Source organism: Crassostrea angulata, chromosome 2, assembly GCF_025612915.1.
Source record: "Crassostrea angulata isolate pt1a10 chromosome 2, ASM2561291v2, whole genome shotgun sequence".
Lineage (NCBI taxonomy): Eukaryota > Metazoa > Mollusca > Bivalvia > Ostreida > Ostreidae > Magallana > Magallana angulata.
The window spans coordinates 16,706,401-16,778,489 of record NC_069112.1 but is presented as its reverse complement, the minus strand read 5'-3'; the positions used below and the strand labels follow the sequence as shown (position 1 = coordinate 16,778,489).

Here is a 72,089-nt window from a genome sequence, read left to right as displayed (position 1 = left end):
ATATAATTACATTCATTGCATTCAGTTTACGAATTTGTTTTTCTGTTAAACAAATTGACCGATTCTCTTCTGATCAAAATTCGTGGCAATTGGTACTTTGCGGAACGGAACGAAAAGAAACATTGTAACAAGCTAGTAAAGGGGTAACCAACAGGGAAATAGGTATAAAAAAAATGAACAATATTTTTTTATTATAAAAGTTAATAAAATATCGATGTTCCATTTTAATGTTTTTATGTTATTTTATTTAATTTCCATTTCCCCGTTGGGTACCCCTTTGCTGCCTTCGTTCCGTTCCGGAAAGCACCAATCGACAAATTCATCAAATGTTATTTCATTCAGTTGGTCAATAATGATTTCAAAAATTAAAACGACAAAAATACAATACATCAAACTTAAAAAACAATACTGCTCTAAATACTACACAATCAAATCATAAAGAACTCAGATCAAAAAGCATCTTCGCTGTACTATACAATAAGGTTTTAGGTCCATTCCGCTCCACATAAACCGAAAATCCATGCGTAGCGAAAATGATAAAAGAGTAAAGAAAGATAATAGAAAACAAACATGTATAAATTCATTACTTTGGTCTACAACAAAAAATGCTCGAGAGTGTCGAACAAAGGATTGTAAATTTTGGAACAGAAGATGTTGATTAAAAATCAAGAAAATAAAAAAAATGATTGTGAATTTTGGTCTATAACAATTGAAACACAACAGTAACCAATATTGTAAATGATTTGTTTGTATGCCATATGTAGAAATAAAACGGATTATATTTCGACTTTAGTCTCCTGCTTGGTAAAATATTCAAATCATGTATGACAATCAGCTGTTTTCATTTTGTAATTTTAACAAAGAAAATTGTGTAGTTTATTACATGCAATAAAACTACACATATTTTCTTTGTAACGAAAAATGTCTTCTTTCTATTTTTTGACATATACATAAATTTGAAGTGTTCACAGAATGATATTTTTTGCAAAGACAAGAGACTGTATAAGCACTCTACAATTGTTTGTTTGTTAACCCCATAACCACTATATATACAAATGATCATTTCTTTTGGCATCAATATAGAAAATAACATTGATTTTTCTACACTTTACTTTCACACATTCATATATCTGTTTTAATTTATTTTTAAATATCTTAAATAACAAGTAATTTATTCAAAAATTTCTCGGAAATGAAATAAATTGTATTGGAAAACTTCTCGGTAATCAGACAGAGGAAGTAAGACAGCACTGCATGGCGGGACTTTTTGGAATCGATTGTTTGTTGTCAAATTGACCAAAAGATCACAATCGGAACTTCTCGGGCCTTTCCGGCAGAGCTCGGAATTTTTTCCGAGCTCTGTCGTAAATGCCCGAAAAGTTGCAATTGCAAATATGGGAGTAAAAATTTACAATTTTAATTATCTATTCCATATTTCATCAAACACGTTCATATAGAAGTAAGTGAATGCTTGATTTAGGAGCTGACTGGCGGCAAAGAAATAGACAAAACGCATACAATTTTGATATTAAAACATTATTTTAAAAAAAATTAATAACAAGATAAAAATCAATACTTGAGCTTCAATTAATTTAAACATCAGTCTGTAAATTGCAATATTTAAACAGAATAGAACCAATTAATCAAAGATAATATATTTCTTATATAAACGTATTTCTTTTAAACCGCTAGTTTTATTTCAACCACTCATTTGCTTCGATATATTAAATCGAAATAACCCTAGTGTTCTTATTCCCATCAGAATATTTAATTAAACAAAATGGAAATACAAGTAACAGAGTAAACCAGACCAAATAATACGTAAATTAATTTTGTTTAATAGGTGTACAATGATATTGACAAAAAAAAATGAAAAAAAGTAAGCCTGCCTACATTCATTGTTAGTTCACAAACCTTCATAACAATTAAAACATAGCAAAACAATTTGAAAACAAATAAGTACATTAACAAAATGCAGATGATATGGAGCTCAAAAAAAGGAATACTAGTAGATTGACACTTTTTGCAGAGAAAAAAAAAGCATACCTGAAAAATAATGAGCAAATTTGTTACCTCTTTTTTAATATTTTATTTTTTTTCGGGGGGGGGGGGGGGGGGGGGGGGTATTTTTACACTTTCTTTAACCTTAGCCTGACGGCTTCCGTTGACCCACGACGACCTTTCTTCTCGACGTTGATCTTGATTTCCTCTTCGTCGTCGTCAGTTCCCCGGATGAGCTTGAATTTGGTGTGATGGGGACTATGCTCGAAACAGCCGAAGATAAACCTACCCGGTCCGTACGGAGTTTTCCCCAACAGGAAGTTGGCAAAGATCTGCTCATAACCAGCCAGATCCAGTGGGTACCTGCCGTACTGTAACACAATACAACATACAGAGACAGAAATACATGTACAACTTACCAAAACATACAATTAAACATATAAAACGTGTGTATCAGTGTTTGCGTTATTTTATTATGGTAAAACATATTATTAAGACCGCGGAACATTAACTGGCAAGATTTGAAATATACAGCTTGCATCAGTTTCATTTGTTACAGTGAAAACATTTGAAATGGGCGGGAACAAATTGACACGGACGTCTGAGAAAACATTGGATTGAAACTGTATTTTCAATCCATCTCAGCATTTCTAACTTGCATACTAATGTAAAGCGATCGAAAAACATTTTATTTATTATCAGAAAAGCGGTTAACATTTTATTCCATCAATAAGTATAAATCAGCAAATGTGAAAAAATACAAATTCGGAGATATCATAGCAGGGCAAAGCATTGTCCGATGACTTCTTATATGAAACATTTTATATATTCTATTATTGGATATAATTTTAAACTTATTAATGGGAACTTTGATTGTTCTTCTCTGTGAATAAACCCCACTTGATATCAGACTTGGACGACTGATTCTCTGAAGTCATCGGAGAATGCCTTGCCTTGCATATTATCTTTCCCGAATTGAGATCTTCTCATATTTGCTGATTATATACTTATTGGTAAAATAATTTGTTTTCAATCACTTTGCCGATAATAAATATAATGTTTTTCGATCGCTTTAATTAACATGTATATAGCAAGTTACAAATGCCGATGGTGGATTGAAAATACATTTCCTATGATTACATATACATGTAGACAGTTTCAGTCCAATGTTTTCTCAGACGTCCGTGTCAATTTGTTCCCGCCCATTTCAAATGTTTTGACTGTAACAAGTGAAACTGACGTACGCTGTATATTTCCAATCTTGCCAGTTAATGTTCCGCGGTCTTAAAATGCGCCAATCGCAACTTCTTGGGTTTTTCCAACAAGAAAAAAAAAAAGAAACAAACAAACAAACAAAAAAACCAAATAAACTCGAGGTGTTTTCAGCTCTAACGTAAAAATCCGAGAGGTTGCGATTGCATTGATTGATTTGGAAGGACTTGTACGAGTCGTTGTTAAGAATTCAAGACAATTCGTAAAAGTAAAAAAAAAAAAAAAAAAAAAAATTATTCAGTATCCGGAGCAGCGTGTGTTCAATGTCATTGGCTCTATTCGACTCTAGATCATGAGGTTCAGTATATATTTTAATCAAAAGGAGATAGTTGCTGTAGATCATTATTTTAACTTTGAATCATTGTCTAATAACAAAAAATGAAAGCGCAAATAATGACTTACAATTGATCTGAAGATCACATATCAGTATCGAACTGATTCACATTTAATTCAAATTCATATAAACCTAACTTTGTACGCAGTTTATTTCCGTTGGTGAATTCTAGAGTTATCGGACTTTGTATCACATCCTCGTTTATTGAATGCATAGCCGCATTTACTACCAAATCGACCATTTTCTTAATATTCATACCTAGAAACTTAGATTTTGTAGCCATCTGACCAAAGCTTAACACCCCATCCCCTCATACACACTCCTTTAATTTTTTTTACGCAAAAGAAAAGAATTTAAGTATGTAAACTACTGGAATGTTGACGTATATATACATTATCATAAATTTCATAAAAAGTTTTGTGAAGCATGTCTTCTTTTTTCTTCAACTTTTCAGTTTTAGATGAATTAAGCGAGACAGTTCATCGTTTAAAATAATGCAAAAAAAATAATCAAAATAGAAGCACTAATTTTCTCTAAAATTTAGACATTCCGTATAATAAAATAAAAAGAGCCTGTTTGGTAAGGTAACAGTTGAAACTGACATCCCTCGAAAAACATTGTCAACCTTCGCTTCGCGTCGTTTAACAATGGTTTTCTCGTGGTCTCATTTTCAACTGCTACCCCCCCCCCCCCAAACAGCCACTATTTATATAATGATATCTACGCCGATCTGTTATGGTATTGTATAATATATATTTAGTTATATAGTAATACGTACGTCTGTCATGGTATCGTGTGCGGTTTTGGCCACCACTTTAGCCTCCTGACTCTCCAGTTTAACGAATTTTGTGTAGAAATCCGCCAACTCATCCTCCCTTATAATACCATCCTCTGGGGAGAAAAATATATTGTTAATGTAACACTTAGTGATCCATACCGACCCCCGGCCCATCCTCTCTATCACTGGTTCTTTTCTAGCATCATTCCCTCGGCGTCAGAACCTTGGGGGGGGGGGGGGGGGGGGGGGTCAACATTCGCGATATATGTCGCCCCTCCCACTTTCAATTTGCTTTCGACGTCACTGTTGCCAACTTTTTCGAAGGTTATTATCGTCTCTATATATGTAGATAATTTAAATAATCTAATGATATTTATCTACCATCTCTATAAATGGTCCATGTAATTTAAGAATCTATTACCAACCTATCAAGCAATATTTCAAAAGGAATCATCACCGACCTATCTTCCTAAATTTGGACCTTTTTATATCATATCATCTCTATCAATAATCCTATTGTATTTACTACAAACCTTTTGTTTTATTTTTATTCTAACGTCTGAATTGATAATCCTATTCTAGGAATGTGTTTATCAACCTAATCCCTCTATCAGTATTCATATTATACAAGTAGGATTTCCCACCAGACCACATGCTAGGACTATGCTAGGACTTACGAACTTATTCTAAACCTCTCTCTCGACAGCCCTATTCTAAGATGTCGTACCAATCCATTACTTCTTTTAATGCTCTTTCAAATAGATTCATTACCAACCTTGCAGATCTTTGATGGTCATTTTTTACGATAATTACATCAACCTACTTTCTCTATCTAGGATTTCTCAAAAATCTAACATTTTTATCGATGTTTCTCTCATGGTATTTCATATTAAGCTAGACGGTCATGTCCTTGGATTATTATCAACCTATAAGCAATATAAATAATCCTTCCTACAAACCTACATATGCACCCTCTTTATCAATGGTCCTGTTCTAATATCTATTACAAACCTACCATTTCTAATATCCATAATCCCATTCTAGGGTTCATTATCCACCTACCACCTATTCTAGGATGTATTACCAACTTACAGTTTTTATCGATGATCTTATTATAGGATTCATAGTCAACCCACTGTCTTTATCGATGATCCTATCCTAGGATTTATTGTCCACCTACTATGTCTATCGCTGATCCTATTCTAGGATTGATTGTCAACCTAACGTCTCTATAGATGATCATATTCTAGAAGGTGTTGTCAGCCTAACTTTTCTTTGGGTTATACATGTACTAATCTGGGGTTTGTTACAAATCAACAACCTTTATCAGTGATCCTTCAAAAGGATGTCTCATTCACCTACCGTCTCTATCAATGATCCTGAACAAGGACTTTGGTAGGAGTCTAAGCCACACAGGAAAGTTCTGCATCCCCATACTCCCATGAATCAACTTTGACCACAGTTTCAGCCAATCATCAAGGTCAACTCTTTCTACAAAGAATCAACATTCCTAATAAGGAGTACGAAAGAGGAAAACTACAAAAAATATTTGCATTATGACCTTAACGAACTGTGTAAGTCTTCAAGTATATAATTTAGTTTTTTATCAATGGAGCTTACGAAGACATTACATGTATTATAAAAACAATAAGCATGAAGATTAAGCCATAATAGCACGTAAAATATGTTGAGTTTATATTACAACACCCCTTTTTTAGGAGTTGATTTTAATCAACTCTCCTATGCAGTTACTATGGCAAACCGAAAGTGAAACAGTGTTTGGACCTAAGCACAAATCATCACCGCTGACAAGACTTAGTTCTTGAAAATAATAGAAAAATTCGATGTAATGTATGCTGAAGAATTATTTTTCAAGGAAACTTATCAATAAACACTTTGTAAATAGTCTGATTTTATATAATACGAACAATTTAGATATTTTCATAGTCTCATGTATTCTTACGCCAGAATTTTAAAATATATCAACCAAACGCTCGGCTGTCTCCGTAAATCTCCGACAAGCAGAGAGGCACTTTTGCTTGTTGGAGATTAACGGAGACAGCCGATCGTCTCCATGTTGTGTAATATGGGGTTTCTAGAAATTCTTGTCGGAAAACTAAAAAAAATCATATTAATTCAAATACAGACTAGAAACTAATTGCAATGCAAGATAAGTTGATTTTAAAATAAATGATAATCGATAAAATCAACTCCCGTCAGTACTTCAGTACTTTGATTAATATATACTACTGTACCTGTATATATAGGGATACCTTATCATCAAATCCTCGTCTGTAGTTCTAGATATTCAAAATTCATAAAAATGACATACTGTGTTCTGTTTTCTCCATCAAAATCTCGAAGAAAGCCTCGTGCACGCCAAACATCTCGTGATAGGCGGGGGAGTTGGTACTCCATTGGGTGTAGTCCACAATTCTCTATGTAATGAAAAATTATAATCATGACATATAAACCTATTAAAACAACATCGTTATAACGAAGCTCCAGGGACGAACGATTATTTTTTTATTATAAAGTAATTCGTTTTATATAAAATGTTTATTATAGACTTTCTTTTAAACAAAAAATAGCGGATAAACTGACTTTGCTCAGTTCTGTTGACTTTTTTATGACGTCACATTGATCATAGCACGTCCTGATCGCTTGTCGGTTGGAATATTGTAAACATGAAAACTCGGTAAATTTTACAATTCTGAACAATTTGCCTCTTTCAAATGTAAATATAAGTAATAAATAGCAATGTTAAAAAGTTCACCGGGATATGACCTTGGTTGGAACGTGATCATATTTTCTGAGAAGCCCCTCGGGTTTCACAGGATTTGATCACGTGATCAACCAAATTTATATCCCAGTGAACTTTTTAACTTGCTGTTTAATTTTCTTAAATAAACATCACTTAAAACAGCCAACACTATATTAAACTGCATAATGACAATGCATTGTTTTTATTTTATGTAAGTTGATTCATTTTGAAACAAGTGTGAATGGCCTTGAGTTATAATAAGGTACTCTGCTGTATAACTTATCGTAGGTCTAAGTTTCAAGCGTAGAAGAATGACATTTTTATTATGATCCAGGTATTTTAACATTCATGAATACTAGTAATTTTCTTTTATTGGGTTTTTTTCTCTTTGTCTTTTATTTTTGGTGGGGGGGGGTGTTTTTTAGTTTGCTTTTTGTGGGTTTTTTTTTTGTTTGTTTTTTTTCGGAGGGCTATTTGTTTTGTAATTTTGTTTTATCTGCCATGTTGATTATCAGCATTCTTCTATATAAGTTGCACACGAAACATCTGGGTTTTTATTAAGAAGGGGGGGGGGGTATAAGAAATCATGACGAACGCACACAAAAAAACTACACATGTAACGGCATGAATGTTTGCGTATCAATGTTAACATCAACATAAAATTAGTGCCTCTAAGCACTATAAACATATTATTTAAAAATTTCACACGCAGCTATAATTGTTGCATACTAAAAAAGAAATGCATATAGCGTACAATACACGCAAATACAAATGTAGTTATATTTGTCGTATGCCTCATGTGGAATCAGCTGAATCGACCAAAGTCGATCATAAAACCTTAGTTGCATGCATGGTATCAGCAATTTATACTGTAGATTTATGGAAGTATATCTATGGAAGCAGACTGAAGGCCGAACAATGCCTTCTGGGGACAGGCGAACTTGAACCGTACATCGACTCCCTGGCCGCAATCTCAACTCTTGGTTAGGATCAAAGTCATACACATGATACAGAGCAACCCAATGCATTGCATGCATCACCTCGCCCTTTTTCCTCGCAAATTTTTCTACTAGCGTGCCGCGGGGGAAAGGGGCGAGATGATCCGATTGATTCTGTAATGTGGTCAAACCTTTTAAATACTAACAAGATGTCCTCTTAACCGTGGAGATCTGACCTAGTTTCAGCTATCAAACAATTAACAATGACCATTTTGACCATGTCAACAAATTGATTTTTCTCTGGCTTCGATATTGTTAAACATCTTGGTTTCACTTCAAGTTTTGTATGAATGGAATATTTAATTGTGTTGATACAGTATTCTGTCTGTTTGTGATTAAACATTGCTGTTACATCGCACATTTTGTATTACAGACAAGATATACCTTTAGCAGTCAAATATTTAAAAGAGTTAGATATCAGCCTGACCTTAGACATTCTAAATCAGAATATCTCGAGCTCGTGATTAAAATCAACAATTGAAGAAAAAATAAAGACTTAAGGTGTCTGGACGGTTATAAATTGCCCATCAGTTCTACTGTATGATACTTTTGGCTATAAAATACTATTCAGTAACGAAACAATCGAACTATTCTGGCATAAAATCTTAATATTTCTTATTTCTTTATGCAGAACTCTCGTCTCACGGATATTGACCGCCATCATCCAACCCAATTGCAACTACTCGGGCCTTTCCGGCAAGCTCGGAAAAACGCCTCGGTGTTTTTCCAATCATGCCGGAAAGGTCCGAGAAGTTGCGATTGCATCCAACCTTCGTGCAAGCAAATAAAATTATCGATTTACTTAAGTTCCTTAAAATATACATTATTATAATGAAAATAAACCAGAAATATGCTCAAACCAACGATTGATTTTATTGTAGTGTTACCTTCATAAATCCATGCAAATCGTCGTGTTCGATAAAACTGTCGCCATTGGAATCTAAAAAGAAAAGAAAATATATTGCATTCATTTCCCTTTCAGAAATAACAACAATTAAGGATTTTCTCTTATTTGTAATAGTGTGAAGAGCTTTTTAAAATTAAATACTCGGAATTTTCTCTGTTTTTTTTTTTCTGTCGATGCGCATGTGCAAATCTTTCTTCTTCGTCCCCTATAACAATCGCAACTTCTCGGGCCTTTCCGGCAAGCTCGGAAAAACACCTCGAATGTATTACCCCCCTTTTTATATAACTTGATATAAATACAACAAATTTTACAATCTGTTGAGATGTGAGCTAAACTTTATTAAAGTAAACGATATACACTAAAATATAACACAGAAGCGACATACATGACTGTCTAGCCGATTCTTATTTTAATGGGAAGCGACTCCATTTTGTATAAAATTCTAACATCCGGTGATGTTAATACATTCGAGGTGTTTTTCCGAGCTTGCCGGAAAGGCTCGAGAAGTTGCGATTGCCCCTATAATTCGGACCACCATCTGGTGTAATATCGATCCCGGGGTGTAGTCAGAGGAATAATTATTTTTTGCTGGGGAAGGGGGAGGCCTATTTTCCATATTGATACATCTGAATTTTCCAAGGGGTTCCTGCCCCCCACCCCCTCACCCCCACCCCCTTAGACCGTGCATGGATACCTACATGTAGTAGCGTAACGCAATATTTAGTTAAAGGTTAGCAGCTGATCAGCAAGCCTGTAAGGTCTTTCACCTTCCATAGAATTTCCATGAATTTTGAATTTTGAACACGCATTTTATAGTCAGATATTATTAATTACAGTATACAATCTAACAATTTAGGAAGGTTGATTTCCCGGGATGATGATGTTTAATAAACACACATTGATATCTAAATGTTGTCATTATGTCATACCACCTCAAAAAACACATTCAAGTTACTTGGAAAATAACATTGTGGCATGTTGCATTAATTTTGTAAAAGTATGATCCAAAGTGGTAAGTGTCTGATCATGATCACGTTGTAGCTTGTTGCATAACCTGGTTACGCATACATATCTTTCTTGCTCTGGCTTGCATGTTTGACAACAGGCTATTTAAAGCAAGTTTCTAAGGCTTCAGTTCATGTACTTCGCTTTTCATTTCTTGCTGATTGTATTGGGGGCACATGCAGGCACGTAGCATCGTTTTGGAAAGTGGGGGGGGGGGGGGGGGGGGGGGCAGACTCATCCAAAAAATCTTGACAAGCAAAAAAAAAAAGGGGGGGAATAAGGACTTTCCCAAAATCTTCAAAATCCTAATCCGTGCGGGGGGGGGGGGGGGGGGGGGGGGCTGGTGTTGTATATAACTTCAATTTCAACTTCCTTATTTTCATATTGTTTTTTTACATCCTCCAAAAAAAGTGGGGGGGGGGGGGGCAACTCCATGATAATACAATTTTTTATAAGTAAATTTTAAAAAATAAGTTGCTGCAAGAAAAAGTGGGGGGGGGGGCTGGCCCCCCTGATGCTACGTGCCTGGGCACATGCACTAGTTTACCTTGAAGTATAATAATGACACACAAAAAACATTGTGCCAGTGTAGAAAATTTGCTCAAATTGAAAATGTGCTTGTGTTTTGAGAGGCACGGGGTGTCAAAATTCGAGCTTTCGCCTCAATTTACCAGTTCATACCTATTCGCAACTCTATTAGTTCCGCTTGACTGGTTGATCGCAAATCTCCGTTTCGGTCTAAATACTGGTTACATTTATGTTGACAAAGGTTATTGAAGATTAGCTAATGTAATCTGTATCTAATTTTTGTAAATCAGGACAGATGATACAGTTGAATTAAATTTACATATATGATGTATAGTGTAGAAACTTTAGATATAACTGGATGATAAATCGAGTCGCAGTAGCATATAATTCAAGGTGTTATGGAATCAACATCACGTGAGCTCCATGCACGTGCATAGTCACTTGAGGACAGCACCCCATAACCCCATCCCCATCCCCAACCGATTAAGACTTCCAGGGTAATTGAATGTCTCTCACTATACAGAAATTTCTTCAAAATCTACTACTATCTCACACATTTATACACGTAATACAGATCGGGAGGTATGGCTGAACTTTCTTATATTTTCCGTTATTCTTGATTTTTTTGTTACGCGTCTATAGAAATCAAGAAAATGGGGTGGCTATCTTCAAGCACCTGTATGCGTAGCTGCAGGTCTGTAGCTCCCGGTCTGAATAAATTCGTCCATCCGAATTTTTCAGACCGGGAGCTACAGACCTGCAGTTACTTTATGCGGTACTCTTATTCCAGCGAGATTCGTCGAGATTGCAGTAAAAAAAAAAAATTGTCGAACGTCTTCAAAATGTTTCCATGGTTTCAGTCCCGCCGAATCTCGCTGACATTAATGGTACACGAGCACTTGTACGTACGTTTGAAATTGGATATACAGAGTGCGGAGAAGCATCTAGAATTGACGTTGATCTAAATGAAATTCATCCATGACGTCATTTTAAATGACTTTTTACGGTTGACTGCATATGGTATAGTACTTAAACTATTTCACTGACGTCGAAGGAGTACTTAATGAATAAAAGTTGTTGTATTATGTGCAAAAAGAATAAAAGCGTATTGCAAATGAACGATCTTCCTTTTCATTTGTTTGAGATGCAAGTTTTGGGTTTTTCTCCTTTTACGGGGGAGGGGGGATAAAGTACATGTAGCCAGCCCTTCGACTGTTTTATGCATTAATGTGCATGCCTGTTGTATATTTGACCGTTGATTTCGAATCATAAACGTTGTAAAATTAAGTGCAACCGAATGACCGGTCATACATCTTTTTACATATATACATATACACTGCAGGTTAACCGACCGGTAAGCAGTTGGCCATCTAGATACTTTGTTTACGTCCAGTGAAAACTGGCCAGCGGCACAAGGTTGTGTTCCGTGACCTAGATTGCCTGTCTCTGTTTTTGTCAACAACTGACCCTCGTGAATGTGGGAGGGAGGGGGGGGGTATTCGAAATTAACAAAACGGAAAAAATTTCTGCACGCTATTCATTGTGAGCTTGCATTGATAATCTGCAGTGAATTTGAACACCAGCTGATCTAGCTGAAAATAGGTCAAATAAATCTATTTTCATGCATTTCCTTTATTCAACACTTTTTGCGTCGTAGAAAAAAAAATGTTTATACAATATATACACGCATCAAAACAAAAGACACACATTGCTAAAACAGAAAATATATACACGCATTTGGTTCCACAAAGTTGTCTAAACAAATTTACCAACGGTAATATAAACAAAATTTAAAACCGAAGATCAATTAATTTCAAACAATAATAACAATGTGTCAACTCACCGAAAAAGTTGAAAAAATATTCCAGTTTCTCCTTCTGGAAGGGTGCAAGAAGTACCATGGTGGAAGATGCACAGACAACAAGCACACAGAACCTTAAATCCCTGGGTAGAGTTATAGGACCGAACTACGTGTAACCTGTGTATGTGTGTGTGTGTGTGTGGTCGGAGCGAGACCCTAAGATTTTCACAATCACACCGGCCGCTCGATAGCGAGTGAGTGTAGCGTGTGTTGTTTATTTTCAGACAATGAAGTGAGTGCGAGTGTACGACAGCCTGTCAGCGGATTAATTTGATGAATTGTCGGTTTATCTGGTTGTTGGCAGATAAAACAGAAAGCGGTTTGTTGTCCTTCATTCACCGACCTTGACTCTAAAATATACATATCTTAAATCTTTTATATAAATTAAGTGTTCATCTCATTTCCTTTCTTCCTTATTTCTTCGATCGTTCCTTCCTTGTCATTCTTTCTCCCTGTCACTTTTCTTCCTGTCATTTTATCTTTTTTCTTTCTTTCTTTCTTTCTTTCTTTCTTTCTTTCTTTCTTTCTTTCTTTCTTTCTTTCTTTCTTTCTTTCTTTCTTTCTTTCTTTCGTCGTGTTGTTGTTAAATTCCCGTAGTATTTCTACTCTTTACATTGATCAAGGGACTTCATTGTCAACAAAATTAGTTATATACCCATCAAATATAAATGTAATACATGCATATGCAACAGACGGACCAAAATACGATTTAAGATCAAACTTTCATTTTTTAAACTTTTTCATGCATTAAATTGGTTTGTGTCCCATTTTTATGTTTGACCAAAATTAGAATATTTAAAGTCAAGTCACAATTTAAGCAAGGTATTGGAGGTAACTTGGAAATCATTATTGTTAACAATGCTCAAGTCTTTTTATGTTTTTGTTTACAAAAAAGTAAAGCGTAAAAAAATACTATTTCTTTGTCAAATGACAGGTTACAAACAAGATAAACTAATTCAATGTGTTCATAATAATGCTATCAACAAAAGAAATAAAAAACGCTTTATTAAAACCTCCACCAATACATATGTAAAACACTAACCACGACTCTAACTTTGTTTACAAACCCCAATATTAAGGTCTTCCGTTTTCAACGGAAGACCTTCTTGTTATTGCTTTGTTTCTTTTTCCCTATTATTATTGCACCCCTGCATTTGCTTTCAAATTTCTATACAGTTGATTATATGTAATAAGATCAGCCCCATATACACATTATGGTAAACAGAGCTTGGTTTCTCCAATGCACGATGCTTTATCGCGATATTATCGACATCGTGATGTTGGTCGATAAGCTCAATATCGTGCTTTATCGCGATATTATCGACATCGTGATGTTGGTCGATAAGCTCAATATCGTGTTAATTCTGTTAGTTTTAACACGATGCAGACCATTATATGTGCTTCTTATCCTGTTAACATCGTTAATATCGACTCAACATTATAACTGTATCGTTTGTTTCGCTTCCTGTTCACACCAACTTCTTTGACAAAATCATTTTTTTTTCTTTACAATGATACACCGTCACGATATCTAAGACTTGAGCAAGGAATGACGATCATAACTCACATTATATCGTGTATATCTATATTGTCGATATATCGCAAAATATTGATTAATGAGCTATGACATAAATTCGATACATATCTTACATGTAATAACATTCATTTGCTGACATCGTGACAGATGGAGTGTAACGATTCATAACTAGATATTGTTCCAAAATTGTCGACATCGCAATGTCGATCGACAATTTTGACTTAGAAGTGATAACGAGTCATAGTATTTTAACTTGATATTGTATCAACATTGTCGATATATATTACGATGTCAACTATAAATAATAATAAGTAAGTAAATTATTTATTTATTTAACACCCGGTCCGTCGGGCCTACGTGCCACTCTTAACACATTATGCATTAAAAAAAACAAAATAAGCGGTAAACAAAGATATGATTGAAAATATACATTTATAAGTATAAAGATTTGTTAGAACTCTTGAGTTTGCACCTCTTGTTTTGATTTAACAGTTTATTTAATACAGTATACATGTATGTTTATTTTCTGAACAATAAAGATTGTCTACGTGCAATTATAAAAGAATGATACAATTCTAGTTATATAAAGGACAATGTAATAAAAAGTGAATTTTGTTTTGTACACTATTTTTACAACAAAAATTACAAATTCGCTCCTCAACGGGTTCACCGTGGTATCTACCCGTCTCAATATCCCACATTTAAACTGAGCTAAAATTGGTCGCTAATATTAAGGCATATCTAAAACTACATAATTTTCTCAGGCAAAACTGTTTTAAAAAGTGCGTAAGTATACGTAGTTTTGGAATATTGAGCCGAAAATGGATTCATAAACCTCTTGAAGCACTTATCTGTCCATCTGAACCGAACCCTCCCAATCCTTACCCACGATATACGTCATTCGATAGAGTTTGGGGAAGGGTCTTTATTGGAAAAAGATGGAGTATGACCCCCTCCTTGGAGAAATTTCCAAGGATCGCGGTTTTTGGAGAAATGGTTGTTCTTTTTGGACAAGGTCGTTTCGTTGGTTGCACATGTAAGGAATCGTAGGTCATTCACTATTAGATCTTTATCGGAAGGAATGTCATCTGTTAATTTTAAAATGAAGAAATAGGCCCCTCTATAGTTCAGGTCCTTGTGACGTTCGTTCATTGATAAGAGTGTGTAGGTCATGTTTGGGTGTGTCAGAGAGAGAGAGAGAGAGAGAGAGAGAGAGAGAGAGAGAGAGAGAGAGAGAGAGAGAGAGAGAGAGAGAGAGAGAGAGAAGAGAGAGGGGAAGAGAGAGAGGGAGAGAGAGAGGAGAGAGAGGAAGAGAGAGAGAGAGTTCTCTATCAATGAGACAAATGTTTGGCTTTTGTGCACTAAATCAACTAAATTAATAAAATTTCAGTAATTGAACTTTTATTCACTTTTTCAAAGCATTTGTTTATGTAACGATTACATTTTGTACGGGCTGTTTTTCATTGTATACAAAGAAATTACGTCCGATTATATTCCTTTAAAGTCCGCGTAATTGGTTCCAACTCTCATCTATTCACTCATTTTGGAAACGGGTCTAATTTTTCCTTTTTTTAACCAGCTGTTCTCCGCCATTGTTTAAGGAGTCTAAATATCATATTACTACCAGTTAAAAGTTTGTATTGGTATAAATCAGATTTAAAACAAACGCACCCCCACCCTTTTGGACTAAGTTAGGATTTGATGGGATTTGCCTGACCCCCCCCCCCCCTCCACCTCTTAACACAAAACGATGCAATTATGCTTATATATACATAATCATATACTGACATGTCCATGATTGGTGTCACAGTGAAATAGACAAACGCGTAAAAAAAATAAAGTAGGTCAAAATTATGTCATCATTTCTTCTCTCCCCTACCGAGTTTAACTCCTTTTTTTGCAAATGTATCTATTTCGTAAATGTCCGATATCATATGCTATGTCAACCCGTGCACGCACGGGTCAAAGTCTAGTAAGGAATAAAAGATCAAGGAAAATCATATAAAATTGAGGAACGTCTCGTGTGTCCTTAAGATATAATATTATTACAGCTTATATATACTTTACGGAAGCTGGTAGACCTGTGCCAATTTAGAAAAACAATACTTATCGTTCACGATATTTATTCGGTCCACGCCAAATACGTTTCGAGCATAAAATAAATATCTTTTAGCCTCTGTGTTAGTCTCGTTCAACCAGAAGCTCGGCTGTTTCCGAAAATCTTCGACACTGTTAGTCGGAGATCTCAATTTCGGAGACACCAGACGCTCGGCTGTTCCCGTAAATCTCCGACACTGCTAGTCGGAGGATTCAAGTACGGAGACCGCCGAGCGGCTGGTTGACCGGAACTACCAATACGTATGATCCTTTCCCAACTTGAGCTTTGTGGACTGCGGACAGTGGGTCAGCGAGACGATGCCAATTTGAGTCGGTTATCGATTAATTTGAGCTTGTTGAGGGCTATTGCAAAGGTCGGGAATTTTGGTGAAATTTCCTTTGAACAATTTACCTGATAATTGATTTTTTTTTCTCTTAGAGCATGGTGAGATTTTATTCTTATTCTAAATTACACTTAAAGGTCGGAGTGACGGTCATGTATCCAAAATGTCAAATACATGTACTTTGTATTTAATCATCATTCTACATTGCATGTCACTGCGTAGATCCACCTACGCAGTTAACCCAACTAGCTATTCCTCTCGATTGGATCATTCAATTTCAGCCTCTTTTCCATTCAGCGACTTGGTGAATATTTTGGGTCTTTGGGTCGGAAGCAAATTGAAAGTGTGTGGGGGGGGGGGGGGGGGGGAGCTAGACTTATCCTCAGAAACATTGACAAGCAAAAAACAAAAAAAAACCAAACAAACAAATTTCCCAAAATCATAAAAATCCTAATCCGTGGGTGGGGGGGGGGGGGGGGGAGGGGTATATCTATAGTTCAAAAAAAGATTTCTTACCTACCAAAAACAATTTGGGGGCTAGTATGCCTATGACTCCAACTTCTCAATATTTCAATCTTTTCAAGGTAAATTTAGTAAGAATTATGTTTCCTGCGAGAAAAAGTGGGGTGGGGGTGAACCCTCTGTGATGCTATGTGCCAAATGGTTTGGTCTAACTTTGCCAAAAAACGCCCCCCTAGCCCGCCACCCCCACCCACCCCCCGGTTCCGACGCCTATGCAAAATCATTTGATTAAAGATTTTTTTCTGAGATCAATATTTATGCATATATTTCATACTATGAAGGTTATGTGAACAAATGTAAGGCCGATTTTAGGTATGCAAGAAAAAAATCAAGGTATAAATTATAAAAAAAAAAACATGAGTATATTTTGAATTTTTGTTTTGGTCACCTGCTCTTGAAGTTTTTATGAGACGGTGTAACTTTGTTATTGTAAATGAGTTGGTTTTTACACCGGATATAGCGGATTACTAGAACAGCCATTCTCCTTTCGAATAAAATATGAATATTGGCCTGAGGCTTCTACACACGGGCTAGAAAAAAAACCCAGAGATCCTGCTGACCGTTACCCCTGTTTTTATAATTTGATGCTTGCAAAAATTAATTAAACACTTGCACTCAGATTCTTTATATTGTTTGTATTAAACTGTATAGCCTGTTTTTGATTTCCAAAGGCTATCGCTAGCTGATAATGAGTTAAGACACATTTTACCCAGGTAAGCAACGCGGCCCCTTGGCCTCTTCTTTACACAAGTAATCACGAGTTATCTCTCTTTCTCCAAAAATTTTATTATTCTCCATTAAAAAGAAAAAAAAAACATCTGGCAGAATTTGAATGTTTAACCAGAACTTATAAATGTAAATTAAATAGAGTGTATGTATACAGCTGTAACAAGCATTATTTTAATCTATTGTAATTGAATTGGTAAAATTAAAACTTTAATAGCGAGCGAGGGCACCAGAGAGAGAGAGAGAGAGAGAGAGAGAGAGAGTACATGTGAAAGTGAATTTTAAAACATCAGAAGAGGATTGGTTTCAAGAGAGGGTGCTTCGTAAAAAAAAAAAAATAATAACAATTGCTATATCATATTGCACGTTTCAAATTGCGTGTCAAAGTGTATGAGACATGTGACGTTAAATGTGTCCAAAACATCAAAACTTTGTTCTTGGATGCAGTCCACTGTTCAAGACGTCTTTCACTGTAATGAAAATGTCTTTATAAAGCATGTATACATGTTGTACTTATTGATCTTGATCTGTAGGTTATGGGGGTTTATAGTCACCAGTAATGGTAACTTGGCAAATCATTTCTTCATAGATATTTCGATTTGGGTTTTTTTTATTTTGTTTGTTTGTTTCTGTTTGATTTTTGGATTTTTTTAATATAATAAACTATCTGTTCTATATAATTTTACCAGTGACTGAATCAACTGTGCCTTGCGTGATTCCACGTGATATTCGCCACGTGAAAGAATGAATGAATGAGTTGGAAAAATATATCGTGATTTACACCTGAATTGAACTCTATGGTGACGTAAAAAGAGGAATAACTCCTCAATAGATTATCAATCATTATTCTCTGTATGATTGGGGCGAATATATTTCTTAATATCATTATTTATACATACATCTACACCACAGTATAGCGGTTTAATTTTAGTTTATGGTAGATACCAATAATGAACATGCTGATGCAGATATTTCCAGGTCACTTTCCATTGGCGGATCAAGAGGGGGGTTCCGGGGGTCGGAACCCCCCCCCCCCCCCCTTTCTCTGGGACATATGAATTTTTTTGAAAACGTTTAATGCCTATTTAAAGGCAATTTCTCCCATTTATAATAGAAATACTGTAATTATCTCAAATAAATGCTTTTAAAATTGCTTATTTAAAGAACTCCGTATTGTTTTGTTTCCATGAATCGAAAATTCTGTTACAAAAATACCGTGTAAGGGGTTAGCCATTATGAAAATGCAGAACTTTTAAAAACTTTTCTAAATATAATCGCATCTGTACTAGTGCCGGATGATGTTAGCGCACTCATTACAGAGGTCACATCAAGTTCCCTGGGACGACAATTGCTTTTACCATTGTATTACACACGTACCATCTTTTCAGCAGATAAATTATCCCCATTTTTTGTCATATCCTATCATTTAGACCTTTATTTAAGAAGGCAATCGATAGAAATCGAAATTGACAAATTGTCAGAATTTAAAAACATCAACGACATAATATCCAAAATATCCATTTCTGTAATAGTTTGTCGCAATTAGTCTGAGTTATTTTTTTTATTAAATACAGTTGTATACGCACTGAAAACGTTCAAAAAGTCCTTGTTTATTGACAAATTGCTGGATCCGCCTCTGCTTTCAATGTAAGACCCATTTTGTGACCGTACGGTTACTGAAAATGTAGGTGGGGCGAAAATTGAAATACATGCATGTAGGTGTTGTTAACGTTGAATGACCAATGTCCGTCTAGGTGTTAAATGATATACCCAATGAAATAAACAGAACACAAAAGATATAGAAATTCAGTTACATTAAAACTTATAATAAAAATATTAATTTAGATAAAGCTAAATGCATTTAAATAATTTTAATTAATGCATCCGTTTGAGAAAAAAATTACGGTTATCATGAATTTATACCCCCCCCCCCCCCCCCATGAAACTTTTTGAATTAAAAATTTGCTTATTTGATGTACATTACATGTATGTTCTCAGAATTGTTAAAATTAGCTGATTGCATAATAATTTAAATAATGATTTCATGTCAAAGCTTAAATTGTCTACCAATAGTTTCTTAAAGAAGCATATACGTGCAATACGAATTAAAAAAAAATATTCTGATAGTATGCTGAATTATTCCGTATTTAAAACAATCTAGGTTTTTTATACATGGCTTATTGTTCAGTAGTAAAAAGAAAAAAAGACATAGCCTGCTTTTGACTTAATTTTGAGTGTAGCTTATCTATACTATTCATCTTTTACATCATTTAGAAATATGTGCATAAATAGTGAAAAGTGAAAAAAATTGACATACTTTAATTTGACTTAAATTTGAGTGCATAGCTTTTTTAATTTCTATACTATTCATCTTTTATATCAATTAGAAATACGTGTATATTTAAAAAAGACTTAAAATTGTAATATAGAAATCGATGTATAAATAAATTAAAATAAACCAATGAATAAATAAATTAATAATTCAACAGCTGCAGGTAAAAAAATGTGAATGGAACTCTCCATTGAAGGAGGTACAAAACCTTGTGATACGAGCGCCCTCTGTCAACAAATGGGAACACAATGAGCATAAATTTGTGTGGAAATATCACAAAGAAGAGGGATAAAGCCATGCCTCACTGGACATAGCATCACAAGGTATTCTCCCACTAGAAAATCTATTTATTTACTAATATTGATCGGGCATCAAATGTCTTGTAATCGCAGAACTTCCCGAATTTATTCTGCCCGACGATGTGGAATGTCAAGAGCCTAGGAAGTTGGTCTGAGTTTTGCCGCCGCTTGGCGAGTTTCTGAACTCGATAAACCGCGAACGGGGCGAGTGTCGTCTGTAACATTGGCCGAGAGGGATAAAAGACGACGTACCCAGGGGTTTGTAGGCGATTTTACAGGTCTAGGCAGCTCTGGAAAAGTTTCACGGAGTTTTGAAACATCAAAGAATTCGGACATGGAATTTCATTAACTCCCTTTGCAATACTTCATTAAAAAGTGAATGATGACATGCTATAATTAACCCCGTGCGCCCCAATTTAAGGTCGACAGTACATAAACACAATGCAGACCTTATTTATTGATTTAAAAGTCAATCAAACTTGGCCGGATTAGTATTAAAAGGCAGGATTTTGAACTCTTTGTACTTCACATGCACGGGGTCAAAAGTTCACTAACTATGGTGAGTCATTTTTAGTAACATGTACCATGTCTTGTCTTTGTCATGTACTGCGGCGTTTTAGTTTTCAAGATTTTTTTCCTCTCCTTTGGTTTTTTTGATTGCTTTTGACAAGCAAAAAGATTTTACAACCCTCCTAAAAAATTTAACATGCAGACTATAAGCTTGTGAAGCATGAAATATACTGATAATGTGAATTATTACACTCATGTCTTCAGAGTCCGTTACAGGTAAACAGGTTATTTTTTATTTTCCCTTTTGATTGTTATAAGAATGTCAGAATGATTTATTACTGAACGCTTTAATAAGAGAATTCTAATTACATAAGAAGTCACATTCTTTTTTAAAATGTACAAAACAAAGTTTCCGGATCAAGTATACAAAAAAAAATATTTTGAATAATGATGCATGTTTTGAAAAGGTAATTTGAAATAATATTTTTAATGAAAATAAATCATTAAATTTTGTTGTTCAAAACACCATCCATTATGATATTCAGATTTTGTAGTAAATATTCATTTCAGAAGAAAAAAGTTTTAGTACACAGCAAATGTTGATTATTTTTATAGAGCTTCATTTTATGCTAATTCATTTGGCCAGGGACGTACTCAGGGCTAGAAATGATTTTTTACTGATATTATAGCGAAAATTTTAACTTGGTTATTGAAAATTTTCAGTTAAAGTCAAACTAAACCAATAAATATACAGATAATTTGCCTAAAGAGCTCTCCACACAGCATCAGCCCAAATCTGAAATTAGAACCATTTTAACAAGTGGGTAGTTGTGTCAAACAGCAATGTGACGTAGGCTTGTCTATTTCATTAATATTGCTGGCGGATCTTTGAAATCAACAAGATTTGTCTGGCTTTTGAGCTAATACTACGCAATCGGTGCATATTTCGCTTAAAACCGCATCATTTTATTTTGTTTTTATGCAAGAAATAGATAGCTACGCCCTACTGAAAGTCCAAGCTCTTGTTAAAATGGTTCTAACTGGTCCTTTACCATTTTGGCCATTAATTACAGGTGTCAATACCAGTAAGCTGCAGAGTTGTTCACTGCTCAGTAAAAATCAGGTTGACATCCCACTTCATAGAGATAATGTACAGTTCCTGTTATTAAAATAATAAATAAAACGTAAAATTCACAAAATTAGTCCACGGATATAATTTCCTGAAACATTCTGTGGAAATATCTATAATATGTGTGACTGTATAACAACGTATTTAACTTGTAAGAATTCATAGAGTGTTACTCTGTAAAATGTTTACCTATCAATATTAATTATTGTCATTTTTCGGGGCACCTGCCATAAAAAGCCAAGAATAAAAAAAAGCTAGTGTAGAATTTGAACAGCACCCCTGACCAGCATTTGATTACATCAATCAAAAGGAATATTTTTGGATACTTTTTTTTTGCAACAAGGGATAACATGCATGGCTTTCAATGCCAAGTTCAGTACATCAGCTCTCAACTTTTGAGATCCAATCTCTATAGGATATAAACTTACTCTCTTCTTTGAATTATATATGTCTTAACTCTGCATGTCTGGAGGGCAAGAAAAAGTCAGAGAGGGAAAGAGAAGAAAAAAATTCTTACTGGTATTTTGGGCAGAGCATATGTTTCATTTAAATCATGAACTTGTCAATAAGTCAATCTCGAAATACACGCTTGTACAAGGTGATATATATGCCAACAACTTTCCCTTGTACACACGTTTTGTAGACATACTCTTTAGCAATGTAATGCAGAATTCAAAGGCAGTTCAATGAGAAAACACAACTGTGCTTGTAGATATTTTAAGACTGTTTTTATTGCCAGTATTCCTGGTATTTAAGGTACAGTATCCTGTCTGACTGATGCATGTACATGTACCACCTGTTTCTGAATCAGTCGGGAGCAAAAAAATATTACCAACACCGTGCACACGCAGCATATGTATCAGTGATGTCAAAACCTACGGTAGTCATGAAGTCATTTATAATTAGTTAACATGATTTTAGGTCCTGATATTTAATTTTTCTTCTACACGTACCGGTAGGTGATTTGATTCAGAGAGAGTATAAGCCAATAACACTAAACAATTAATGATATTACCATACAAGTAAAAATTAAAGATGGACATAGAGGGAAAGAAACCAATTTAACTTTCTTTTTAGCTTACCAATATATGTATATATATACAATAATACTAGTTTTCCAGATTGAGCAAAACTATGATGATTTTTCAAAATTTAAAATTGGCAGGCCCTTTTTGAGAACAGATAAAAATTTATTGGATAAAAGGCCAATGGGGAGGGGGGGTCTTTGGATGACATTAGTCTACAGGGTTTGGAATACTGTAGATTCCTTATAATACGTGAGTATTTAATTCCGGGATTCAATGATTTTCCATCAAATCACGAGAACATAAAATCGCGAAAAACCGAAATTTTATCATAATTCATGTAGTTTACATGCGGCACGTCTTTTAACCCCAAGGAACCCCAAGGAACCCCAAGGAACCCCAAGGAAACCCCAAGGAAACCCCAATGACAGAAATGAATAACTATTGATACCCAAGGGGGTCTCATTAGAGTGCAAGGGTCACCCCTTACCCTTGGTACCCCAATTATACCCCAAGGAACCCCAAAGATAACCTAATAATACAGATTTATAACTCCTGATACACCATAGAACCCCAAGGAACCTCAAGGATACCCTAATAATACAAATTTTATACTCTTGGTACCCCTGGGGACTCACTGGTATTCCAGACACACCTCTAAGAACCACAGGGAACCCCAGGGATATCCCAAGGAACTCGAAGAATACCCTAATAATACAGAATCATAACTCTTGATACTCCATAGAACCCCAAGGATACCCTAATAATACAAATTTTAAACTCTTATTAACCCTGAGGACTCATTGGTATTCCAGATACACCTCTAGGAATCCCAGGGAACCCCATGAATATCCCAAGGAACTCCAAGAATACCCTTATAATACAGAATCATAACTCTTAATACTCCATAGAACCCCAAGGATACCCTAATACATTGTAATACAAATGTAAAACTCTTGATAACCCTGGGGACTCATTGGTATTCCAGATACACCTCTAAGAATCCCAGGGAACCCCAGGGATATCCCAAGGAACTCGAAGAATACCCTAATAATACAGAATCATAACTCTTGATACTCCATAGAACCCCAAGGATACCCTAATAATACAAATTTTAAACTCTTATTAACCCTGAGGACTCATTGGTATTCCAGATACACCTCTAAGAATCCCAGGGAACCCCAGGGATATCCCAAAGAACTCCAAGAATACCCTAAAAATACAGATTTATAACTCTTGATACACCACAGAACCCCAAGGATACCTCAAGGAACTTAAAGGATAACTTAATAATACAAATTTAAATTCTTGATACCCGTAGGGACTCATTGGTATCTCAGACAAAACCCACGTATACCCCAAGGAACTCTAGGGATACTCTTATACATGTATTGGTTATATAAATTTTATAACTCTAGATATCCTATGGAACTCCAAGGATACACTCTATCTTTTGATACTTTTTGGGTCACTTTGATATCCTAGACAAATCACAAGGTATCCCAGGGAAACCCATGGGTACCCGAAGAAACCTAAAGGATACCCTAATAGTACTCTAGACTAATAGTAATAATACAGATACCCCATTGTTATCCCTGACACACCCTATGGATACCTCAAGGAACTCCAAGGATACCCAGTAATAAAACTTTTGATACCCAAATGAACCCCAAGGATACCCTAATAACACAATTTTATATCTCGGATACACCCTCGGGGCTTTTTGATATCTCAGACACCATTAGGTATCCCACGGAACCCCATGGATACACCAAGGAACTTAAAGGATACCCTTATAATACAGATTCATAAAACTTGATACCCCATAGAACCCAATGGAACCCCAAGGATATAGCCTAATAATTCAAATTAAAAATTCTTGATACCATTGGGGACTCATTGGTATCCCAGACACGCCTCTAAAAACCTCTATAAACCCTAGGGAACCCCACAGAAATCCCAAGGAACTCCAAAAGATACCCTAATCATACAGATTTATAACTCTTGATACACCATACAACCCCAAGGATACCCTAATATGTAATACTTAAAACACATTTGGTCTAGCCGAAAAATTTTTGTCTATAAATTTTTTTCGGACTTGTGATATTGCATCACATTCTAAAATATAATGAAATTCATCGGCTATACGTTTTTTGTAACAGAGAGGACAAAATCTTTCATTTAATGGGATACCTTCCCATCTTCCCACTTCAGCTGGTAGATGGTGATTTGAAGTACAAAAGAACTATATATATGATATGAGTTAAATTTGGCCCCCATTATTCGCAATTTTTTAAAGTGTTTCAGGTACAATAATATGTTATGTTATATTTTAGAAGAGTTGATGTAAAATTTATTTTTCACCTATTTATTTGATTTTTTTGCACTCACTGGCAGTATATGACGTCAGAAGTGACGCTATTTCAATCAAAATCAGTCAAAAATTTACATTTTTCTTATCTTTTTATGAATGGGAAATATAGAGGGCATGCTTGAACAGGGAAAAATTTTTTGTCACTTATTAGCCTTGGCTAGATACATCTCTGATTAAAATATTTTGTTTGTTCAAGCATGCTCTCTATTTTTTCTGAAAGAAAAACTGCTTGAAAACAAGCTGTGTTATCATGTTTATGCTAAAAATGCAAAAATGGCAGGAAAAGGTTGTCTTTACGATGTCATATTTCTAAATTCTGGGCAGTTGAATCAAAATGAACTAAAAACATCACATATATATTTGTACAAAGAAAAATGATGATGTTCATTTTAGGGGGCCATTTTAGGCCCATATCATATATATAGTCCTTTTACAAGAATTTTTCTGAATTTCATGGGTAAAATATTGAAATAGTTCCATCAGTCTGAAAATGTAGTCCTAAATGTACATGTTGTTGAGCATTTAATTCTTTTATATCATAACCACTATAGCCAAATTGAATGATGTACGTGATAATTCCTCTGCATTTCTTATAAAATTAACATTTATAGTTTTTTTCATTATTAAAATCAACAGCCCAAAACTTGAACCATATAATGTTTATTTTTTCAAGGTTCTTGATAAGGGACATAGAAGGGGTAGTAATGTCATAGTTTTCCTTCTCCTCAAAAGAATGAATATTGAGTAATTTTACATGAAATAAAAATTAGCTTGTACGATCAATCATGATAGAACAAACCTTTTTTAATTATCAAAATTTACTTCTATTACAAGTATCTAATTAATTTTTTTAACTTTATTTTAAACATAATCTAAAAAAACTGCCTGTTATTTTTTTTTATTAAAAATTTGCTTAAGGTCAATAATTGAACAGACTATAATTTACCTGTAATTAATTTCCTTTGTTCTTTGAAACCCTTACCTGAGCACCATTCCCACTTAGCTAAGATCAGTCACCCATAAAAATTTCAGAATTATAGCAAAGTGGGAAGACACCCAAAATTCACAAGGGTTGTCTACCAATAAACAAGGAGATGTAGGTGTAGGTAAATATATTGCAACAGTGATGGTGAAGCCATTGTGTATACATGTAAAGGGTTATGTTGGCCCTTTAATCCCTGTCCAAGAGCTACCACCAATATACAACGGGTGTCTACCTGCAATTAACAGGTATTTTGGTGCCTCTCAGGTGAACATTCTGCACGCATAATGGGTCAATCCATTGTGTTGTACCCACGAAGGGGAGATAGCCCCACTCCACACTTCCATGATCACTTCTCAAAAGTACTCCAATAAGGGTAACACCCCCTATGTCAATAGTAAAACAAGTTTGGGTCTTTGTAACTGAAAAATATCTTTCTCCACTTCATTTGAAAATTTCACCGAAGAAACATTGTCATATTGAGTGTTCATATGAATAGTTCATTGGAAGAATTGCAGACTTCCTTGTGGTGACATAAAATTTAGTGCCCTATTTTCATGAATTATTCATGATATAATTTGTTACTGATTCAATATTGGCTGATCATCAGTTGGTAAGAGACAACAAATTCTGCCAATTAACGGTACTCGATTATGATTTTCAACCGATTTGACAACACTAATTGTTAAATTTATCCAAAGTGAACAGATATTGGAGAAACATTATTTTTATCATACTAGTATGTATTGGGGTATCACAAGTGTTCGTTGGGTTGCCCAGATGTTTTTATGATATTCCATTGAGTAATTGGGTATAATTGGGTATTAATTAGTAATATGTTTTACAGTACAACCATTGGGGTGGTTATTAAATTCTATCAATTGGGTACCTTGCAATTGGGGTTCCTACAGGTATCCTTGGGGTACCAATAGTTGACCTTTGGACTCCAATGAGTATCCTGAGGTAACAATAGTTATCAATTTTTATAATTGGGGTATCCTTGGGGTATCAGGAGTGACCCTTTGATTTTTAATGAGACCGGCCTTGGTCATCAAATTTACTTTCCACCATTGACTTTATTTGAGGTATCTATGGGGTTCTCAAAGGTATCCTTAATGGGTTCTCATTGGTATACTTGGGATTCATTTGGGTTCTTTGGGGTACTTATCACTTTAAATACATATGTATAATAGTAATATATTTACAAATTAATGTATCTGATGATATTTTTTTTTTATTTAATTGTTTTAATGAAAAACCAACAAAATGACAATAATCCCTACCTTTGCAGTAAATGGAAATACCAGAAGCCAAGCAATGCTCATCTGTTGATAAAACTTTGAATATCTTTCTAATAAGAGTCTTAACAGATGCATTTAGTTGTTTCAAATTTTCCTCACTTTCTGCTATGGCCTATGGTACAACGGAACTCCATATCAGAAAATTGATCCCATAGGACTTTATATATGATTTTCTTTGACAGGCTTTTTAAATTTAATAAACTCCCAAAACATGACCATAATTACCATACTATGTAAAAATATGTAAGAAAGAAAATTTAATATTACAAACAATTTTTAAATTGCAGAAACACTACAATCATATCAGTAATTTTAATAAATCTAATTTAAATTCGATTCCCTATAGGGTCACTTCATCAATTTACTTGCATGACTAATAAATTTAAACAACTTCTAAAAATAGTTTACTTCTTTATTTTAATAATGATATTATTTATTTCCTTTTAAATTAGCCCCAAAGCCACTGCCCATTTTACAGATTATCAATTTTCCATACACACATGCTCCATCTAAACCATGGCTCAGATAATGGCCCCCTTGGAACAAATGAATTCAGCCAGCTCCTAAGAATTTATCATTGACAAACAAAAATTCTGCATTGTCAGTTGATAGAATACTTATAAAAGATAAATTTAGTTAATGCATAAAAACAAAAAACCTCCATTTGAATGTATTTATATAAATATATTTTAGGGTGTTTTAATGCTATAAATTAATTAATAAAATCTGTAAGGATTACCTCCCTTACTTTTCAATATCAGTGAACAATATATAGAATGAGGAAAATGAAAACTGTCATAAAATCATTAAATCTTGTCTGATCCTAAAAAAATTACAGGTGCACATCTTCAGATGGTGATCAACATATGTACAAATTTTCAGACTGTTCCATGCAGTAGTAAAAAATTCTATAGGGGGGACAAAGTTGCATCTACAGAGAGACAGACAGACGGACGGACAGGGTGAAACCAATATACCCTTAAACTTCATTTGTGGGGGTATAGGGGTATAATGAGACTCCTGGGGTATCACTAGTTACTAATTTCTATTATTGGGGTTACTTGGGGTTCTAATGAGTATACTTGGGGTTCCTTGGGGTATCCTTGGGGTACCTTGGGGTGAGCCTTTGATTCGAATGAGACCCCTGGGGTATCACTGGTTAATAACTTTATCATTTGGGTTCCATGGGGTTCTTACGGGTTTCCTTGGGGTTCCTTGGGGTACCCTTGGGGTACTAAGAGGTGACCCTTGAAGTCCAATAAGACCCCTTGGGTATTAAAATTTATTAATTTTTGTCATTGGGGTTCCTTGGGGTATCCTTGGGGTTCCTTGGGGTTTCCTTGGGGTTCCTTGGGGTTCCTTGGGGTTAAAAGACGCACCCTTACATGTGTCCGAAAATTAAAAGCGAGATTGGCTTCTCGCGATTTTAAGCGGATATTAATTCCTCGCGTTTAATTAGGAATGTACAGAGAGAAAAAGCAGAGATGTAATGTACTACATGTATCACTAGTAATCATGGTCATTCATTTCATTGTGCAGGCCTAAGTTCATTCAAAGTGGGGCACTATACATTATGTCATCTCTACTCTTGCATACAAAAAGTGTGCATCAGATGTGCACCTATAATTGTAAAGCAGCAGCATTGGTTATTGATGAATGCACGCAATTAATTTCTGATCTAGATGAAAAGGTGTCAAGTATGGATTTGATTGTTCTGGTAAATTGTGTTAAACATCTGTTAGTCTAAGGTTCTCCTTTTCGCTTACTTTGTTTCTCCATATGACTTAAATTCAAAATACAGATATACAAAAAATATAGGTTGAACTTTGTTCATAGATTGGTCAATTTCAAGTAGCAATAGACTAAAAGGAGGTTTCACACAGTTGCACAATTGCTTTAATTTTGCTTCTTCTATAATTTAATGCATAGGACTTTCAAAACTTGATACATTCTTTAAAGATTAGGGCAAAGGAATCATCTTTCATATTTGCTGATATAGGAGTAAAAGGCCACAGGGCTAGATGAACTTCATTGGCTAAGTGGTAATTTAGGGAGCTCTCTGGGCCAAAGTCAATGCAGTCCATCCACTGATAGAGAAAAGTTTTTCAATGGAGGATCCGAGAGATAATTTCGTTTGCCAAGGAAGTGCCAAGGCCTATTTTTAGTAACCTTACTGTGTAAATTTAATAAGTTTGAATTTTCCAGGAGGGTCTGGACCCAAACCCCCTCTCGACCCACCCCTCCCCCAAAACCTCTCTAGACACCCCCCACCCTCTAGATCTAGTATTCAGTATTTCAGTAGATTTGGCAGATTGCAGAATTTTGAGTGGGATAAAAAAAAATTGATAATATGCAACCTGTCGTATGTACTTTTATGTCAAAACTTGACTGAAATAGCAGTAGTGAATTATTTTGTTTGATACTTTATCTCTCTCTATAACACATGGTACTAAACATGTATGCAGACTCTATAATGATTTGTCATGTTTGATAATATCCATTACAGTAGATTTTGCATCTAAATACTGTAAACCTACGTTTTTTCGCAAGCGAGAAATTTTTGCGAGCTTCGCGAGAGAATCATTGTCGCGAATCTTTCTCGTCGCGAACCAGCCCTTGTTGTATGGCTCTTATACAACACGTAACTTTATAAGTCTTACTCGCAAAAATTTGTCTTTGCGAACTAGTTCATGTCCAGTAAATGGCAAAATAATGTCGTCACAAATAAAAGTTGGTTTACAGAACATCTTGTTTCTCATTATATATATGTATAAATGGAAAAGCATTGCACCAAATTGAAAAGTAAATCGTTTCAATTTGTTGATTTGCATATAAGTACAAATTTTGTGTAAGATAAGAAAGTCATTGAATTTATCTATTTATAATATTTCTTTTTTTTTTAAATTAATTTTGAGTTTCAGTGACATGTTGACAAGGAACCAATATCAATTTTCATGTAATTTACAAGGATTCAAAAACAACAATATTAGAATATAGAATTTTAAGGTCTATAATGAATTAATACTAAAATATGTCAATGAGGTTCAATGTCGGGTCTGTATTCCTAAAATTTGCGATTTTATTTTACAGGTGACAGAGAGAGCGAGAGATCGAGAGAGTAGGCACAATGTCTGATGCGAATTTGATGGCAGAATCTTACGCTGAAGACGCCATGCAAAACGTCGCCACGGACGAGGAGAACAAGCCGTGCTGTAAATTCTGCGGCAAGAAGTTCGCGCAGTCCAGCTACATCAAGGCGCACATGAGGCTCCACACGGGAGAAAAACCGTTCGCCTGCTCGTTCTGCCCCAAACGATTCAGCGATTGCAGTAACTGGAAGAAACACGAGAGAATTCATATCAGGTAACATCACTCGTCGTTTGTGTATTGATTCTATCGTCTATGATATATTAGTTCAATCACTAAATGATTCAGTGATTGAAGTAATTGGTGGAAACATGAGAGAATTCATAACAGGTATCACTCTTATCTGTATGTTATCTATTAATAATTAATAATATATTCATTTAATTGTTAAATTATTCAGCAAATGAACATGCTGAAGAAATCCGTATAAACATGAGAGGATTCAGACTAAGGTATCACCTTCATCTATCATATATAATTATAGAACTAAACGATTCCTCTGTTATCTATATCAGTATGACAAATCAATTCATTCGCTAAACAGTTCAGCAATTGAACACGAGATAATACCGGTACATATCTGGTAAGGGATTTGACATCTGAAAGATAATACACTGTATAGGGAAAATTAATTTTTCTCAAAAATATTTTTTTTTCTAAGTTTCCATATCTCTGATCAATATATATGCAATAGAATATCTCATAATCTACATCTCAGTCATGCCCAATATCTCATATATTTCAACTTGGTATCTTATTTATCTCAGGCAGGTATCTCAGTTATCTCAATCAAATTGCTCAGATATTTCTTTATGGTTCAGCATCTAGTTTTGGAATGTGTTGAATGGAAAAAAATTGTTCTTTGTTAATTTACATAGTATTACTGCATATTATTAATTTATTATTATTATGTGAGAATCTATTCATGTATTAATATATTTGTAGTAAATGCATTTATTAAACAAGTTCAAAGAATTGAGTATATATATATATATATATATATATATATATATATATATATATATATATATATATATATATATATATATATATATATATATATATATATATATATATGAAAACTGCCTTGGGCAAAGCTAGATGTAAATAATTTATATGGATATGAAACATGTGAGAGAGAGAAGAGAGAGAGAAGAGATGTCTTTTAATGACTTCATTTTGTGTTTCTTTTACTCATCTTTCATCCTATTCTTGTAGAAACTTCACAAGGTTATGGATACATTTTTTAGTTAATTATAGCCACACCCGACGATTATAATTAATATTAATTAATTCCATATCATAAACAGACCGACTGTTTGTACTGTGTGTGTGAAGTATCGTTGCCGTAAATTAATTCTGCGGTCGGACTGATTGTCAGACCCTCTTCATTTGAATAGCGGAAAATTTACCTAGAAATTAACTTTCTACCTGTTCTAACGAGAGATATATTTGTGTAAGTTAATTAAATGCACTGGTGTGTTTGTTAAGTCTTGTACTTTACCGCTGTTTCGTAGTCATAAATTCATGCTCGGTCGACCTTGTAACAAAAAATGACAAGTGACAAGGTATACATCCCAGCATGCCTTTGTCTGCTGTGAGTTGACAGTCGTAACAACTAATAGTCTCCAAAGTCTCGTACAAATTTTTTTTTTCTTTTTTATTCGTTATCTGTCCTCGGTCACTTTTGAAATACACCATTTGTTGGGAAGTTGCGTTTGTTCTCCCGTAAAAACGGTGTACCTGATTTCTTTGTCTTTTTCCAAGAACTTGGTATATATTAAGTGAGAGAGAGCTAGACCGTGACCTTTACATCAAAGAAATCTTTAGAACAGAGAACAGATGTTAATAATAGACAATTGTTTTTTTCAAGTATTCTGTTGAATATCTAAAGATAGACCCCCCCCCCCCCCCCCCAAAAAAAAAAAAAAATAATTTTGCTCTTTACCTGCAGATTTTTAGCTCACCTGAGGTAGTTTTTCTGATGAAGATTTGTCCATTGTCTGTTGTCGTCGACATCATTGTTGTCATAAACTTTTCACACTTTTATCTTCTTAGCCAAGACGACTGGCCCAAATTCAACCAAACTTGACACAAAACATAACTGGGTAAAAGGAATTCAAGTTTGTTTCAATGAAGTGGAGATAATTAAGAATTATTAAAAATTTGTTGATATTTTTCAAAAATGTTCTTCTCCAAAACTATTAGGCCAGAATTAAGAGCTGAAATTTGTATGGAAGCATCCGTAGGTAGTGTAAATTAAAGTTTGTTCAAATCATTGTCTCCCGCGATAGGGTTGGGTCACAATGGGGGGATCAATTTTTATATAAGAATATACATGTATATTAGAGAAATCTTTTAAAATCTTCTTCTCAAAAATCATTAAGCCAGAAAAGCTTGAACTTGTGTGGAAGGCTGGTATAGAAACTTGATAAGAAAAAACAGTGCTTTAAGTTATATTGCTTTTTTCTGTGTTTTCTTTTTCGGCTAGAAATTAAATTTTGCTGTACTTGACAAAAAGTGAATTTCAATCTTAAATTTCCAAGAAACCAAAATCATACATGAACGACATGATATTGTTGATATTATATTCAATGCAAGTGAACTGAATGCAGTTTGATTTTATTGAGTAATGATTTTCTCGACGAACTCTTCTTTAAACTTTTTTTTTGAAAGTATCGTACTTTTTTTAGATCGTGTTCAACTTGACTAAAATTGGCTTTGTAATATGCAATTAATGACAAGTGTTAAGACCACAGATTCATTAATTAGGCATCAATTTGTCAAGGGACTGTACATTTTATACTTCACTGACCCAGGTAAAGAAAAGATAGAAAAACACTTAACAGTCATAACATTAATGTAAAAAAAATACAATTGATGTTTAAAGAGGCTTTTGGTTTTTATAATACATGTATAATTATTCATTTATAGAGTCTGACATAATGCTATAAAGAACTTTTAGAAATACATGTATATGTCTACTATTTTTGTTGAAAAAAATCTGCAGAAATTTCTCTCTCTCTCTCTCTCTCTCTCTCTCTCTCTCTCTCAACCTTTCTGATTGAGTCAATGCTCCTTTGAATTCCATACCTGTATATCATCATTGACTATTTACCCTATCTTTATTCTTTTGTTCTTTATTTTCTCATGATTTATTGCTCCACTGTCTATTTTTTACTCTTGGAATATTTTGTTCTCACCTTTTTTTTTTTCTCTATCAAAATGTGGTTAATTAAATTAACTGGGTTAATTAGATATGACCAGGAATCTTTGATGAGTTACTAGAAACCAAACATGTGCTTTAAATACCAGCTGTTAGTAATATTGCATGCGAATTTTTTTGGTCATGATAAAATTTCCCTGTGAATTAGCAAGCCTGCTGACAGTTAAAATTGACTGACTGGATTTATTTTTGACTGATGTTGGTTGTTTTTTAATGTGTTTCTGTTCTTTCACTATTTGGTTAACTTTATCAAATAAAAGTGTGCAAATGAAAATGTAAGTATAAATCAGGAAGCCATGGAAAAAAAAATAAATATTAAGTTGATCAGTCTAAGGACACATGTTTGAGATCATTAAGGCCACCAACCTAATCAATTTCCAAAAAAAATTTAGGGGCATGGTATACTTTAGAGTATTGAAGAAGAATAACAAAATTGTATAAATTTAATTAGATAATTTTTTTATTGCATACAACTTACATTTACTTGCCAATGGGTAACTGAACAAAAATGTAGATAAGGAATAATACAGCATCACAAAGTCATATAAATTGCATCGTTATTCAAATTTTTTTTTCAAATTTTCAAATTTTTTTCAAATTTTATTCTATTACAGACAACTTGGATTAAATCCAGACAAACCGACCAATCAGAGCAAGAACCAGGTGGCAGCCGTCGTCCAGAACTACTCCACCCCCAAATCCAAATCGGACCACAGGGATTCGAACTTCCAGTGTAAGGTGTGTAACAAGACGTTCTCCAATGCTAGCAGTCTGACCACGCACCGCCGCATACATAGCGGGGAGAGGCCGTACCGCTGCGAGACCTGCGGGAAGTCGTTCACACAGATCGGCACGCTTAGAACCCACGAACGAGTTCACACAGGTAAGGTAGTGTGTACACTGAAAACAAAGGTATAGGTTCACATTGGTAACTCAATTTTTTAAGGTGCCTCACTACACCTTGAAATAGGTTCTCAAATCAGTAGAAAATTACTTGGTTATGATAGAAAGCATGATTGACAAGAAGTATATATGTCAAATAGGCGACAAAATGTGCAATTTTAGAGTAAAAATTATATTTTCAAAAATTTCATTCAGTAAACATAAACAAAAGCCCCAGGTGGATTCGAACTCATGACCTGCGGTTCACAAGCCTGATACTTTAACCACTGCGCTATGACGATATACATCTCAATCGATTGATAAAAACAGTTTTACAAAACATTTAAATCGCCATCTTGTGACGTAGTGTCTTTAAAAGTATAAGTCTCGGTGTAGTGAAGTACTTTAAACATGTGGCCACCAATGACTTTAGATTTGAAGCATATATAATAAAAAGAGATAGCATTGATCGGGAAAAGTTTATCCCACTCGGGGGATTGAGACATTGATTCAATAGTAAATTATTATGGAGGGATTCAGTAGTAAATTATTATGGAGGGAGATTGGTTGTGAAGAAACATTTACTGAAATTTGGAGCATGGAAACATTAAAACATTGGGAGAATTGACCACCCTTTTATTTGTTGCAGGAGAGCGACCGTACATGTGTAAGCTATGCGGCCAGACTTTTGCCCAGAACGGCAGCTATCGCATGCACGAGCGACGCCACATGATGGAGATGCTCCACAAATGTCCGATCTGTCCCGTAAAGTTCTCGCAGTGGGAGGACGCAAAGGCTCATCTTGCTACGCACCCGGAAATCGCAGGCGTTGCAGACTTCATGAAACACCTGCCTTCCATGTCGTCCGCCGGAGAGACTGACGAGGAAAATATGCCCCCCATGGACGGCTTCGCCCCTCAGATTGAACAGCTCCACCTGGATCAGTTTCCGCCTCCGGGGTTCCCCTTTCCCTCTCAGTTATCTCCCTTCTTCAATCTTTCGTCGTTACATTTTGGTGCTGCCCTCGGTGATTTACCGACCCCTGCCGGACTTTTTGCTGCCCAAGGACAGGTTTGTAATTTGATTTTTTGTTATTTATTTATTTATTTTTTAAGAAATTTTGAATCGAAGAATAATTAATATTTTTTGTTTTATGTTATTAATGTATCATTTTTGTAGACCTCGAATTATAGGTTTGTATTACCAAAAATATTAATTAAAAATTACAGAAAATTATAATAACTAAAAAGTGGTGAAAACAGAGTATAATTTTTGTTATTGTATTTATTTTGAAAAGTGACCTTGTATTTTAGGCTTTTATAACGAAAATCATGTATTACAGAAAACTATGATACAAGAATATATATGAAAACAAGATGGATGATAGTAATCATTACATATCGTGCTATTTTACTATCTTGCTAAAGGAGTCTATAGTTTTGTCATCTCGCTGTTTTCTGTCTGTTTTCTTTTTATAATCATGATGTAAAAAAATGAAGAGTCAATTATTTGACATCAAGACTAATGACCTAATATAGCTCTTTTCTTCAAATCTGTTTTATTCTATGACAGGAGAAAGGTCAGTTTAGGGTCAAGGGCATGTAAAAATAGGTCAACAGTCAAAATTGTTTCTAAGGCAACCATTCCTTGGTGAACTAGATTCACAAATATTTATTTTATTCATTCAATAAACCTAAGCTCTGCAAAATAACTAAGTATAAAAATATTGCAATTACTCATGATTGTAATTAAGGTAAAATATCTTTAAAAAGTTGGCCGTAAGAAAACAACACAGTGGCACTAAGTGCAGCTAAAATAAGGGCATTTCGATTGCATGGTTTTAATGTCCATTTAAGTACAACACAGGAAAAAACAAGGGAATTATTTTCATCGTCTTTAGTTCATTGGTATTCCATAAGGGCCATATTGTGTACTCTTAGACTAATTGACGTAGCATTTCAACATGAGGTGCATTGTAGTAGTTTCTAGAAGGAAATAGATGTTGAGTGTAATTTTTTTTGGGGATGTTTTAAATATTTTAGTTTTAATTTTTTCTTATAGTTGATTAAAACAGAGGGCCTTAACTTACACACCCCTCGGTCTACCCCTCAGGAGGACCTGTATAGACAGTCCGCGGAGGTCACGACCTCTGTCGCTAATGGAGTCGTCCCTTCCCCTAATGTATGTATAGAATGGTTGTGTAGGGAACATCTCAAAATTACATGTTTGTGTACATTGAATAGGGAACATGGGGAACATGTTAAAACATTTACAAGTACATTGAATAGAAAGCATCTTAAAATTGATGTACTTAGAATAGGGATCTTCTCAAAATTATATGTTCATTTGATAGAGAACATCTCAAAAAAAAAAATCTCAAAGTAAGATGAACATATTATATGCAATGAATAGAAAACATTTTAATGTTTGGTTTGACAATAAATCTGTATGATACATTGCAGAAATTATTATTTTTTTTTTTTTATCATGTCAAGAGCAGGATAGTTTGATCTTAAAAAGTGAATAAAGGCAATATTTTTTTATCAGTAGAAGAAGATCTGTATTACAACTTTCAAGCATTCCACTTTTAAGACAAATTACAAATTATTGATATGTTTGGCGTGGTTTAGGATAACGGGGACACAGCGGTCAGCACGACCACAGCGAGGGACAGGAAGTACAGCTCTGACTCCCACACCTCAAGGTCACTGTCCACCCCCGACAACGGACTCGAAAACGGTAAGTCACATCGCCTCATGATCACTGTTCACCCCCAACACCCACAACAAGACACATGGTGAGTGAGTGAATGTAACAAGGGGCTAAGACAGGGTTCTATTCACACCTTGTTAATATTTGGCAAAGCACTCCTTTATACTAGGGGGTGTTTCTTTTCCTTTCTCTGCAAATCATATCCCATGATTATAAGTTTTTCACCATTTGTAATATATCGTTCTGGTTCTAAACATAACTTAAATTAAACGTTAACATTTTAGCTGATTTTAAATTCAACCATCAACGAGATTGAAAGGGGAAGGGGGGGGGGACAAACAAATACAAACAGTTATCTGTGAACAGTATGTTTATTAATTAAACACTGGTGCAATTTGTAAAAGAAATGATTAAGTTATTTGAATGTTCCTTGTTTATCAAGTAGAAAAAAAAATGAATCGTCCAATTTTAAATTCCACGACTAACAACTGGGTGAAATGAAAGGGGAGGGGGGGGCTAAATTTCTTTGGGAACAATATTTTTACACGAAGCAATGAATTATGTGATAGTAGATCTATGTTTCTTGAGTAGATATCGTTTGAGCAGAACGTATGCTTACTTTTGGGTGCAATCAGTAAAAGATTTGTCTTTAACAACAGGCACAAACAGAACGGACACAGAAAAAGGCAACATGGAGACAGACTTCGTCCATCCAGACACGGAGCAAGGCGCCAAGCCAAACTCGGAGGACTCGAGCGTGGTCAGCGACCACTCCGATAACAACAACTCGGAGGAAGTCCAGGGGATCAAGTGTACTAACCTCCACAGCCGGCTGTCCGGAAACTCCCGCAAACAGAAGTGTCCGATGCGGCGCTACAGCGGATCAGGTAAGATCTTGGAAATTTATTTGTGATGCTATAGTAAATCAGGTAAGGAACCAGAAATAAGTGTAGGAACCTGGATGAAGTGGAAAAAAATAGGTTTAATAGTTTGATAAAGTAAATGGTTAAAAAACGAAGGTTTTAACTTGAGAAATGTAATTCCTAAATGGTTATAGGCTAAATGCAATGTACATATACATTAGTTTCATCATTATATGAGTAAAAAGCCAGTTTTCCTGAATTCTTTGTCAATTTTTAACATTAATAATATGTAAAAGAACAGAAAAAAAATTGACATTTTCCTGCTGCTTCCTTCATGTTTGACCCTGATACATCAGTGTAATACCGTAGATTCCTTATTTTACGCGAGTACTTAATTCTGCGATTCAACGGTTTTCTATCAAATCGCAAGAACATAAAATCGCGAATGCCAAAATTTTATCATAGTTTCATGTAGTTTACATATGTCTGAAAAATAAAAGCGAGATTTTAAAATTCGCGAGACGGGCTTTTCGCGATTTTACGCGGATATTAATTCCTCGTGTTAAATTAGGAATTTACAGTAATTAGGTTTTAAATAATGAATAAAAAAATAATGAGATTTTTTTATCAAAATGGATGCCCACAAATAATGATCATAAGTATTTGATAATAATGAAAAAAACTTTATTTTGCACCTTTGTAGGTATATTTTGAGGGGGGTGAGGAATTATGCAAGATAATAATAAAAATTTTGACATATTTCTAGCTGCTTCCTCCATGGTTGACCCGGATACATCAACCCACGTTACGCAGAGTCTCCTGAACGAGTCGGACAGCATCTACTCGGGCGACCAGAGCATCGAGGAATTCCAGGATATCAACAGCATCACGGGAAAGCTCTACCGCTGCGAACACTGCCGAATCCTGTTCGAGGACTGCACGCTCTATCTCCTTCACAACGGGTTCCATTCGCACGACGCCGACCCGTTTAAATGTGTTATATGTCGGCTGTCGTGTCGCGACAGGATCGAGTTCAACTGCCATCTTATCAGTCACATCAAGTAAATGAGGAAAAAAAGCCCTTTTACTTTTAAAGGTTTGTTGTCGAATGGGTTCAATTGTGTGTCAAGACCTGGGTTTATTTTTCACGTTGAATGATTCTGATTTTTTTGTACAAATGAGAACAAACATCTGTCCAAATGTTTTTTTTTTCATACTATATTTTTAAGGTGCCTATTTTTTGAAAGTTATAAATGCTGTTGAAGATTTGTTTTTTAAACTTCATGCACCTTTAGAATTTGGGACATGTAATCCATGAAGTTTATTTCCAGGCCAGATGATAATTTGCCTTTTGGTCAGTATTTAGATCTTGGCTTATATATGGTTTAATCTGTATTCTTGCAATGAATCATAGATCTGAAAATAGATCTGATAAAACAGTTTTTAAAAAAGCTGTACGGAGGAAACTCAAAACGATGAGTCAGCAATTTTTACTGGATACCTTCCACCCCTGTATGTTTTTTGTTGATGAACAAATATGAACTGTATTATTTTAGATAGTAGTTTTTTTTTTCTTTTTGTTTTATTATTATTATTATATTTTTTTGCAATATTCACGTAGTTTTAGATCTGTTCCACTTTTCATATATTCATTATGTTAGAAGTTATTTTTGTCCAGTGTTGGCTATTATTTCTCTATTTATTATTTTACCCGAGGATCAAAGTTGGGTTTGTCATTTACAGCTACTTTATTTTACTTGTAAGAAAAGTAATTCTTTACACACAAGGTTAGTGCTATAATTCTTCCAAGGTTTTATTTTATTGTAAACCAGGAAAAGGATCATACATACAAAAGTGCTCTGAACAATTTATCCCCAAAACACGGGTTCAGGACAAACAGATTTATTTTTTTGAATATTCAAATTTTTACTTACATGTACCTGTTTATTGATGAGTTACATACTTCCAAGTTTATAAGTTGCATCTCAACTTTTATGAATAAGGTACCTGAAGTAGGTCCAATGAATTTTTTACTAAAAAATATTAAAAAGTAACATAGTTGTATTTATTCTTTTTTTTTAAACCTCAAACAACCATTATAGTGCTAAAAATAGATCTGAGAAATGTCTCTTAAGTTGTTTCTGTTATGCAGGAAGACAACTTGACACAAAAATTCTAAAACACTGGGATTTTGTTTTTGTTGTTTACATGTTTTTGTATTCCATTATTGTAGTGCATTATCCCATGTGGATGTTATTTTAGTTTGCATGTATCATTATTATTTTGTTTAAAGTTTTTGTTGCTGTTCGCCTAATTCCTACAGCAGTTTTGCTGTGGTAAGCACCCCCTCCCCCTAGTTATTTAAAAACAAGCCTCATGGGGAAAATTTCCCCTAACAAATTGTTGCACAATGTATTTTATTCTTTACATCTGTGTTACTTTTTTTTCATATCAACATATCTTCTTGGTCATTGGTGGAGTTGAAAGTAAGATTTCAGGTTCTCTCTCTAGCAGCCTCTGGGAAAGCTATATTTTGAAGCATTATTTATAGCAAAACACACTGGGTTTTTTTTAAAGCGTTAACTAAAAATCGGGGCCAAAATTTATTCTTAAAAACGAATGTGCTTTGTAGGTTTGACCAAATTGTGATTTGAACATATTTTATTATGCAAATATACATTTACATATTAGGATTAGGCAGCAGGCAATGCCTATGTAAGCCTTCTCCGTGAATTGACCAAATTGTGACCTTGATTTAAGAATTATTAGGAAAATTAACAAAATTTTCTTTTTCTTTCGGCAATTTAAATTCTATTCAGAATTTTTCTGTATGCAATTTTTTTTTTCACGATCTTGCCTGTTAGCTTTTTAAGTAGATATTCTGTATCAGAATCATATGTATAAGTATCGAATGGCCAAGATATTAAAAATTTACAATCCCCTTCCTTTATCCCTCCCCTCTCCCCCCAACTTCACACACCATTGTGCCATGTAGAGGAGACTGATCAGCCATGGGTGTTTATAGTTAACATTGTAGAGTACATATCATTTACATGTATTATACATTTATTTCACAGGGGTCGGCTCTCTTTTTTTTTTGCACGGTTGTATATTTTAGTATGCATTTTTGACCCCCCTGTGACAAAGATCATTTTGAGTTCATTTTTTTGCCCATAGTGATGTATTTTATTTTTGGTTGTTGATGTTTTATCATTACCTCTGTGTCAGAACTTATTGATTGATATTCACCTGTAGTATTTCCAAGGGTACCAGTATTTTTATATGAAAGCTGTTGTCCAATCGATGCCTTCTCTGTTGAATGGTCAAGGGCATTAGTTGTTGAATTTTCCAGTACTATTCAGATATATCACAATTCTTTTATTCGTTCATTCTTTATGAAAAAATTTCCGTACAGAACTAATTTCTCATTCGAATCTAAGGAGGGGATTTCTGATAGAAGATGATAAAGATTTAGGTCAAATCGCACATGTAAGCATTAGTTCCAGTTTGACAGATACACCGTACTCAAACATTAAATATTAACTGTCTAATTTCTATCTTAAACAGCATCCTTCTGTTAAGTAAAACACTAAGGTTTGTTTTTCAGAGGGCATCTTATTTTATTTTTTTAATTTTAGTTGAGTTTTAGTACATTATAAAGAAAGGCTTTAAAATCAAGAAAAATGAACATATCTCAGTGTATATTTTATTTTTCTGATCTTTTTTATTGAGCTCTCCTTGCCAAACAAATAATATAAAGTATATTGCAGTCCTTGTTTTGAAACATGATTTTTATTGCATGTACGATTAATAATGCATGCATATCAAAGACTTCCATTTGTGTCATATGACCTTCGTAAAATTTATTTTTAAAAGAAAATTTAGATGAATAAGAAACTGCTGAATTGACTTTCAAAAAGTTCAAACTAATAAAATCTTTGTTGTTGTATGCAATAATATTTAGCAATATCATTCTTCCATCTCTGTTTATAAAAAAAAGTTTGCTTTTCCAAAATGGCACAACTTGATATTTTTTTGTTATAATTAATTGGTTGATAAATCTACAACATTTTACATTTCATTTTGTGTGTCATGTTAGAATTTTTTTTCTCGTATAAAAATATCATTCTGTATTTTGCAGCAATATAGTTATCAATGTTTATTATTTTTTCTTGTTAATAGTTGTTTTGTTTTCTTAATAGAAAACTGGCCAGTTTTCTTATGAAAATTACAGCTTTTTTTTTCTAGAAGACCAAATTTGTGGGACTGTTTTTGTTTCAGTGCCGTAGTTGTTATTTAAAAGAAATGCACCAATTTTTCAATTAGCATTGCAATTTTTAGCTTGATTCATTTAAGTTTTTTTCATGAAAAATTCTTTTTCTACTTCTGTTGTATAACAGTTAAGTAACAGTAGCTATGACAATATTTTTCGCAAATGTTCATCAATCTGATTTAAGTCTTACTATGTTAAAAATTATTTTACTTATAACAAAAAAAAACAAAGATGAGACAGTTTCGCCTCCTCTCAATATTCCCCAAGAAAGTTAAATGATATACATGAGATTCTAAAATTGGTTCAGGAATCATTGTTGTATATACCTGGTATTTCTTGAACATTACACTAAACAAACATATCTCATTGTTAATTTTCTCATTTTTAGGGGGGAGGGGTGTCCAATAATATGCCCCCACAGTCATCATTTACATCACAAATTGACATTTTTGGGCAGTGAAAATCAGTTTTATTCCTTTAGATTGTTGTTTTAATTCCCCATCTTAAACTGTTCAAATTCTTCAGACTCTTCTTTGTTTAGAGGTAAAAAAAAAACCTCTATAAAATGACCATGACTTTCTAGCTTGGTAAATTTTTTTGGTTTTTGTTTTTTTTTTAACAACTACAGCACATGAAACTGAAAACATGTCCGTTTTGTTAGAATTTAGTACATATCAGCTATAATTACTAGTGATAGTTTGTTAGTTAGTTGGGACCATTCAAATGATTATATTTATAGTGATTATTTTTTGCTGCTTCCAAGTTGTGAGGAAACAAGGTCATTTGTAGATTATTTTTCTATAATATTTTTTCTAAAAAACAGTCGGTTCACAATTTTTTTTTTTGAAAGTTGGTACCTTTAATTTTTGTCACAACTTTAGTTTTCTGTACCTCGTAAACTTAATGACCACTTTCTATTACACTTTGATATCAGCAATGTTTTCCTTTTTTTTACGGGATGAAATTCCGTACCTTATATTTTAAGATGTCTGTGGTAACTTTCTACGTTTTATTGACCACTGAAACTATGGACACAATTATGACCAAAGCCAAATACGAAACTTTCTAAGAGATCCCCGCCCCCATTTTTCCTTTTTCTTCCACACATTGACTAGACACAAGGTTTTCTTTTTATGTCACTGATGTCAAAACCTGTGATCAAGCAATTTTTGCCAAATATTTCTGTATTTCTCTCACTTTGTTTTTCTTTTGTAACACATGGAAGTGATGATCTGTCTGGGTTTTTTTAAACTGTGTATTGAATGAATGTTTTGATAATAATAACTGACTAAACTGCTGATAGTGTAAATGCAGAGCTTCCAGCTTTGCTTAACTGTGAATAATTATCATACCCTTCTTTTTTTTCATCCTCCCCACCCCCCTTTCTTGATGTCTTCGTGTAGATTTACAGGGTAACTATGGGAAACTGTGTTGTAATTTCGCTTTTTGTTATTGATTCTCTTTTTTCATCAAGTCGAAGGGGTTTTCACATGAAAACACTTGTCCAACATTTTCTTTATCTTCCTGAAATTTTGAATTAGTTTACATTTTTCAAATTCAGTTGTTTTATATATTTGGGTTAGTTAACACAATAAGACAAATCTGCTGATTTTGAAACAAAGTAGCAAAGTGCTCGAGATATTCTTCCTACTCAAATGTTATTTCTGTTGCTTTTGATATATACTTAAGTTGTGAAACGAATGTTGCCAGAAAGTTGGATTTCGTTGGATTTGACACAATGTGATAAAGAAACCCCCAACAAAAATTGTTTTAACATTAACACATGATATACTGAACTTTGTGATGAATAGACTTTGGTGCATCCATTGAATGTATGCAATAACTTTTTATTTTCTCTTGTATTAGATGTTGCAGTTTTAGATACTATGATTATCTACATGTATATTACCAAAAAAACTACATACATATGTAATCACCCCCCTCAATGTATAGATATATTTTTGTCTTACATACCTTGTTATGTATATATACACACATTTATCGTTCATTATATTCTACATGCTTGCCTCGTCAAATATTCTTTTGTTTGGGTTCAAACAAGCCATCTGTGGAAACCGAATGTCTAGGTATCAAAAACTTGTTAAAGGTTAAATGTCATAATGTTTTTTTTTTATTCAAATATTTTTTGATTCATGTTTGCTGTAAGATTTTTTTATTAAGTACTTGTATTTTGTAAACCGTTTTCATCATATTTCTTTTGAAAACAAAATTTGAGCAAAAATTTCATTTGCATATCATATTATTGTTCTTAGTACTTAAAAGAGATGATTTTATTTTTAACATCATATTGAAGTTCAACTTTAAATTTATTCCAATAACTGTACGTACAAGTTTTTTTACCTTGACATTTGGTTCTCATACTTTAAAACCATGAAATGCATTTATTTGTAATAGAATCTGTTTCAATTAACTTTCAAATATTTTTTTGGATCATCATTAATTATTTTCTGCCAAAGCTCGGCAAATTGTTATTTAAAATGAAAAGGTTGTTATGAGCGCCATTTTTAATTACAAATTTCATTGTACACCAGGTTTATTTTTGTTTACACTCCTGAATCAAAGACGGCATTTATTTGTATTTTTTATTTCTGATTTTTTGATAGTTTTTACAATTATTTGTTTACTTTTCATTTCTACAAAGATGGTCAAGTTCTCCTAAGGGAGACAACACATATAAAGAAAAAGCAATTTTTGAAGATGAATTTTATGGCTAGGCCTTGTATTATACTTCAACAAATATAACTTTGATCATTCCTGTATTTTGCTTGAGCCTTCTTACTTCAGAATCCCAAATTCTAATGTCAATTTTAGGAAGAACCATTTACATACAAATTCTCAAATTGTTTGTCAGTCTCACGAAGTCAGTGAAATAACTAGTTTTATGAAATCTTGAAGTACAAATTCAAATTCAGTGAACAGATTTTATGAAAGCATGAAGGGAAAAAATCATTCTCCAAGAATGATGCAAGATATTTTTATTAAAGCCAAAGTCCAGGAATGACAAATGTTATTTAAAGTGATTTTCATTAAAAAGCCAAAATCAACCATTGATGTCTCGGCAAGACCAATGGGAATTCTCTGTCATGTAGATGTTTTATTTTTTTCCACGAGGTACTATCATTGACTTAAACATTTAGCACACCTAGATCTGTATGATACTATTTTTAGACTTTGTTGGCCATTGTATACATGACTTCGTTGTAATGGTATTATTATCAGTAGATGTGTTGTGAAATGCTTTTTCTTTCTTGGTGCTAAATATATATATTGATGTTTTATGCTTCATTGTTAGAATCGTACTTAAAAGTACACCATTAAAGTTAGATCTGATTAAATTAATGTCTGGTTTGTTGTTGTTTGTATTAACCCAACCCTATGTTTAATCAGGGACGTATATGTTAGTATATACGTCCCTGGTTTAATACTCAGTCTGGTCCTTTTTAAGGTTGGATAGTAAAAAAAACTATATATATTTATCAGATATGCCTTACAATTTTGAATGTGAGATTTTTGGTCATATACTTTAAGTAAACAGAAAATCCAAATATTGTAACATGAAAATTTGAATAATTTCCTATATCTATATACAGCGCTCTTCATATAAGGAAGATAATTGCAGTCTATAAATTGCCTAGACCATTCAATCCTCTAAAGACATAATGTTATGCCTGAAACGTAATATCCATGAATTCTGTACTCCGTGTTCACCAAAGGATAAAGCATAACTAATATATAGTAATAGGCAGGTTGCCCTTTGTTCCACAAAATCTCCAGGCTTTTAAGCAATTTTTCATTGTAAAGAAGATGGGTGGATAAGGCGTGTAAAATGCCCATACACAGTCGGACAAGTTACTGAAAAATAAAAATATCATTAAATATGATGGGTTTTTTTTCAAATCATTGAAAACAATATATATTTAACGAATCATTGATTTTTAACCTATAGGTATGTTCAATGCTTGGAATGTGTTGCCTCAAACAGGCGTGTACGTATCAAAACCTGCAAAAACTGTCATTTTTTAGAACTTCAGGGGATTTTCTTTTATAGAGTGGGTCTGTGCTCCATATTTTTCTCATAGTCTAATTAAGGTCTATTGGAAAACAAACCGATTTCAATCAACAAAAACGTTGAGAGATGACCCACTATACATTAAAAATATCATTTTGTATCCCAACAATTGAACGTTTTGAAAAAATAATACAAGTCCGGTTGTTCGTGACCTTAGTCACACATACTATTTAAAAAGCTCACTTTGTTGTGTCTGAAATGGCTCAGTGGTTAAAGCACCTGACATAAGCTAACCTTATATATCTAGGGGTTTTATGTTACGGGTTCGATACCACCATAATTTTCGACAACATTTTTTTTCTTATTTTTTGTTAAATATATTAAAAACTGACAGTTAGAAATTTTGCTTCTGTAAAGTTTTATTATAATATATTTGAATAGATTTAATTGGGGAAAAATAAATTCAAAATTGTATTTCACTACTAAACCGAATGGGCATTTGCGCTATCTTATTCCCCCATCTTCTTTGATTTTAATTTGTGGGCTCAAGTAGAAAATTAACAATAGAACAAAGTAACTGTTGCTTTATTGTATATTTTGCTTTCTTACCTATTCAATGAATTCATAATTTACATTTTAAAGAAATGCAAACCCCCTATTTGGTGCTAAAGAAAAGGGTTTATTTATTAAGTAAGAGCAATAAGAAATAACAGAAATTCAACAACAAAAAAACGTTTATTGCACCACCGAATACCCATCTTCACCCTTCAAAACAAAGTTTGAGCTGAAATGGCAAATATTAGAACATACATTTCAAGGAAACGTCATTATAGACAATTGTAGTGTATATGTACATGAATTTGCAAAACGATGTTAATTAACATAATCAGAATCTTTACGTACCCGTTAAGGCACCTGTATGGTGGCGGTAGACCCGGATGTTGTCCACGTGACAACTCCGCCATTGTTTCGTATCGCCCCGCTCTGAAGTCCTCTCAAACACACGGGGTCAGACTGAAAGAAGAATTTCTTAAGAACAAGGTGATGCAAAGTTACCCTACTGTTAAGAAACATTTTTCAGCGACAGGTAATGTTCGCGATATTCGCGGGCCCATGTACATTTTGATTAATTATTTATGCAAGAGAGATCGCTTTGAACCACGCAATTCATTTATCGCTTGCGACAAAAAATATTGTTTACTGCATTTAATTTTGAATTCATTCTGGAACTATTAGAAATAACATTAGAGTGGGAAGGATAGATTCACAAATAGCCAGACACCATAAAGTATAATTTGATATTTATTCATCTATAGCAAATTTGTCATACAATTATGGCCTGCAATATACATGGACTAGAATGCCGAAATCGTGTGCATATTAACCTAGTTTTAGATTTTCTTACAGTAAATAATCAGCTCTTATATATAGCTAGAACTATAGTGTGCAACCATTGTGCCTTTTTGATGTCATAATTTAGAATTCAGTGGGGGAAATACAATGATTACTACAAGAAAATTTTAGAGAACATTGAGGTGCTGGTCATTGAGAAGAAATCATGCGCGGATCTGGGGCGTGAAAGGGGGGGGGAGAAGGGGTCCTAGACACCCCTTCCCTTGTAAAAATTGATGATTTTTTTTTCAATTTCTCATAGTAAAGTACCGAAAATAGGTATCAAACCCCACCCCCACCCCAACCATCCCCGGAAAACACAATTTTCCCTCGGACCCGCCCCCTCTCAGGAAAAAGTTTTTTTGGATCCGCGCATGAGAACGTAGCTCACCGCTGGAAATGAGGTGGTTCCATCCACCACTACTTGCTGACATCCAGCCGGGCATTTGGCTCTGAAATGTTACAACAAAATATTACAAAACGATGCTGTTTGCATGGTTCGTTTTGGGTTTTTTTTCTACACTTTACTTCAAAGTATTAGTAATTTTAATGGTTTCTGTAGCACTTCACATGCAATAGTGCCTCACGTGATTTTTGTTTTTGTTTTGAAAATTCAAAAACCAGTATTTGTGTGATTTCTACACGAAAAGTTTATGCAAAGTAAATATCGTTCATTTTAAATTGATGTGAAATGGCGAAACCAAGAATTTTAAAAGTAAGCTGAAATCAACTTATCTGGGGTTTTTTTTTTCAAAAAACATGTGGAGTGAATTGTATTGAATCATTTGAAATAAGACTCTGTGTTTTATTTTTTTTATACACAAAATTCATAAAAGACTCAATTGTCCAGTGGACGTGATCTTGCATTTTCTAAATGTGAGCGAAATGCACCTTCTGATATAGGGTGCAAAATAAGGGAGGAAATTTAATGAAATGACTTACCCACAGAGTTTGCCGGGGCATGGAGTGAATGGAGCATCGCATGTTGTTGTTCCTTTGTCCTCGTATACTTAAAATGTAAAACAACGCCATTATTGTATAATTTTTCAAAAAAAGCGATTTTTAATAAGAGTTTGGTTAAAATAGAGAGGAAATTTGATATTCGATTTTGTCCGTTGAAATAGAACTTTAAAGGTAACACGTTTTTCACTAGTGAACATATTTGTAGTACATTTATATCAATGCATGTATGAAAGTGACCTCGATCTACTGAATGCTTTTGCATAGTTATTAAAGCAAAATTATAAAATGACATCGCAATCAAATTTCTTAATAAAGACGTTTACTAAAATTATAGGAAAAAGGAGACAGAAAAGTTCAAAGACACTGGGTAACAGTAAATAAGACCATATTCTTTGGCTTCATTTCTTGCAAAATAAAAAAAGCGGGGGGAAATTATGAGAAAAGAAAAAGCAAAGAAATGTTTTCTTTAGTTCGTTTAAAGTACTAAAAATTAGGTACAGTCAAATTTCGTTATCTCGAACTAGATAGAACTGTATAAAAACTTTTCGATATCCGAATATTCAAGACACCGAGGGTAAAATGCCTAAAAAATAAGTGGTTGGGACTTACAAATCACTTTGACATACCCATTATACTCAAGATATCAGTGTTTGTGATATCGATGTTCAACTGTACATGTATAGCTAATTGGTTTCAGTAGAGCAGTAGTTACTATATATAGTTACCGAAGGCTGTCGCGTTATCGGAGCCGTACAAATTGGTGGCGACACACATGTACCGTCCGTAGTCCGCCGGCCTCTGCACCGACAGCACCAGCAGGGTGTTGTCTGGCAATACTACGTGGGTGGGGTCAGGTGACACGGGGGTACCGTCGTGGTACCACTGGACGTTAAGTGGTGGCTCGCCAGACGCCTTGCAGTCGATGGCGAAATTCGTAGAGGTTGGTTCTATAGGGACCAGGTGGGAGCCCGCAATCTCTGCTTTACCCGGTCCTGAAATACACACAACAGTTTATAAGGTGAAATATATGACATACATATTGTCAACGACAATGAGATGAGACGGTCAGAACAGGCGCTCTTTGAGATTATGTAAACCAAGTTTCATTCGCGTGCAAGAATTTTTTGAGGTTTTCGATAACTGCTGTAAGTTGCGAATATTTCTCGTCTACACAAATATTTATGTTGTTTTGAAAGATTTTAAGCACAGAATCCAAGATGTACGATAGGGTTTTACTATGTTACACCAAGGTGAGATGAAATAAATTTAACTATTTATAAACGATACAGTGTTTGTTACAAGTGCCCGTTGAGTTGGATGTACCAACAGGGTGAGATGAAATGAGATAAATTGAATGACAATGGAACAGGTGGCCTGTGAGATGTAGGTTATGTGAGTTACCATGTACCACCAGGGTAACGACAGAGCTGGCCGTTCCGAACGAGTTGCTGGCCTTACAGATGTAGGCCCCGGCGTCCCCAGTCTGGACGTTCAGGAGTATCAGGTCCCCGTTCTTATCCTCGTAAGCGTTGTTTACGTTAGGCTTTAAAGGAAAAGAAAATGACATGGTTAAATGTCAACAAAACAGAAATTATCTTGTTCGTAACTACTGATCAAAAGTGAACAAATTTGCAGAAAATTCGTCGTTTCTATTTCTCTACAGTACTTGCAAACTGTCTTAACATGCAAATAGTAAAAAAAAAAGTATACAATTCAACAAAATGGAAGAAAACACTTACATGTACAAGTAGTTCCTATTTCTTTTCAATTACTAGTGTCACGAATTGATTTTTACATTTACAAATTATTTTAAAAGGTTTAAACAACTATACATGTAGAAGTCTCAAATTCGCTAATTGATCTAAATAAATAATATTTATACTAGACAGGTGCGCGTTGTTCTAAATATTCTTACCGGCGCTATCCAGGAGGTGGTAGGCTTGGGATCGCCCTCGACGTCACAATGGAGCTTGATGTTATGACCGACCAGGGCAGTGACAGGTCCTTGCTGTAACACCGAGGGCGGGCCTGAGAAAGATGACGTAACAAGCGTGTCGATTAAACTTTGATTGCATTTGGTATTACAGCATGCAGTTTTGATAGAAGTATATGCACATAAAAGGTATACAATTTGTTTTTCTGCTAGATTTGGAACAGACGTTACCGATAAATAACATGTATAGGGAAAATGAAAAAAAAAATATTATATGATAACCAATTTGTTATAATCTTGAATTTTCAAATACAATGGTAATTCACACTGTTTTCAAAGTCATTATAAAGACTGAGGCTTTTTTTAAAGGAAATGCGTTCATTTGTGACAGAGAGTAAGAATATACTCGAAATCACGTGTAATTGGACTGCTACACTTCTAGGAATAAACAAGCACGGAAACGTATGGGAATAAGAGGGACAATGACACAGATAGAGAAACAGAAAGAAAGACAAAAGGTTAGAGATAGAAAGAAGACAGACAGAAATTGAGTGACTGACCCTCGGTCACCAGGAAGGCGTGTTGTGACATTGTCTCTATCCCGTTGTTTGCCTCGCACACATATTCCCCTTTGTCCGACACCCCGACAGACGGCAGTTGTAGCTGGGATCCCTCGGGAATACTGATAATTCCGTTCGTGATTTGAGTTTTCGCGCCATTTTTATCAACGTGATACCACGTGACCGCAGGCTTTGGGTCACCATCGAATTTGCACTCAAACATGACGTTTTGACCGACGAGCAGAGAATGGTTGGCTATGTGGTCGACTATTTTAATGTGCTCTGTAAAAAAAAACATAGTGAGTTATCTCTCTTATTAGAGGGTCCATGTACCTTAAAGTGATACTTTATCATTACGTAACTTACGGTAGACATTAAGCTGGACTGTTTTAGATTCTTCTCCCAGAGCACTGGACGCCGTGCACGTGTAGGTACCGTAGTCTTTGTAGGGGTCAAGGTTCATGATATTTAGGGTATCCTGATTGCTCAAGGTCATTACCGTCCTTGACCCATTTCTAGAGGTCATCGTCCATTCCACAGTTGGCTTTGGGTGACCATGGGCGTCACAATGCAGTGATACTGATGTACCCTCCAGTGCATTGATGACTTGAGATGTTTGATTGAAATAAGGCCTTTCTGAAGAAAACATTGTAGATGCTTGAATCTGTTAAAAACAAAGTCCTTTTTCATGTAATTTTTTCACTCACTATCATCTTTCCCCATCTTTCTCTCTGCCATCTTTTCCTTTACACGGGCCATCTCTCTCTCTCTCTCTCTCTCTCTCTCTCTCTCTCTCTCTCTCTCTCTCTCTCTCTCTCTCTCTCTCTCTAACCTAAACTGTCACAACAGGTAGATGTTTGAAGAGCTGGTTGTACAGCCACCGCCTCGCCTTTGGGTCCCGGCTCACCCTTCTCCCCCTGAATTCCCGGAGGGCCTGGAAGACCGGAACCTCCTGCCTCTCCCTTGTCTCCCTGAAAAGATTTTAAGTAATGCTTAAAGATCTTAAAACTCTGTTTGAATAGGAAGATGTGTGTCTGAATCTGCCCCTCACATAACGCAGAAAACGCTTCAAACAAACTGTCTAGCATTCTGATTTCATTTTTTTTTCGAAAACTTTGGAAAGAGTCTGTTACGTCTGAAAAATCTGACAATTTTTCTTCGACAACATTAGGGTGAAACAAAAAAAATAGATAGACAGATAGATAGATAGACAGATAGATAGATAAATACATAGCTTTATAGATACCTTCAAACCGGGGAAGCCCGCCTGACCTTTGGCCCCGGGGATTCCTGGTGGCCCGAAGTCTCCTCTATCGCCCTTCTGTCCCAACATCCCAGGGTCACCAACGCGACCTTTGTCACCTTTAACCCCTTGAGGTCCAGGGGCGCCGTCTTTTCCGGGTTGACCCTGTAACCCCATGTCACCTTTATCACCCTTCTCACCCTTGACCCCTGCTGGTCCACTAGATCCGGGCACACCAAGGTCACCCTTTTCACCTTTGACCCCTGGAAATCCAAGCATGCCGGGCTCGCCCTTTTGACCTTGAAGACCAGGTGCACCGCCATCACCTTTCGACCCCTGAAAATAAACGCACAACACCGTTCACGAGAAACATTTTCATTAATATTCCTTCTTAAAAGACTATAAAAAGTTGACAATTTGTTCAAAAAATGTAATTTAAGAAGGTTTTTTTCGATCATCAGTCTAAATTTCATTTACTAACGATGCATGAATTCATAAAAATTCATCAGTTTTTTCAAACAAAATTTTTGTTGAGCATTCGGGTTTTTCAAACAAATTAAATTTAAGCTATACTTCATTGCACAATGGATTCAATTCGGAGTTTATGTCACAATTTGGTTGAGATTCGGTCCTTATCGCCGGCTGACGGGGCTATCAATACACACGTGACCGTACCTTCTCACCTGGAATTCCAGGGGCGCCCTGAGTTCCTGGATTTCCGGTTATCCCAGCATTTCCTTTCTCTCCCTTAGGACCTGTAAAATATCACGCTTTCCCTTAAAACGTACAAAATGCAATACACACTATATGTAAAAATGTATTTTTACAAGAAGATACTTCTGCAAGAAAGTTGTTGATTTTACGGTTACGTGCAGAAAACACAATTTATGTAAGGTAAACATTTATTTGACTCACAGGATTTGAAGAAGCAATTGCAAATTTCATGATATATGTTTAAACAAGTATTGGTGAATAAATAAAAGTGTCCATAGGCTTTCCGAACGAATACGCAATAGTAAATCCTTTTGAAATTTGTACACATAAAAAGTGAAACAGTTCCATTACAATATCTTTTAATTTATTAATAATATAAAATACATAGATTGTCGACTAAAAAGCAATTAATATGTATACATGTAACTGATAGCATATTATCAACAAAAAATCTTAAAAGTTTACAGTGAAAGAAAAATAATAAAAATATTTCAATTTTAACACAGAATTACTGTAGTGTCAATTGTATATTAATTTTTAGGATATACAACTTTAAAAAATGACCCACACAGCAAATATAATCCATACCTGGCAGACATATTGTACTATTTTGTCCACAGTACTTGTTGAAAATGGCCAGCTGAAAAGTAAATAGGTCAATTATTTTGTGGATAATTTGCTTTTAAAAGAATATTATATGACATTAGACTTAAGGTCATGATTTGTTTTTTTATTTGCATTGACAACTGGCTTACCTCGGAGTTCGCAAGCTGTTCAAATATTTGCGCCATTTCGTTACCAGATGTTCCCGATTGGCGGAGTTTTCGCGCCCTTTCGGTGTCGTCTGCTTTTAAGAAATCGGCGACCTGGCTCAAGATACTACGAATGAGTTCCCTCTCACTTTCTTTTGTCTTGAGAAAAAGAGAAACGCTTAGACAAAATTTATGTTTGTAGCTTTTAAAATGATCTGATGGTAAGACAAAATTTTAGTGTTTATTTCATTAAAAAAAACACAACTTTTCCCTTATCAAATTCCTATTCTAAAACATGACTAAGTATGTGAACACATAAATAGAACTTAACATGATTCTGTCAACTCTGAATTATAAATGCTTTATTTCATAACGAATCTCCGACGAAAAATGCCAAGAACTATTCAATTCATTCCCCGGTTTGCAGCAACTGACCTGAATCGCGAAAATAAATAAATATCCACGAGTAAAAGATTGTTCGCGAAAGTCGTGGAAATTTATGGAACGCGAAAAATACACGATTTACAGTAGCTGAGAAATGTTCTGTTTGAAATTGTTCTCTTAATGAATAAATGTAAACTGACCTCCACTGCTCTTTTGATTCGGTTTCCATCGATGCCGCTAGTGACGTATTCAAAGTGAACATTTTGCTGTCCATTTTGCTGCTGAATAGATAGAAACAATTCATTAACAATTAAACATACATGTACGGATATCACAGATAAAGAAAAAACAATCACGAACAAAAAAATACAGAATGCATCATCGGATTCACGATATTTTAAAATACCAACCACCATGTTTAATTGAACTTTGCAAAATAATGCTTCAATAAAAAAAAATGCAGCTACTGTGAAATAATCAGAAAGCGAAGTGGACCGAAAACCCTTGGCTAGCGAAGTTGGATATTTGTGGATTTCATGAAAACCACTCACCAAAATTTACTTATTCTACACGAAATCTTTTAATCTTTATTTGACATTAAAATGAAGTTACGAAATAATTTCCTTTGAAACTGTAAAATAAACTGCGTTGTGATCCACGAAATATTAACACCATCGAATATAAATAAATCAGCAGTATATCAACATTTATGACTCTGACATTAATATTTACTATTTATAAACGTAGGAGGTCTTAAAGTAACTAAAGTGGGACAGTATATAGATTGCAAATACACATCAGAGTCCGCAAGAAACCAGAAGACCAATGGATTAAGTCGGTGCAGGTATTCAAACACATTAGAGTATTTGAGCTTAATTCAATTAAGGCAATATATAGTGTCACGATTAATTTCTGGGCCGATTGTAAATTGAATAGATTAACCTAATGGGCTCAACTTTTAAAAATGATATAATGCAATGAAACTATATTCTATATCCTATGTACATGAACGTGTACCTACCCACAGACCTTTGTGGAAATGGGGTGGAGAGATACAAGGAAAAAAATACACAACTTGTTTCGATTTATTTATTTTAGTCGAAGGGTTAAGCATTAGATTTTCATAGAATAAAGTTTAAATATATGCATGTATATGAAAACACCACTGATCATTTAAAAATGTATGTGAAAGAATGAAGATGACAACAGTATTGTACATTTAAGCACGAAAACTTTTTAAAGGTATTGAACGTTAACCTTACAGATTAAAAAACTGAAATTCAAAAAAAATAAAGAAAAAAAATAAAGATGAATCTCATGCTATAACTTTATATGGTTGTACTTTAAAGAACATTTAGTCATAATATATACATGTACAAGTACTGAAGATGATATCTTGCCAAACGTTGTAAGATCAAATACATAAGAATTTCTCTCAAAGAAACATTCGCAGTGCATCTATCGAGACTGATTCGGCCATTATAAATCCCGTCTCTTTGTACATTGAGATATTGTATACACACATGTACAACAGTCGAAGTCGGACATTGATAATAAAAATTCCAACCCTTTTGAACCAAAACATCGTTTTATATACATATAGTGCAAGGTGGCTAACAAATCCGAGCATTTTTAACTTTGCATCCCCCCCCCAAAAAAAAAATACTTGTTTTTAACGCAAGATGAATATGAAATAATTAGTTTCAAAACACACTTTTATAATACATGCATGTACAAAACGATTTGTTAGGATATATATATTCGCTACATATCCATTCCTTTTGAAACAAGACATCCTTGTACACACATGCAAGCCGAATTGGTACAACATTGGTTAAATAGTCCATCCTTTTGAACCAAAAAATCGCTGGTTATACATAATTATTTAAGACTTTTTGTTAAAGAACATTAGCATATTTTTATACTAGTACTGTATTACCGCATACTGTGGTTTCATAAATATTCAAGGGCGTCAATTTTCGTGGATAAAGTGAAAATAACAGTTTTTAGGATACGTAAATTCGTGGCCAATGATCCTATCAATACAAAATGTTAGTGGAGATTGCACTTCAATGAACATTAACTTTCATGGATCAACTTCACAACGAAATCCACGAAAATTGGTATTCAACGAATATTGGTGAAACCAAAGTATATCAATCGGTGAAATACTGTAAACGTATTACATTTGGCTGTGTTTTCTATTTGGCGCTTTTGGTGGAATGCAGCGTCCGCTAAGTCTTGAGAACATCGCTAAATGCCATGCATATATGTTTAAGAATAGTAACAACCAGGAATACGTTAATTCAAATCCTCGCCAACTTGTATAAAAACTACTTTTCGCCAAATATCGTACACGCCAAATGTAATACGTTTACAGTATCGTTAACATGTACACATATATAAGTTACATCATTGATAAGAATGTACACATGAACCTCTCCAACAGACAGTACACCCTCACCTCTAAGTGACGGATCCGTAACTCGTGATACACAGACACACTGACAAAGGCACACAGATGGAGGATCCCCCCACACACCACTAGTCCCAGGGACACGGTCCGTGCCGTCCCGCCGCCGCCATTGGTCCGCATGGTTCCTGGCAGGCGATAAATATATACCACTGACTCACAGCTCTCTCAGAAGTCTCGATCCCTCGCCCCCTCGTGTCAAGGTGCCTTATCTATTATGGCGACCTTTTTCTCTGTGGAGAAAGTCATTTAGTGTCTCTACATACAGCGGGTTCCAATTGTTTGTGTGATATACTTATAATGTCGAACATACAGCGTTGACGGCGGCTCAAACGTACTAATATACCAGTACATTTATTATGCATTTTTGCAGAAAAAAGTAACAAACGTACATTTATATCTGCAACAATGACCCATTAAAACAAACAGCCTGTAATATTTTTCATTCAGTGTATATATTCCTCTTCTGTCTGCATTGAAAAATCGGTGACGTTCATATTTCACTGACGTCAAACCTGATCACTGTTGTGAACATTAGGAGACACCTACTGCACCTAGAATGCATCTTTGATGATAACATTTTTTTAAAAAATGTCTTTAGTTGTCAATTTCTATGTTATTTAAAACAATTATTCGCATAATTATCATAATCGTTGCATGCCACGTATACGCGCTATTTAGTCCACGTACGTTCAAGTCTTTGGAACAAGATCTAATATGTATTTGGTTTCAACCAATCACAATTCCAGATGTTACCTTATCTGTTTTCAGCCAATCACATTGTTCGGCTTTATCTTATTCGTCCCTTTTAACCATTCATATTGCAAGAGGCTTTTTATTTTCGCCCATTTCGTTCCTTTCGTCCTCGTTGTCATACAGCGGGCAAATTTAAGACTGGGCAAATTCTATTCCCATATCATCTCTCTTTAAACACAACTGTGTATGGGCGAATTCAAGACGAGGCAACACTGTTTGCAAGTGTAGAGGGCGAAAATTACATGGGGCGAAAATAACTCCGTTTACAGTACTTATCAAACCAAGATCACAGTTACTATTCATTTATGAAGGCCACCTTTGTAGCAACGCGAAATGTAATAGCACAAAATGTAATGACGCAAAATGTAATGTTTTTTTCAGCTTGCGTTGTTATATTTAATTCGCGTTGCTGCGCGCCGTCTTTTTTAAGACGGTAAGGAACTTCTTTCCGAAAGAAACAATTAAATTTAAATTGTGTTGTTTATAACACTATTTATGCCCGACAGCGTATAGTCCATTAGGTGAGAGCGCCATGCCGCATCGGATCTACCGATCTAATCAAAATTACGGTAACTTGAATGTATAAAAACTCTACGAAGCGGTTTTACAAGACTAACAATTAGATTGCTTTTTTGCAAGCCGTTAGTTGAAACCCGACTGGGACTTCTACAAAAACTAACAAGGAATTTCCAAAATGCATTTAAAAAATGGTCAAATATTGTATTTTAAAACAATGATTATATTTTTATCAAAGTGTACTTTCATCAACATGAAAATTGATGTTTCATACCACTTAATTATAAATTGCCTTGAGTAACACAGTTCAGTCCTCGTGAAAAAGAAAAAAAAAGACAACACAACTCGGTTCTAAGGTTAAAACATTTATTTTGTATAAAGAAATGCATTTTTGGAATAAATTCCAACTATTATCAAATTCAAAATACATGAAGCAACATATTTGTTAATCTTTTTAAAGAACTTTTAAGTTTACATTTTCGGCACGGTTTCAGACTAAAAATAAAAAGTTGGCAGCATTAAAATAGCAGTTACGTCGCCAAAGTGTTTGACACCGGCTTGCTCACAAGTTTTCACTCAAACATTTAAACATGCCTCCATTTATTCTCAAAAGAAAGTAAAAGAAATATGAAGTATTTCGACATTTTGGTCAACTGTATGCCATCATTTTAAAAAACACTACCATTTCAATATTAATCTTCAAAATTTTATACGATTTCAAAGGGTTAAGCATTACAAAAAAAAAAGAGAATTTCATTGGTTGGTATTTTATAACATTGCGTATTTTTTTTTTTTTAGATATATCAAAGAAGGTTAAATTCTGGAAAAACACCACAACCTTGAACATATCATGACCTTTATGGGCTTTCTCAACCATCCGATACCAAACAAATTGCTCGAATAGTTCTATTGCTAAATAATTATTCGACATGTTTCCTTTGCAAAGAGAAAAAATTGTCATTTTCACCAAAAAAGGCTCCGTTTTGAACACTTTAAAATCAATGAATAAATGAATGAAGTAAACTATCAATTATTCAAATATTAAAATATACAAAAACAAGATGAAAACAAATCTTAATGCCTGTAGTTGACAATCAAATAAATGTGTTGTAAGAAAACAAATAAAGGATGAAAATAGCAGTGTTAACTAAAGAAACGACTCTACTATCTAAGCTATGGACATCAACAAATGCTATACAAAAAACATGAACAGAAAAATGCAATCAAATAAAAATACATAAATATGAGCATTTCAAGGGGGTAAGTTCTTATGGTAGAACAGCTTGCTACAAAAATAAATTACAGGCCAATTGTAAATGAGACAGCAGTTATTCCAATGGCAAAACTCTGGGTTCAAAGCTCACGTCTTATTGTTGGCTTTGGTTTTCAGATTTTCGTGAACGAATATTAAAAAAAAGAGCTAGAACATTTGATTGAAGAGGTAAAACCTCCGTGTTAGGAAAATGCACCTTGTCAAATTTGAATTTATAAAAAACATACATTAATCCATAAGTGATAAAATTGCAAATAGTTTCTGATGCAGAATTTCAGATAATTAAAAGTGAAAAAAAAAATTCTTTTCAGCCTAATACATGATATAGACAAATGTGTCATTTCTTTTAATGAAAATATGGGATAAAGTTCAACTTTTGACATATACTTCCATAAACATTCTTATCATTATCTTCCGCATACAACACAAATCTTTTAAGGCTCACTGAGATCATTAAAAACAGTTCTATCTACAATATGAATATTTTTAAATAGAAATTGGCTTTCAAACAAAAATGTTTGAAATTCTAAAAAGAAAATACTAAATACACAAAATATGTATAAAAACACTGTTTACTGAGCGTTTGCTGGAATGCTAAATATAAACACAAAATAATGGTACTCATTGGATGAAGGAAAATGATATAACAAAACTTCTCATTGGATGATGATGTAACAGATTTTCTGATTGGACGAATATTTTGTACTACCCTCTGATTAAAAAATCAGTGACTTTGTAGAAATTAAACTCTGAGATCACTTTGTATTTTACAATGACAATTATTCAACATAAAATTATATAATAATAATATGTACAAAGGGAAATAAAGGGAAATAATCACACACGATTCGTAGCCCATCATAGGTAAGTGCATTAGTTCTATGTGGGAGTTAAAAAACATATGCTGGTTAGGGACAATGCTTGATACATAGAAAATCAGACATTCACATTCATAGCATAATGAATGCAAAACAGGAATTTTTTTCCCAAATACACAATCTTTCATAGCAAGTGTTGAATTCTTCATAATGACATTTACACGTACAAGCAATTGCAAAGACATTCACAAACATGCAACTTTTTTACAAAAAAAAGAACAAAAAAAAAAATCAAGCAAAGTTGAAGAACAAATCAATTCTAAAATGGTCAATATAGAATTGGTAAATGATCAACTGATCACAATAAATACAATATGGGCACAATGAAATTAATTGCAGACATCTTGGCAGGACTCCAATTGACCTGAGACAGCATATAAACACTGGACTCCATCTACAATAGCTAAGTTTGGGTACTGGAATGATAAGTATTTCCATCTACTTATTGGCATATCCCTCCCTCCCCATTCCTCTTAATATTAGAAATTTCAAAGAGCGAAGTTGTCCCATCTAATTGGCTTGTGTATCACTCCAACATTTATTAAAAAAATAAATAAAAAAACAAAAATTAAGAAATGTATACATTAATCTAAGATGATACAAAGCATAGTTCAGGGAAATTTCATAGGAATTTCTTCAGTTGCATTGAATATTCTCAATATCTGGAAGCTACATGCTGAATAGTTGGGACTGTTGTGTATTATCTATGGCACAGTTTACAGTCTGACTAGCTGGAATTTCATTGAACAAATTCACAAATCCCTCGTTTTGTGTCCAGTGTTTCAACTTAAATTAAAACATGTTTAATTAACTATACACATCTTGCATTTCAAAAATGAAACTTATGACTCTGTTATTCAAAAATCAGGTCACTTAACTGAAAGTGAAAGTAGTCGCAAAAACTAACTAATCTAAACACATGACTAAAGTACTCTCGCATTCTACTCATTTGTAATCTTGCTGCATTATTATAAAAGAGGATTTCCGCCATCATATGGCAATATAAACACATATTGGAATGTAAAGGCGAAAATATTCTCCACAATTATGGCACACAAAAATATCTAAAAAGAAAAAATATATATATTATTGCTATAGTTTTTGCTAAGACAAATATCCTTGCACACGAAATTGTTGTAAAAGAAAAAAAATCCTGAGTTCCAGAACAATTCTCACTCTGGGTAAATGACTCGTTGAAATGGGGATGAATTTTTTTGAATTGAATGGAAATATGATTCACAACTCAAGTTACATTTCACAAATCATGGAAGCTTTATAGACGGTTTTTGAACACAAGTCATTGTGAACATTAATATGCATAATCGTACGTTGAGCAATTGAACGGTTTGATTTAAGCAAGACAGTGCTAAATTCAATCATTTGAACACAAAAAATGAACATTTTTTTCAATTCTTTTAAACAGAAATTGGATGTTTTGGCTCTCAAAAAAAATCCTCATTGCAGATTTTAAAGGACTATTAAATGTAAAATACAAAAAAATCGTGAAAACCTCATACATAAACTCGTCAACATCAAAGGCACATGAAACAAATTTCCAATGGACATTTGGGAACTGGGACAAATGCAGTGGCAAAAATCAATAAATCACAATCATTAGCAACCACATGCTTCATTCCCTTGAATGAAAAATATAAAATGGCTGAATGTATGAAAATCATGTTTTGAGCATTACATTGGCAGTAAATTATTTTTCGACACTCAAGTCAATTGGTGCAGGCGTTTCACCACTAGGGGTCTGGAATCTGCCTGGAGGGACAAGGGGGGAAAAAGCCTGGGGCTGGGACGTCTTCATGAACATGTTCATCGGATTTCCAAATCCAAAAGGTGCGGGTGGTGGGGTCCCAGGCATGGTTGTGACTGGGATATTGGCCTTGGTCCCTTGAGCGTTTGGGTAAGCCTGACCTGCCATGGCATTGGCAAACATAGCCATGTGAAGACCTTGGAGCTGCTGCATTTGCATAAGGTACATTTGCTGCACATCGGATGTAATGTTCGGCATCACCATCGGTGGATTAGGGACTTGGGTATTGGGACTTGCGGAATGAACAGTGTCCGGATTTGGAATGCTTTGGCTGTCCATCTCGGCTTTCTTTCTGCGTCGCCTTCTCTTCTTTGGTTTCTCCTCTCCAACATCTAGCTTCTCTTTCTTGATTGTTTCCGGACTCAGGATGTTTTCCGGCGGACTGGCTTGATCCGATATCCCAACTGCCGAGTCTGAAGACACGCTGGAGCAAGGAGATGAAGCAGATTTTAAACTTGTATCTTTCCCACCTGGCCTGGAGTCTTGAGATGAAAGATCTGTGTCAGTAATTCGACCAACATCTGGAGATATTCCGTAATTCTCCGTTTTCATACAAGTATCCTGGATTTGAGCTGGATTGAAATGAGTGATGATCTTGTCGTCTGGAATAGTGACTTCCTTCTCGTTTTGCATGGGATTTCTAATTGGATTTTCCTGAGTATCTGGGTGAGACATTGTGTCCATGGTGGATGATGTTTCAATGGATGGAACACTTTGGCTGCTGGATTTTGTGAGAACTTCGATAGTTGGAGTAATAGATCTAACTTCGTTGTCACATTGACTAGATGCTGAGGATATGGGTGAATATTGAGGGGTTGATGAATATTCAACAGGGGGCGGGGTGTCCACTGATATCTGACTCACGTTGGACCTTGGCAGTGATATAGCAGAGTCAGCTTGACTGACATTGGAGTCGCTTCTCGGTCGAACCAAATTATCCACATTTCCGCTGTCGACACTTGCAGAAGATGAGTTGGACGGACTTTGAATTTTACAGAACAATTCTTCGATCTCAGCAGCAGATGGAATGCCCTTCTTTCCGTTTTTAGCATTGAGATCAACGGCTTTCCCGATCTCCTCTTCGTGCTGCTTTTCAATGTGTTTGTAAAGATGACTAGTCTGGGTGAACTCTCGGTGGCAGAACTTACAGGTATACGGCTTGGAGGTGTTGTGCATGCGCATGTGGATGGTCAAATGATGGCGGTGAATGAATGCCTTTTCGCAGATGTTGCACTTGTATGGACGGACTCCCAGGTGCATTTTCTTGTGTTGCCGAAGAACGCAAGCTTTACTAAAGGATTTCCCGCACACGTCGCAAGTGTGAAGCTCGTCAGCGCTGTGTGTCTTAACGTGGCGCTGAAGTTCCGCATTATCCCGAAAAGTCAAGTTACATACGCCACACTTATATGTTCTTTCCCCCGTGTGCGACCCGATGTGCATCTCCAAATAAAAGACCTCATTGAAGCTCCTCCCACAGATATGGCACTTGTACGACTTTCCGCTGTGGACGCGGAGATGTCTTCGCAGGTTGTTGTACTGACTGAACTCCCTGTCGCACTCATTACATTTATAGGGCATGCTCCCAGTGTGCGTGGTACGCATGTGCCTCTGCAGCTCATAACTATCACTAAACTCCACCTTACAAATTCCACAACTGCACGACTTCTCGTTATGAAGTTTCATGTGGTTATGGAAGTTCCCGACCTGTGAGAACTTCCTACTGCAAACCTTACACTCATAAATCTCCACAACCTCGCTCTTTTCATCTGAGTGGCTTTTCTCATCAGACAGACTTCCCTTCCTTTCCACGTTCCTGTTGCGACGGTTCGGGTTTTGTGTGCGGGGCGCTTTCGTCTTCTCCGTTTTCGGAGAAGCCTGCCTCTGTGGTGACATCTTTGGACTGGATACTTGGGCAACCCTCGAGGGCAACGGTGAAGAGGGCATAGCATTCACTTGTGGAATAAAGCTGCCATTTTGCTGACTCGAGGTCATGGGTGGCATGAACATTCCTGAATTCATGTACATCATTGGATGAGGCGGAAAGTTCATCGGCATTGCAAAGTTTCCATACATGTTCATGTTGATAGCTGGATACATTGGATGCTGTGTCCCCGGATTCATGGGCATTGGTGGATAAGGTAATCCGTTTTCCTTCTGTGGCATGCTTGGAGGGGCTTCACTGTATAGAGGACCGGGCTGGGCATTAACAAATTCTTTGGGTTTTGCGGTTTCAGGGGGCACCTGCCCTTGAAACTTGGAGGTTGTGTAAAGAAGCTCCGTCTTTTTAAGCTTCTCTCGGATTTCATGGTTCTCCTGATCGATTTCCCGCTTTGCTTTGTCGATGATTTTCTCGTACTCTTTCTCAATATCATCTTCCTGTTTCAGTTCACCTTTCGTTTCCAGGTAATTTTTCCTCTTTAACTTCTTGTGTGTGTAAGACATGAACTCGTCTTCAGGGGCAGGACTATTGCTAGCTGTATCCAGCAGTGCAGGAGAAGTACTTATCACTAGCCGGTCCTCCTCATCATCATCATCATCATCATCTTCATCATCATCACAACTATGAAGATCCTTCACCTTATCCCCAATATTTCCACGAAAGCCATTCCTGGAACTCTCTTCTCGACTCTCTCTTCCCTTGGAGCTCTGGTCTTTCTGAGAAGCTTGAACTGCTTCAAGAATCTTTCGCTTTTTGGGATGAATAGCACCGCTGTCTTGCTTTGGACGGATACTTTTTTTCTGTGTATACTGGTTTAATTCAGTCCGTAATTCCTCTGTGTGGTCACACACTATGTGCTGCTGGAGGCCAAGAAGGGTCGAAAATTTTTCTTGGCAATGCCGGCATCCGTAAGATTCTACAAAAAGAAATTTCATCACTTAGTAAATTGCTTTTAAACATCCGCCCCATATTTTTATACAAATCAGGATGAAAATCAAAACATTAATAATTTTATGGGGCCAAATTTGTTTTTAAACATGATTCTCAACAAATGAAATAAACTCTTTCACTTCCTGGTGGTATGTATTCTATGCTAGGTTGGCCTTTAGGCGTTTTGACCTTTATCATATTTAAGATAAACAAAATTGTGGAAAATGGTTGCAACTTCATGACTTTATAGAGACAAAACATTTATTCAATTTTGTATGAATTACACTTTCAGTGAAAAAACAAAACAAAACAGGGGGGTCAAAAGGGCTTTGATCATATTTGTTAAGAGAAATAATAAGTACATTTAAGCTTTGACAAATTACTTAATTCCCATTCATCATCAAGAGTCAACACCCTCCCCTGCTCCTCTCAAGAATGTTGACCCGAAACATAATAGCTCAATGTGATGCATAATGAAACTTTTATACCGTATATCTAGCTTTCATTTGTGAAAAACAAAACCTAGTTACATTGACATATATAAGAATTTTATCAGAGAAAAAAAAAGATCAACAGTGAGTTATATGGACAAAGCCCCTAGGAAGACTTGAGAATTATCCTACATTCTGATTATGGAACACATAGTTAATTGTAATATTTTACAGGTTTTATAAATGTGTCCATTGATCAAAGTCTGACAAGAAACATCAATGGTTTTCAAATAAATCATAGACTATTCTCTCCCATTTTTTTTTAAATCAATATTTTTTGTCCGTCATTGAATTTTTAACATCTTCTTAGAATACTGAATTTTAGGTAGCAATGACACTGTTGAATATCATAAGAAAACAATTTACTGCACTTGGCTGATACATTGAACTTTTCTCATTTTCATGAATATCATTTATTTTATTCTCAATTCCCCATCCAGGAACAAAACTGTTTTTTAATTTTTAAAGAGGTATAAAATAATAGGATCATGGTATGAAAACATGCATTTGTTTATAGATGAATGCATAAGAATTTTTTAAAGGATTGCAGAGATTTCCTTCACAATAGTATAAAGAAGTCAATCAAAAGAGGCATGAATATTCATGATAATGAGAAAATATCCAGGGAGTTGGCCCCTAGTCAGTATGTAAAGCATACGCAAGACAGGCGGTGGGGTTCTGGCAATATGTTGTAAGTCAAGGCTTGATAATGTACCATTTTTAACATTTCCGTCACTGCTGATATTCCGAGGGAGGTTGCTTTCTGGAAGAGTCCTTCCTTTATACTTGTCAATCATGTCTGTCACCATGGTTACATCATGCTTGAGCACGCCCATAGTTCCGCCTAACACTGTGTCCATCATCCCTGAAACGGAAAAAAAAATGTAAATAAATGTAAGTAAATGACTGTCTGTGATTCCCTACAGACACATTATCTTTACATAATTAATTTTTTTTCAGATACAGTATAATATATTCTGCAATGAATTGACATATTTAATAAACATGATACATATAAGGATTAGGAATCATATTTTGAGTATTATGAGGTGATAATTTCGGTTGGGGCGTGATCAAATCCAATAAAGCCCGAAGGGCTTTATGATAGATTTGATCACCCCCCGACCGAAATTATCACCTCATAATATTCAAAGAATGATTCCTTATTCCTTACAATTATAAGTTTTAAGCCATCGTACGGTTAAATATTCAAAAATAAATAAGCAAACCCTGCTGGCGCCTCAATTTGGCGTCATTTGTATTATGGTGTTATATAGTACAAAATCAATACGTAGAGTTATCACAGGCAAAGACACTGGAAAATGTAAATATAACCCTATAACTAGTATATAGTTGAACTGTCATTATACATGATTTAACAGTATCGGTATATAAAAATGTAGCCTATTAAATAAATTCATGATTCAAATGAAATCAAATGTAAAATTATAAATGTACGGTACACCATAAATTATGTTTTGTTTGAAATATTCATCAACACTCTCCCATAACATATAATAGCTAATGGAGGAAAAGTCAACAACTGAAATGTTAGCCATTCCAAAATATTTTGAAAATTAATGTGATTTTAATAATATAACATTATGGATTGCATCCAACCCATAGATTTGTTAACTGTGACATAAGTAAACCTTGGGGTCATCAAACAATATGTGTCATTTTTGGTAACATTGATTACAATCCCTCTTGGGATATTTTGCTTCACTTTGGCATGCAATATTTTGTCCCTCTGAGCTCCATGATAAACGCTTCTCTTAATCCAAGTCAACATCTGTTTATCGACCATTATAATTCAGTTCAAATATATTTTTCTGATAATTTTAATATGAAATTCAAATAAAAATAGATTAAAACTTTTTATTTGTGAAAAAAAACCCCAACATTCAGACCTTAAATTATATCATGTTTAAAAATTACCATTATGTCAAAAAATCTTCTTTTTTTTCAAAGTTAAAGATGCAGTTAACATCTATACCTTTACCTCTAGTTTTCACACTAGGTGTAAATTTCTTCACACATCAAAAATCTTTCCTTATTTGAACTTTTTCTCTCCTACTCTGATTTTTTTTTTTCATATAAAGGTGAGAAATAAATTTTTGTTTACATTCATTATTTGATTTTATAACAGCAAGTTAATTATAACCAATATTAAAGGTAAATTGATTACAGCTGACTTTTGCTTGAACATGACCCACAAACAAAGGGGTCGACGTTTTCCCCCTGCCCCAGTGTATAGAAGTAACAGAGTGTATTAGATGACATAAGACAAGCAGTCCCAATGTTGACATAGCTAACAGCCCTCCTCACAGACGACCATCACAATACCCCTTGGTTGAATCATCTTACATAACCGAATTAATCCCAAACACTAAAAACCCTGGTGATGAATTTCTCAACATAGACAAAAGGCCCCCATTGTGAAAGAGAGAGAGAGAGAAAGAAAAGAAAGTCCATATGCTTCCAGGCATGTGTGTGCATATACATCTGTGTGTGTGTGTGGCCAGAATGTGTGTATACATGTGTGAATAAACAAACAAAAAAGCAGGTGCCCCCTCCCCCTTTTCCACTGCTATGACAAAAGGAGAGAGGAAATAAAGAGGCACACAACACAAAGGACCCAAGATAAATACATTAATTGGTGCAGCTCAATACATTGTTGGCCTTTTGTGGATGTATTGAGCACAAACAATAGCACTGATTAAGAAAAGCCAACACCTCCCCTCAGGCTTGGCTTACACAAAAGACGACCCAACCCCATTGTTTGTGAGGGGAAGGATAATTGTCTCCCTTGTTTTTTTAACCAGTGCCTGGTCATTAGTCATACACTGGGATTAAGACCTGGACTTTTTGTTGTGTTCTCATTTGTGTATACCTGTTAGCTTTATTCTTACATAATGGGTGGATTTTCATGATAAGAAAATTGCTTAAAGTCTTAAAAATAAAATAATGATCATATTCGTTTTCTTGCTTCTTGTGATAAAACTGTTACTGTGTTTCTTAAACTTTAAATCACTTCAAGAGTTCAATATGTTTAAACTTTATTGCTTTTTAAAACCACAAATAAAAAGTTTCCAGACTAAGGAACTATTGTTAAGGTTAGAGTTTTTTTGGTTTTCATTTTAGTAAAATACCAATGAAGGTAAAACTTTTTTCTATTGATTTATAACATAAATTTTTATATTATCTCATTTTCTTGTGTAAGAACACACAAAAGCAAGGTTAAAAAAGATGATGTAACAGAAATAAGTACAACATTCCTTGTGTTGATTACACAATCTTCCTGCTAGTTACGGAAAGGATATTAATAATTATAATTAATGTCTGTGTACCCCTCTCTCTTTGTGTGAGAAAAATGTCAGTTATTGAAATATTGGTCCTGGGGTATTCGTGAATCAAAGCAATGATTAATGTATTTTTGTCCATTTAACATCATGAGAATTTAAGCCTAAGGTGCTAAAAACTACAGTCAACGGAAAATGTGTACTTGATGTCAAGACGGAAATCTAAACCATAAAATGATACACAATGAAAATTCAGCATGGTCATTTTGAAATAGAAACCTTGTATTGTAATGAAATCTAAATATCAAACAGGTACAACATTATCATGATTTTTTTATTTATAGCATTATAGAAAATCTATTTTAATCAAGGAATCCACGCCATAAAATAATTCTTAAACCACATTTTTAAATAATGAAATTTATTTAAAAAAATGAAAATGAGCATATAATTTTTAAAATCAAATCCATGTTTGGCAGGAAATATTAAACTGAACTGAATTTGTACTTCCCCTACTACTATATTTTCACGAGTGCTTCCCACACTTTACAGAAACCTCAAACAAAGGATAATGGTTCTTGCCGTTATATTTCTTTTTTTTAATCCGAAAAAAGGAAGACTACACACTTCATTTTCAATCATCATCTACTTTCAAAAAAGTACCAAAAAATATAAATGAGTTATTGACTATCATGAGAAAAAAAAACCAAAGTTGTTGACCAATTTGCATAAAAAAAGTTTTTTGTTCAGAATTACTCAAAGTATTCTTTTTCTCTTTAAATTAAAACAGCATTAAATTCATTTTTTTTTTTTTTTATATTGAACTCGATGACTAGACTGAACACGCCGCTGTATGTATGGCAGCCTTTGCACCCTGACTGGAGGGGGAGTTCTTTGTTTATTCCCGATCATCGACCTTTGTGATCACTCGCTATAAGTCGATACACAAAACCGCAGATAATGAGTCCGAGCCACGTCATGTGAAACTATATCTCAAACTAACCCCCATTACAAATCGCTGGGCATATTCATCGCAGAATAAGTCGATATCCAATTATGATGCATCCACTTTAGTTAGTCATTTCTGTGTTTAACCAATACACAGGAATTCTACGACTCACATGTGATTTACCTGGGCATCGTTGTTTACATTCGACGCCACATGCATTACAATGAAAATAACTGCATTTGCACTTCGACAAGGCATATGATTGCATCTATGCATTACGTGTAGTCTGAAAGAACATATTCTCGATTTCCGAAGACCAATAAATAAAATTAAACTTATTTACCTGACCGAAATCCTTCCGTTGTTTTCTCTCGAAATCCATTCTTCTTTCTTACTCCACTCAGTCAGCGTCCACCGTATGCTTGAAATTTAGTCACTTCTTTGTATGTAAGAAGAGTTTTGGAGACTAGGATTTTCTTTGTGCGAGACGCGTGTCTTCTGACCAATCATTTTGTTCGTTGTATTTTCGCGCCTCCTTTAACAGAGGGCGTGGATCTCTTTGTTTATAGTTCTCAACTATACAGTTTCTAGTAGTACTAATATAGACTTTAGCTAGACGCATAGGCGTCGGAACCGGGGGGGCTAGGGGGGGCTTAGCCCCCCCACTTTTTTTGCAAAGTTATACCTAACCATTAGAAACATAGCATGATAGAGGGTTCAGCCCCCCACTTTTTCTCGCAGGGCAGATTATTGTTCCTAAATTTACCTTGAAAGACTGAGAAGTTAGATTCAGAGGCATACTAGCCCCCCCCCCCCCCCCCCCCCCCCCCCCACGGATTAGGAATTTCCTGATTTTGGAAAAAAAAATTTGGGTAAGTAATTTTTTGGGGGGAAGTATAGGTATACCTATATTATTACTTATTAGGTTTGTTACTGACTGTTTAAAGAAATTTGTGGGGTCGGTAAAGTCCATAGAAGGCGAGGCGGAGCCGAGCCTTCTATGGACTTTACCGACCCCACAAATTTCTTTAAACAGTCAGTAACAAACCTAATAAGTGTTTTGTTTTGTCGAGGACCTAAAGTTTGATATGTAAACAAACGTTTGTGTCGAAAATCAGTTCAAATAACGTTACGTCCGCCATGTTGCGCTATAAATTTTGACGCTTGCCTTTTAAAGAAATTTGTAAGGCAGCCACGTGACGCGTTTCATCCAATGACGTCGCGACATTCTAGTCCGAGGCAAAACAAATATATATATAGGTATACTATACCCCCCCCCCCCCCCCCCAACGGATTAGGATTTCCATGATTTTGGGAATAACTTTTTTTCTGAGGATTAGTCTAGCCCCCCCCCCCACTTTCAATTTGCTTCCGAAGCCTATGAGACGCATTATTTTCAAAAGAGATATCCCACAGGATATCATAAGGAAAAAAGATGGACATGCAGGCCTACATGTATAAAAAAGACAAAGAAAACTGAAGGGACCCCCACATCCTCCCCCCCCCCCCCCATGGCAATTTTCTTATTCCGTATCCAGGAGTGGGCCCGGGAATAAAACGTGTGGGAATAAGAGTATTTGAGTCTTACATGCCTTTGTTTAAGTTAATTAAGGGACACGTGTATACCCGTCCATATATATTAATGTGGAAAAAAGTACACAATAATCAAAATAATCTAACCGTTTTAGATCACAATATTTTGGCCACAAAATATTCTTTTAAAAATATTGAAAAAGTAAAAATTATAATAGTTCTAGCGGGATTCGAACTCATGACTTACGACAAAGCACCAACTTAATTACCCATTGCTCTACGCTAAGGGGAGGGGGGGGGGGTAGAAAAGATTTATAAAATGACACTTGATTTTATTGTTTATTTCGATCGAAAATACATCACAACCTGGACGTGTCCCATACCACCTTAAATCAAAATTCTAATATAATTGTATGGATGGGAAGAAAGGTACACGTATGCATGTACTTTCGATATACATAATTATGTCAAATGAAAATAAAATGAACCGCGCGCGCAATATAAATACACACATACATAAAAAA

At 34.8% G+C, this 72,089-nt stretch overlaps 4 protein-coding genes across 6 annotated transcripts; 1 reads left to right on the top strand and 3 right to left on the bottom strand.

Moving 5' to 3' along the window:
* Nucleotides 1-1,143: 1,143 nt before the first annotated feature.
* Nucleotides 1,144-12,655, bottom strand: LOC128172952 (sarcoplasmic calcium-binding proteins II, V, VI, and VII-like). The gene is made up of 6 exons (XM_052838687.1): nucleotides 12,431-12,655; nucleotides 9,035-9,087; nucleotides 6,718-6,823; nucleotides 5,748-5,876; nucleotides 4,386-4,498; nucleotides 1,144-2,372 (listed from the first exon to the last, which is right to left on the bottom strand). The coding sequence occupies exons 1-6, from the start codon at nucleotides 12,486-12,488 to the stop codon at nucleotides 2,130-2,132; spliced, it is 702 nt and encodes a 233-aa protein (XP_052694647.1). The 5' UTR covers nucleotides 12,489-12,655; the 3' UTR covers nucleotides 1,144-2,129.
* A 7,553-nt stretch (nucleotides 12,656-20,208) lies between these two features.
* LOC128171486 (zinc finger protein 271-like) lies at nucleotides 20,209-46,092 on the top strand. The gene is made up of 8 exons (XM_052837252.1): nucleotides 20,209-20,329; nucleotides 30,720-30,992; nucleotides 34,617-34,885; nucleotides 35,534-35,955; nucleotides 36,946-37,065; nucleotides 37,515-37,623; nucleotides 38,256-38,483; nucleotides 39,226-46,092. Exons 2-8 carry the CDS (start codon nucleotides 30,757-30,759, stop codon nucleotides 39,522-39,524), a joined length of 1,683 nt encoding a protein of 560 aa, XP_052693212.1. The 5' UTR covers nucleotides 20,209-20,329; nucleotides 30,720-30,756; the 3' UTR covers nucleotides 39,525-46,092.
* A 1,386-nt stretch (nucleotides 46,093-47,478) lies between these two features.
* LOC128171874 (hemicentin-2-like) lies at nucleotides 47,479-57,378 on the bottom strand. Of its 3 annotated transcripts, none has more exons than XM_052837647.1 (16): nucleotides 57,168-57,378; nucleotides 54,904-54,984; nucleotides 54,323-54,478; nucleotides 54,156-54,207; nucleotides 53,529-53,608; nucleotides 52,857-53,189; nucleotides 52,443-52,581; nucleotides 51,977-52,246; nucleotides 51,611-51,892; nucleotides 51,033-51,145; nucleotides 50,519-50,660; nucleotides 49,843-50,109; nucleotides 49,097-49,163; nucleotides 48,546-48,606; nucleotides 47,666-47,776; nucleotides 47,479-47,546 (listed from the first exon to the last, which is right to left on the bottom strand). In XM_052837647.1, exons 1-15 carry the CDS (start codon nucleotides 57,297-57,299, stop codon nucleotides 47,669-47,671), a joined length of 2,283 nt encoding a protein of 760 aa, XP_052693607.1. In that variant the 5' UTR covers nucleotides 57,300-57,378; the 3' UTR covers nucleotides 47,479-47,546; nucleotides 47,666-47,668. The 3 variants fall into 3 exon arrangements, with proteins under 3 accessions (XP_052693607.1, XP_052693608.1, XP_052693609.1); XM_052837648.1 differs by having other exon boundaries at nucleotides 47,479-47,527; XM_052837649.1 differs by having other exon boundaries at nucleotides 54,904-54,981.
* A 1,425-nt stretch (nucleotides 57,379-58,803) lies between these two features.
* On the bottom strand, nucleotides 58,804-70,465 carry LOC128171077 (zinc finger protein 473 homolog). The gene is made up of 3 exons (XM_052836832.1): nucleotides 70,376-70,465; nucleotides 66,497-66,646; nucleotides 58,804-65,276 (listed from the first exon to the last, which is right to left on the bottom strand). Exons 2-3 carry the CDS (start codon nucleotides 66,642-66,644, stop codon nucleotides 62,305-62,307), a joined length of 3,120 nt encoding a protein of 1,039 aa, XP_052692792.1. The 5' UTR covers nucleotides 66,645-66,646; nucleotides 70,376-70,465; the 3' UTR covers nucleotides 58,804-62,304.
* Between the last annotated feature and the right edge of the window lie 1,624 nt (nucleotides 70,466-72,089).

What these genes read in the sequence shown, in the direction of transcription:
- LOC128172952 (XM_052838687.1), bottom strand. Translation starts at nt 12,488, where the DNA reads ATGGTACTTCTTGCACCCTTCCAGAAGGAGAAACTGGAATATTTTTTC. An exon ending in ATATTTTTTCAACTTTTTCG is followed by an intron (nt 9,088 to 12,430) that starts GTGAGTTGACAC and finishes TTTTCTTTTTAG; the next exon opens with ATTCCAATGGCGACAGTTTT. An exon ending in CAGGATCATTGATAGAGACG is followed by an intron (nt 4,499 to 5,747) that starts GTAGGTGAATGA and finishes TTTTCTCCCCAG; the next exon opens with AGGATGGTATTATAAGGGAG.
- LOC128171486 (XM_052837252.1), top strand. Translation starts at nt 30,757, where the DNA reads ATGTCTGATGCGAATTTGATGGCAGAATCTTACGCTGAAGACGCCATG. An exon ending in CCACGAACGAGTTCACACAG is followed by an intron (nt 34,886 to 35,533) that starts GTAAGGTAGTGT and finishes TATTTGTTGCAG; the next exon opens with GAGAGCGACCGTACATGTGT. An exon ending in TTTTTGCTGCCCAAGGACAG is followed by an intron (nt 35,956 to 36,945) that starts GTTTGTAATTTG and finishes TTTTTCTTATAG; the next exon opens with TTGATTAAAACAGAGGGCCT.
- LOC128171874 (XM_052837647.1), bottom strand. Translation starts at nt 57,299, where the DNA reads ATGCGGACCAATGGCGGCGGCGGGACGGCACGGACCGTGTCCCTGGGA. An exon ending in CGATAACGCGACAGCCTTCG is followed by an intron (nt 49,164 to 49,842) that starts GTAACTATATAT and finishes TTACATTTTAAG; the next exon opens with TATACGAGGACAAAGGAACA. An exon ending in TGCCCCGGCAAACTCTGTGG is followed by an intron (nt 48,607 to 49,096) that starts GTAAGTCATTTC and finishes GTAACATTTCAG; the next exon opens with AGCCAAATGCCCGGCTGGAT.
- LOC128171077 (XM_052836832.1), bottom strand. Translation starts at nt 66,644, where the DNA reads ATGATGGACACAGTGTTAGGCGGAACTATGGGCGTGCTCAAGCATGAT. An exon ending in TGACGGAAATGTTAAAAATG is followed by an intron (nt 65,277 to 66,496) that starts GTACATTATCAA and finishes TTCTTTTTGTAG; the next exon opens with AATCTTACGGATGCCGGCAT.